The 72,089-nt window shown below is 38.0% G+C and overlaps 4 protein-coding genes and 1 long non-coding RNA gene across 5 annotated transcripts in view; 2 read left to right on the top strand and 3 right to left on the bottom strand.

The window, feature by feature from the left end:
* Positions 1-918, bottom strand: part of LOC139132820 (uncharacterized) — a 4,053-nt gene extending 3,135 nt beyond the window's left edge. Inside the window, exon 1 of the long non-coding RNA XR_011552448.1 lies at positions 319-918. This is a non-coding gene — a long non-coding RNA (uncharacterized lncRNA). The remainder of the gene's footprint in view (positions 1-318) is intronic.
* Positions 919-1,275: 357 nt separating this feature from the next.
* Positions 1,276-3,208, bottom strand: LOC139132597 (proprotein convertase subtilisin/kexin type 9-like). The gene is made up of 5 exons (XM_070698880.1): positions 3,148-3,208; positions 2,713-2,928; positions 2,125-2,262; positions 1,873-1,995; positions 1,276-1,484 (listed from the first exon to the last, which is right to left on the bottom strand). Exons 1-5 carry the CDS (start codon positions 3,206-3,208, stop codon positions 1,276-1,278), a joined length of 747 nt encoding a protein of 248 aa, XP_070554981.1.
* Positions 3,209-19,943: 16,735 nt separating this feature from the next.
* LOC139132819 (DBH-like monooxygenase protein 1) lies at positions 19,944-39,073 on the bottom strand. The gene is made up of 12 exons (XM_070699079.1): positions 38,130-39,073; positions 36,148-36,294; positions 35,336-35,539; positions 35,105-35,191; positions 34,460-34,639; positions 33,793-33,898; positions 32,861-33,027; positions 32,149-32,331; positions 26,739-26,798; positions 24,911-25,050; positions 23,403-23,565; positions 19,944-21,871 (listed from the first exon to the last, which is right to left on the bottom strand). Exons 1-12 carry the CDS (start codon positions 38,496-38,498, stop codon positions 21,722-21,724), a joined length of 1,956 nt encoding a protein of 651 aa, XP_070555180.1. The 5' UTR covers positions 38,499-39,073; the 3' UTR covers positions 19,944-21,721.
* Positions 39,074-46,502: 7,429 nt separating this feature from the next.
* LOC139132446 (sodium/calcium exchanger regulatory protein 1-like) lies at positions 46,503-48,690 on the top strand. The gene is made up of 2 exons (XM_070698792.1): positions 46,503-46,946; positions 48,270-48,690. The coding sequence occupies exons 1-2, from the start codon at positions 46,743-46,745 to the stop codon at positions 48,477-48,479; spliced, it is 414 nt and encodes a 137-aa protein (XP_070554893.1). The 5' UTR covers positions 46,503-46,742; the 3' UTR covers positions 48,480-48,690.
* A 7,195-nt stretch (positions 48,691-55,885) lies between these two features.
* On the top strand, positions 55,886-69,468 carry LOC139132818 (DBH-like monooxygenase protein 1 homolog). The gene is made up of 12 exons (XM_070699078.1): positions 55,886-56,200; positions 60,062-60,208; positions 61,638-61,820; positions 62,153-62,239; positions 62,504-62,683; positions 62,994-63,102; positions 64,035-64,204; positions 65,210-65,392; positions 65,929-65,988; positions 66,267-66,406; positions 67,981-68,149; positions 69,181-69,468. The coding sequence occupies exons 1-12, from the start codon at positions 55,925-55,927 to the stop codon at positions 69,331-69,333; spliced, it is 1,857 nt and encodes a 618-aa protein (XP_070555179.1). The 5' UTR covers positions 55,886-55,924; the 3' UTR covers positions 69,334-69,468.
* Positions 69,469-72,089: the final 2,621 nt, after the last annotated feature.

Here is a 72,089-nt window from a genome sequence, read left to right as displayed (position 1 = left end):
GCTGTCGGGAGTGTGAAGAATTTGCGATGAAATCCAACGAAAAGGCACAAATTAAACAGTTTTTTTTAAAAGAAGAAAATAACAGAATTTTCAAAAATGGAGATACGTTGATGACATCATATAGCGTTTTGGCAAGGACGAAAAAAATCAAAGTATCACTTTAAAAGTACTCTATCAGCTTTATCAGCTTATCCAAACTAAATTCAAACAAGTTCAATACAGACTATTGTCCGACAGTTCAATGTTCGTGTTTGCTTCTTTAGTTGAATATTTCATCTCATGGTTAAAGTTGGTTTCGCAGTGGAACTAGAATATTACCTTGTTGTCGGGGCGCTAGATGTACGGCATCTCTGGAGACGTTGGTCTATGGAAAGTTCTTGCTACGGATTCCGTTCTGGGTTTGGTACAGCTGACTGGAGTGGACTTGGTCCTGCTTTGAGCGTCGAAGTGCGCTTGGTAAGGCATCTTCTTCAATTCGTCTGTATCGCTGCAGCCGTCCCGTTGAATCCTCTGATTTCTAGGATTTGACAGCGACTTGTGGCGAATTAATTCGTACAGTCAACTCACTGTTCTTTTCGTGTGGTGCCCTGCGGGAACGGCCTATCTCGGCCGACCCTAGGCCTCCGTGAGAGATGGGGCTCTGTGTAAAACAGAATCTCCAGTGAATACCCCTTAATCACGAAAGCAACCTCAATTTATACATTTACAGTTCTTTGTCGGCTCAATCGTCTTAGAAAGTACAATAAATATAACTTTGAGTTCTACCGACTTTTGAAAAGAAACAATGTACAAGTTATCAGTTTGCCCACATAACAATATTGTTTAAGATCCAAGCCGTGAAAGTATGAAAAGCACCCTACCAGCGTCTTTCTTTTGTCCAACTTTGTACACAAGGGAATCTATGAATAATCATAAGAAATTAATTCATATATACGGGTTCCTGAACGGCGGCGCCATTTAATCAGAACAAAGAATTGTGAAAATGCATCTTCGCGCCAATTTTTGAAAGATATGTGGGACATAATCTCACGCCCGTGCGATTTTTAAGAAGGTAAAATTGCAGCAAATGAGAAAATTATAGAAATATGACACATATATAAAGACATACGTAGAGACATAATATATACATACATGCATGCATGCATGCATTCATACATACATACATACATACATACATACATACATACATACATACATACATACATACATACATACATACATACATACATACACACATACATGCAGACAGACAGACAGACAGACAGACAGAAGGGGTTACACGTTGGTAGACATACTAAACTTACTCAGAACGTAGGAACCGTCGTTTTCTTTATAGGGAGTGTATGCATTACAGCCAGTGAGAGTCCATTCTTCCTCACAGGTAACCGTAGCAACAGCACCCACTCCGCCTTGACTTTTTTCACTCCACTTTGTCTTACAAGTAAGATTGGGAGCAGAACAGTACACGCCATGAGCGTACACTCCTATGTCAAAGGAGCAAACAGTACAATCAGCTAAAGAACATCGATTGCTAGAACCCAAAACATTTTAAATAATTACCACATACGTCATTCATCTAAAGGAACCGATGTGGAGCAATTTTTAGTATGCTGTGTTCTACGTCATGAAATGGATGAAATTAAGTAATATTCACGATCAATGAATCCTAAAGTACCGACAACAAGACTGAAACGGGCGTAAGTAGTAAAGACTATGGAGGCATGCCAATATATGTTAGGATTCCTGACTGGCATTGCAAGGAATACAAGTACAGAAGGGTGGAATCGATTGATAAACCAACTGTAGTCTACTCAAATGATTTGGGGAATTAGTGGACGGGGAGATCTCAAACATATTAACAAAGGCACTTACCAAGTCCACCCCGGCCGTTCAGAGCTACGCATTGGCCGTTCCTTGTGTCTACTTCAATCGATGCATTGATTGGGTTAGGCGAGGCTCCGTTTAAATTTCTCCAGAAAGTAGAGGCGGAACAACCTGCAGGCAAACCGATTAATTAATCTCATGATTGTTTTCAGCATTCCTTCTGTAAGCTTAACAAGACGTATTGTGATAGACATCGCATCTGAAAACCAACACAAATTACATTAAGTGAACCCCACACACCTGTCATAAAAGTTGAATCGTCTGACGTGGAAAACGAAACTGTACTTGAATCATTGTATTGTCTTCCAGATCTCGCACCGTCAGCATAACCACACGTCAATCCATCTGCCGTACAACACCTTGCGTATGCTCGAACGCCTGTAAAATTGGCGGGAAAAGAATAAGTATCCAGATGTTCCTGTCAGATTTCTATCAGATGGGCGTACGTATGAATGATGCTTTGCTCTCAGTTCCAAAACAATAGTGTTTAGTTAAATTTTATTTGAAACACTTTGCTACGAATATGACAAAACCGTGTCGTTGCTTCGAGAATAAATAGCACTAGGTCTGCAAGCCTGCGCCAGGGCATGTAGTGAGAGTTAAACATATTGTACTATAAGTAAACAATGCGAATGTGGATTAAAATTGCGTATGAACTGTTCCATTTTAGACTGCCCGTCATCTATTATGTAGATAACTGCTTTTGTGTGATACAAACGCTCGCAACAGAAAGAACTGGCCGATTGGGAAAATATCACGTCACTGAAGATGTGCCACACTTTGAGTGACTGTTTCAGAATACTTATTAGTTGTTGTGACAATATATACCTGTCCCTTCTTTGCCATTCCGCGCAGCGCAGGATACTCTCCCAGTACTCGACACGTGGATAAATTCCCCATCACGAGTTCCATGCCCCCCTGGTCCGGGTTGATAGCTACTACAACCTGTCATCTTTTCATTGCCTTGGCAAGTTACCCGGGCCTGTGCATCGTCCCTGGTATGAGACAACTTAGACCATCGAGTGACACAGTTTAAACCAGCACCTATAATAGAACATGTGATATCATGATCGAAGCTAACATGAAGTTGTTTGAACACTTCAGCGATTATGTTTCTAAAAATTGATCACATTAAATTTATGTCCTGCAATTCGAATGGAAACTGTTATTAGAAGTAGTGAAGAGCAGACATGACTGTTTCAATAGTATTTAACGGTTGTTAATCAATTTATCCTCCAAATAAATTATTTTTGTTATACTCACTTGTTTCGTGGCCTAACGATACCAAAAGTAAAGAGACTGCCAAAGCTACGATTTTTACCATTGCGACCATTTGTCTAGGTGGAAAATATAGCAAAACTTAAGTCAATAACATAAACATGAGTGTGATTCATACGTGCATGTTGACAATCTATTGTTTACAGATACAAAACTCTCTCTCTCTCTCTCTCTCTCTCTCTCTCTCTCTCTCTCTCTCTCTCTCTCTCTCTCTCTCTCTCTCTCTCTCTCAGCAATACATGACCAATGTAGCACGAGACGTTGGAATAAACATGTCAATGTTATTGAAATAACAGGCTTTAGAATACCAACGTCATATTTATGATAGCCCAAAGAAAAGTGACGTCTACCGGTTTTGCGATTACAAAGGAACAATGCTGTAATGTTTGGCTGCATATGAAGACATGAAACAGATGAAAAAACAACATTCTTCATGTTCAATGTCAGTTGTGTGGCAAATTTGTGATTGAAAAAAAAGCAGTTTACCTGCTGATAATATTCCGTTGATTTGTTTAGCTCAGTGCCAAAGTTGCTAGCAATACGATGCCTAGAGTGTACGAGTTTGTCGAAGCCATCCAGACATATATACCTTTGCTCTTGCTGATATCCATGGCAGCCCCATGCAGTGCTGTAGAAAACCCTTTTTACGATGTAATTAATTTACAACACTAAGTTATTTTATTCTTCGAGAGAAGCAAAGTATAAGCGCCAACCCAAATTGGGAATAAATGCTGGGTACAACATGGCAGGCCGCTAGGGTTCCTTATTGAAATTTAAACAATATTCAATTAAGTAGACTGTAAAGGAATAAAAATGTCACTTTTATGGATAGATTTAAATAATAAATGGTGTATTTGGAAGGCACTGTACAGTTAATTGTTTCGAAAAAATGGGTCAAATTTGCAGCTACTCAATATATAGTATGGACATGTTGTGCACCAAGAATTAACTTCAGACCACTACCAGCCATGGTGTCGGGCTCATGATGCTATGCTTGTAGATAATATCACTCAGGATTCCGACAATCCATCGCTGAATCAACTTCCATGAACACCAAATTAAATTTGTTCAGTTCGAGTACACTTCTTTTGAAGTGCACAAAATGATAACTATTTCCTTGCCAATAAAAGTCATTCTTTCGGAAGAACAGCTCGAGTATACTCATTTTAAAGTGTACAAAATGATAATCATTTCCTTGCGAATAAATGCCATTCTACCGTTCACACTACACTGTTCTTCCAAAAGAATGGCCTTAATTCGCAAGCAAATAATTATCATTTTGTACGCTTAAAAAGAGGTATACCCGAGCTGTTCAAATCAATTCAGTGCCTACAAACGATCTTAAAAATAAAGCTATATACAAAAAGTTCATGTTTCGAGATAAGATAAAAAATAGTTACGATACTCTTACCTATCGGTGTGTCATAATACGTTATGACGTCACTAAACCCTTCATTGGGTATGCACAGTTGTGTTCTATAACGATACTGATCGACTGCTTGGTTCAAATTCGAAATGGCAGCAAGTCAGAAAGTTTCTTTTAGATTTTGGTCGTGTTGTGTTGTGTTGTGTTGTGTTGTGTTGTGTTGTGTTGTGTTGTGTTGTGTTGTGTTGTGTTGTGTTGTGTTGTGTTGTGTTGTGTTTGTTGTGTTGTGTTGTTTCTGTTAACTTACTGACCACAGCGACAAGAAACTAAACACTATTCTTGTGTTATTTCAAACAGCATAAAACAGTATATCGCACAGTAGGAATTACAGCACTTGGGAGAGTTTGTACCATTGGCATAGAATTGTCAATCGATTTAGAGGCAGCTGTTTTCGCCGAGTATCATGGAGGCACAGCAGACTTTTTCGAAAGGTTTACCGAGCAAAACATTATCGTGCTTTAAATGTAAAAAATACGCTTCAGCACATTACAATGACCATTAAGACTTCAGGTAAAGACTAACTAAATATTTAAAATCACTGTTCATAGCTCTGTTGTCCTCTCTTTCCTTTTGTCTTTAAACGGGCTGGTTTGTTTATCAGCTTTATCTATGAACAAGCTGATTCACTGGACATGAATTTCAACAAGCTTCAAGGACAGTTAATGTCAACAATCACGAATGTGTGAACAAGGGATTGAGGACTGCCGCTTTGACCTTGACTGACGTACATGCATCAACTTGAAGGCATCGATTTTTCTGAACCGTAAGGACATTCGGACATCTGTACAATAACATCTGTTAATGAGTTTGTGATTAGAACCAGTGTCAGCATCTGTTAGATGATACAAGATAGTATTTCGTGTCTTAAAGGATACCTGAATTACGCACAACATCATCCTGGGCACTTTCAGGTTTTCTCTCTCAACTTTTGCCTTAATTTAGTTGTGCTAAGCTCACTGTTTGTCCAGTCACAAATATTTCATTCTGGACACACGTAAAACTACAAGCGATAGAAGAACACGGAAATAAAAATCTGATCAAGCGAATAATCGCATGCAATTCCATAAATTTTAATCGTTGTAAAATTGTACTGATCATTGCAACAGTCTCATAAATCACGAAGATATACTCATGTTTTTCCAAAGTTTGTGTTTTATAAATCATCCAGTTCAAAAGGTTTATTATGAGTAGCTGCAGACTTAAAAATTATCGAACGAGAAAGAAAGAGAATTTATGAAGTCTAGTTTGGATAGAAAGTTGTGCTGCTAACATAATTACGATGCCGAATGAGTGTGAGAATGTCAATTGTTTAACCTCAAATAGCGCTTAGCACGCCCGCCAGATGAACGCAGCGACTTTCGTGTTCTATGCACCCGTTTGCATTCTCCAAAGACACTTATAGCCATATGCTGTGTTTCGTTTACAGGTTTAACAATGGTCATTTTGGTATTGATTTGTTAGTAGGCTGAGGACCTATACTGGATCATCCATCAGCCTTTAATGGAGTAATGAACTCGGGTAATTACTCTGTCGTTGTTTGATTACTGGCATTGTCAGAAATTAATGCAAATAAAGCTTAGCGGTTAGGCTAACTATACAGTAAAGTTTGCAACGATCCTTGCAATAGTCGACAGACATCTAAAAGCAATGGGAGAAATCCCTATGAAATGTCCATACTTGATACTTGCAATGAAACTGCACGTAGCCACGTCCGGCTTTTGGCTTGGATATTCCGCCAACACTGATAAACGCACATCATCAAGGGACTTTAGAACCATTTTATCCAGTCATTTTAATAGTACTGATAGTACTGCTTCTTGCTTTGTGTGGTTTTTTTTCACGTGACGTATTATTTATGTGGTTGTCTTGTATATTCGTCTTGTGATTTTCATTTTTTGTTTGTCAGATCTGTTAGTGGGTTTGCCGTTGATCTGTGTATTAAATAAAATTAAAATAAAACAGAATTGCTGAAGGCAATGAGTACTTGGGCCGTGATAGAGTAATTTTGAGGACAATATATACTACTATTCAAATATGGTCTTGAATTTCCTCCTGTCAATTAGGCATTGATTAACTGGTTATAAACGAAGCAATGGCATGACAACGGCAAAATATGTCTAGCACTTTTGTGGAGTTTGAGGCAGGGGTTCTTTATTTATAGTGGAAATTGCTTAAACTCCTTAAATATTCAAATTACAGCAAATTTCTTTTGTTCTCGATAGTAGATGTCTAATATTTAGATGGGCGTATTTAGATTTCTACCCTATAGTTATCCCTATATACCGAAAATCGGACATCCAGCTCTATTGGCTTGCTCAGAATTGATATGCGCATAATTAATGAGGTACAATATGTGGTGTCATAAGGTGTCCCATCATACCAAATATGAAGGGTGTAGCAGTTGTGGTTACTGAGTTGTGGACAAATATATATATTTGAGGTCAAAGGTCATTGAGGTCATGTGACATTTTTGTCAAAATAATTGTATTGCTAAGTTATTCCTGTATACCAAAATCAGACCTCTAGCTCTATTGGCTCGCTCAAAATTAGATATGCGCATAATTAATGAGGTACAATATGTGGTGTCATAAGGTGTCCTATCATACCAAATATGAAGGGTGTAGCACTTGTGGTTACTGAGTTGTGGACAAATATGTATATTTGAGGTCAAAGGTCATTGAGGTCACGTCACATTTTGTCATAATAATTGTATTGCTAAGTTATTCCTATATACCAAAAATCAGACCTCTAGCTCTATTGGCTCGCTCAAAATTAGATATGTGTATAATTAATGGAGTACAATATGTGGCGTCATAAGGTGTCCCATCATACCAAATATGAAAGGTTTAGCACTTGTGGTTACTGAGTTATGGACAATAATGTATATTTGAGGTCAAAGGTCACCAAGGTCACATGATATTTTGTCAAAATGTCTGAGATATCTGCGTGAACGGATGGACTCACTGATGGACTCACGGACGGATATGACCCAATATGTAAGCCCCCTGGACTTTATCCGTGGGGACAAAAAACTGTGTCACTGCATCCTTTAGGCAATATGAATACGATGAGAAACTAAATTTTATTTTTCTTGGCCCTATACATGGGAGTCTATGGAGGTGTAAACTAAAAAGTCCTCTAACACGGCCAAATTCGATCGCATTGTGAAACAAATCGACGTGCATCTGTATGGGGTTGGGTACCATTCTTGTGCGAAGTTTGAAAGAAATTGACAGGGGCATGTCTGAGATAAGCTTATCTGCGTGAACGGACGGACTGACATGACCAACCTATAAGTATAACACCCCCAGGACTTCGTCCGTGGGCACTAAAAACAACGCAACAGTTATTACAGCTACACCGGCGGTAGGTTCATATCCAGAGCCCCGTACGGTCTGCCGCCGTCGCTTGAAAACAATCTCATAAACCTGGCCAAATCAACTGTGTATGGGCAGCTGGATACTTGACTTCCCGGAGAAGGCGAGCTGTCATGTTCAAGCTCAGGATTATTTCACGATCAAATTTCAGTAAATTTACCTTACCAGATGAAATTTTGTCTATAGGCTGAAATTTCGCCGAAGTTTGACAAAATTACATCGATTTTTCAGGTTCATATCCGACATTTTTGAGTTTTGAGTGCAGACAGAAATAAGATTTGAGGCAACATGGCTGCGACCCCATGTTGACCCCTAGCCCTGCGTACGATGCTATGTGCTACAGCTAACACACAGCATCGTATGCAGGGCTAGCGAGAGAGTTGCCGACATCGACGGTTATTTACGAGAAGTGAATAAAGGACTGTCATTTTTGGAAGCGATCGAGTAGCTGAGGTAGGCTGGGATCGACTTGGGCCCAAGAACGCTGAATTTCGGCAGTAATTTGGCTTTTTACGTCAAGTCCCAAAATGGATTTGAAGTCACCGACCCTACGTACGGGTCTTTTCAGGGCTGTGGTGAGCGGGGCGATTAGCTGTAGCGGAACACACAGCATCGTACGCAGGGCTAGTTGACCCCAAGTGAAAATGTGTTCGCGATCAAATCTTCCTATATTTTTTTCAGAATTTTCGACAAAATCATTGCTTCTTAAATCTTTTGTAAAATATAAAATACTAAAATAAAAATGCGATGTGCCATGTCTCCAGATTTCTAAAATATCGTTCGTTGACCGTTCGACGGAATACTCATTTCGCAAACTTGTGACGCAGTTGAAATTCAATACTGACCGACGAGATCATTCTAGACATCCTCCATTCGCGTTAGAGTTCAGCTCGCTTAGAGTATCATAACATTCTTCGGCCTTCGTTTAGATCGACCCTAATCTCTCCCATTTAGGAAATAAATACACAAGCTACCTTGACAAAACTTCGTGCACCATCGACCAGGACCAAACACACTACAAATCTGTCTTGACGTCATCATCTCCTTACATGGTAATCGGCATACCGTATTTTTTAGCAAAGGAGACACAGAATACGTCGGAGTATTCAGTTTCAAAACGTATTACATTGTGTGATGTTGTCAAAAAAAGGTAATGTTACTGCAGTGGTATAAATTACAAAACACAAAAGTTCAAATCAGTTTATTTTGGACTGGCTATACCCAATATTTCATATTGTTTCTTATGCCAGATTTGACCACGTGCTTACTGGCGACCCCTTTACCTGCAATTTTGTGTCAAATGGTGTGTTCTCCTGGAAAAAAAACGTACGATTTCTATATGAAGGAGGCGAAATTTGCCCTCAAAACTCGAAACCACCCCTTTATGGGGTGTACCTAGCTATTTTGAACGAGCTTCTCGAATCTGCAGCTCTATTTCGAAATGATGGTCTGGTTTTCTCTCAGCTCAAGGATAAGTGTTCTCCATCGCTGTGGGCATTACTATTCTCAGCTGGGGGTACAGTTTCCAGTCGTAATGTTTTTCATTGTGTCCGGGATATAAAACATTTCCTTTTCACACTTTTACTTGGATTAACACTAGTCCACATCTTGTCAGCGATTAAACATGTTTCAAGTTTAAATGTTAAATTCTGGTCTCGAGCCCTCTTGTTCGACCAAACTGAAATTACCCCTCCCACTTTGGCTGGTCCAGTGGGTGTAGCAAGGGTCGTGCCATCGCCTAGGAAACGGAGGGTGCATTAATTGTTGCATTTCGATGCACATTTTGATTATATTCAGAAGATTTTGTGGCAAAAACTCAGATAGAGAAGCATTAATATTCACATCTCAATTATTCAAGACTGGCCGAGAGCAGCACTTCCATTCAGTTAACATCATTACGCCATTTATTATGCCAGAAAGATGAAGCCAAGACATTTTGCCCTCCCTGGTCTCAGCCAGAAATGGTTATACCTTACAGAGTTTTTTCCCACGGAATGAAAACAAATGTACTTGGCTGAGGCCCAAGTACAATAAAACAGACTTGCATTCGCTTCATCCACTAGAAGTGATAGTGACACTTGCAAATTTAAACTTAGCTTTTCGATACAAACAGACACCATTTGAAACGTTCAAGGGGACTGAGTCAGGAATAGCGGTTTGAAGTTAATTGTTTGCTCAATTACTAAAGTTTTCATTTAATGGCCATAATTTATAACTTTATTCCGTCTGAAAAGTGACTTCATGTTTTCTAAATTGAATGAATTTCTTCTCTCTAGATGAACGACTGCATTTATAATTTGAGAAAATACAAATACATAATATGTCCTTGAGCAGCAATTAATTTTAATGGTTTGTCATACAGGTATAATTCAAAAAGCATCCTTTAATCATACAGCTATTGATATGCTGCTGATTTGAAAATTGTGGTCGAAAGTAGCATTGAATTCTGCATTGTAACTCTATAAACGACCAAGTTTACATTCATGGAACATGTGTGTCCCGCATCATGTGTGCTAACTGACGTGCATGCTATGGACAAAGCATTAAATGAAACTTTGGTTGAATATCATAAATGGTTTGATCACTTAAACGTAGTGTGTGCCAACATGACGATTGATCGTTGAAACAGGCTATACCAAAGACGTCTCTACTATACTGTCTATGGTCATACACAAGTTTTGAAAATGTACCACTTGTCTGAATGTTGAGATATCAAATCAGGTCCAATAATCGTTATCATTCAAGGTAAACTATGAAATTTACCAGGTCCAAGGAACATATAGATGATGACAAAGGCAATGGGGCCATCTTGAACCACGAAATAGTGGTGGTACCAGGTGTCCGGAATGAGTAAGCGTACCCTGCCAGCTAGCCGCACCCGTGAAGATTGACCTAAGCGACAAATTCATTGTTATTTGGTGAATTCACCAAATTACTTTTGTGAGTCAAATTTGGTATGCTGTCACTCATCATTTGAGAAACAGACAGGTCATATTTTGATACAACATCTCCGTATCTAGAACTTCTTAAATGATTTCACTAATCTACTTTCTGAGAATCCTTGCCTCACTAACTTTTGAGCTAATAAGCTGTGTCTAACTCGAAAGTCTTCATATGAATGGCATGCTCTACTGTATCTGAGGAGTTGTGAAATATACACACCATAAGCTGGAGATGATGGTATATTGCTCGACAAAAAGGGAAAGTTTATGATTTCAAAATTGAAATCGTCTCTTTTGTCATACAGCTTAGTATATAGTGTATTATGTCTAATTTCAAACAATGAATGAATGTTGATGTGTCACATTGACTTAGTGTTCAACATCAATCATCAATGAAGTGACGAAATGATTTGACGGATTAATTACATCACAGCGTAACTAAGTCATTTCTTGGCGAATAGATTTTAATTATGAATAATGAAAAATAGCGTTTTATATTACAAAGTCGGATTTAAAAATGGAAAAGTAAACTCATGCGGAAGATGTCTTCCCGTATGTGCAACACATTGTTCCGATAAACAAACTTATTACAATACAGTAATTAACGACATTTTGAAATTCGATAATCAGAATAATATCTGGTCTTTTTCTGTGCTTGTTTCAACTTGTGTCACTGACACTGGTAACATAAGATCCTAAATTCCAGTTTTTAGTACCCAGCTCACACGTGAGTATGCCGAAGTCATATCATATCATATCATATCATATCATATCATATCATATCATATCATATCATATCATATCATATCATATCATATCATATCATATCATATCATATCATAGTCATCATCCCGAAATGTTATAACAGGAAAATACTGCATGTTGTTTCTTTCACCAATCTATCAATCGCCATGCTTGTTGCCATGGCAGTTCAAAGCTGCCTCCGATGCAATGAACCGTAGACGCGTAGCTAAACGCCAAAGTAAACTCGTTTGCAATGAATCATATTCACCCACGCACTGTGCAAATGTCATAAATTCAGTTTACTCGGTCAGGTCAGAAAAACAAGATAAACATCCATAATTCCCATGGTTACCATGCAAGTAGCCTGGCAATTTCCCTCTAAAACGAAAGCAAATCCATGATGTTTTCGAGCAAATCATCGAAAGGGATTGTGTGTTTGTCATGGACTTGCCTCACCTTTATAGATTCTTTATTGCGGGCTGCGTATTGTGTAAACTGACTCCATATCTTCACCAGGGAGATGCATGGTGAAGTCGAACAAAGTGGAAATTCAGTTACGATAGGTATTGGAATTGAAACAACTGTAATGTTGGTAATGATTAAAAGAGTTGTAACCATGCGTGAATGAATCTCTCTGAAAACCTTTTCATCTAGGGAGTGAAGTATTCGACTGTCTCGTCAGTTGTACAGGTTTTGATACAGCATGTTTTGTCACGAGTTGGTCTAGAGATAATAGATCAAACGAAAATTGATGTGATTTTAGATATTTTGATACAGTGAAAAACATAGAAAGACGAATAGAAATGATTACAAACCAATCCCAAGGGGAATAAAAGCACTTGCCACGAGGAGAAATAAAAAACAAACGCTTCGGTTTAAACCCTTTGTCAGTACTGAGACAGAAAGGGACACTGCACGAACACTTGAAAATGCAACAGGACCAAAAAACAAGAAAAAAAAACCAATTACAATAAATATATATGCCAGTTGGTGCAAGAATACCCAAAATAAAGTTGTGAATTGTTAAAATCTGTTACAATGAAATTACGTGTAGATATATGGCTGTAGCAGCAATGCCGCCACACACGTATGCTATTTTTTGTCATTGACGCTACGTTGCAGAGATATTCTACAAATCTGTCACTTAGATGACGTTTTGTTTCACCGACATAGAGTATATTGCCGCATTTAAAATAACACACTGAAAATATTGAATCTAATAAATGTGACGAGCGCTCAGAAACTGTGAAAACGGAATAGATTATTTGCAGTGTCAGGATGAGATGAAGTGAATAAAACGTATACGAATGAGAATGTACAGTTTTTTCATTACATGGAAATGGACAGAGAGAGGACATTGACTGTTATGTCGAGAAATTGTCGGAGATCGTGGAAATGAATTTTAGTGCGGGGTGAAATCAATGAAATTATCCAGTCCAGTGCCAGAACAGCTCAAAAGCAATCACTCAATAGAAATGCAGAACATATAAGTAGAAAATAGTATCAAGTTTTTGACTGATAATTTTTATCATAAATACCAAAATTGAGGTTTTTTACCCGAAATATACACCCACTTCATCCTTTTAGTAAACTACTGCTGCCATACTAAGCTTTAGATTCTCTGCTTTTTGAAAATATATAATATTAAGGGGTTTCTTTGCCATCTTTGATGAGAAATATTCCTTTGAAAAAAAAACTGTTGGTAACATGCACTGAGCGCCACCTTAATTTAGAAGTGTCGTCTTATTTGTATTATTTCTTGGGCGTAGGAATTTTTATCATATCTACTTCTGGTAATAGATTCATAATTTAATTTAAATGATCATGAAAGCTTTTTATCAGAAGTTGTTTATCTATCTATAATAAATGAAATAATAATTTTCAGAAATGTCTTCTTTGAATCAGTAAAGTGGTCGCCAAGTTATTTGTAGTGCAAGTACCGCTGTATCGGAGACGATGGGAAAACCAAGATAAAAAGTAATCAATCGCATCAAACATTAAAAGTGTGATTTGACCAGTTCATTATCACGTGACCAGTAAACTGAGTGAACAAACTTCATATTCTTGAATGAATTAAACTCTTGAGGGCGCGCTTTTATCCGTATTGTATATGTAAAGAAAATGAGATCGGAATTCATACCTCACATTTCCGTCTCGTAGTGCTGGAGCATGAACTTCTGATTGTGGTCAGGTTCAGTTCTTAAAAAACAGGATCATCATTTGTTAGTCAGTAATTGTGTACTTCTTCAACCTTTAAGTCGTCATATGGCATCGTTGAACAATACCACTGCTCAAAAACAGGTAATATATTTAAAGGAGCCTCGTAAACGAGAGGTCGTTATTGGCCGTTGTTTGTACATCAACAGTATAGTGGACACGCGTATATTTTCTTCGAGTCCGTGTATGAAATCAGACGGACAGGTTAAAAGTTATATCTTCCGTGTGTACACTTTGTCTGACACACATAGATAGGGATTTGTAAGGAATATTTACTCGTCTAGTGAGAGTGAGTAGGCCTGAGGGCAGTCAACAGGTGGGCGGACATACCTTTTGTCATAGCGAATTTTATTCTCTTGCTGGACTTCAGTTGGCGTTGACAAGTTTTTGAACTGTGACAGGCTGCTTTTTAGGGGAGAAGGCAGCGGCCAGGCTTTTGAGAGAGGGAAAGCGGTCATGAAGTTTCCCTTCTCGCAAAACAAACCTCTTTCTTCGAGAAATTCACAATATTCTGTCTAAAATGTGACTACTTGGCACAGAAAACTTAATGGATTGCCGATCAAGCCACCACACCCTATCATCGTAGGAAGGCAAGTTGTGCGTACTTCTTTGTTTCACCGACGATCCCTTGGCGTTGATCAAAGTGCATTGTCGTTTAGAAAGATTTTTTTAGGCGTTGTCAATGAGTTTTCAATAAATGTCTTGCGATTTAATATTATTTTATTATTTCTTGATTTCATATGGTTCTTATATAAAAGCCAGAGAGGCACATTTTAAATAAAGAAAGAAGGAAAAGGAAAAAAGCAGACAAGCCGATAACATTTATATTACTGACTCGTGCGCACAAAAATGGCCTTGCGCTCACGACATAAAAGTTATAGTTCCATGCATAAATATACACTGGCCTTCATAATTAGAAAAGTTTGAACAGATCAGAACAAATTTGTGTAGCTGCAGAAAAATTAAAGAGACAGAGCAATAGTGAGTTTAGGTGATGTCATTAAAGTGATTTGAGAAAGATCTACGAGTCCTGACCTCGATACTACAGCAGAGTAACACAAGAACATACTATTACGGGGGGCAGGGTTTGACGGTAATGTTTAGGGTGAATAGATAGCTAGATACATGTAGATAGGTTCACTCAATAGTGAGATCGTCCATCTGAGACCTATACAGATTGTGTTGTCGTTGCCATGGCGAGAAATTAAGCAACACAACAAAGTCCAGTGACAATCATTAGTCGGGGAATGCCCTCTGCTAGGCATTGTCAACAGTGTCATAAAAATTAAGTACCCTTCATCACGTAGTGACTGAACAGCTATTGTCCTCGTCAGTCTTCGTCGCCTTCCAATGTCTACAGTCTATTATAACAACCCTATTGAATGCCTTTCTGAAAACAAGTCGTTTAAAGTGCCTGTTTTATTCAATGTGAGTGGCTGACTGTGGGTGCTGGCTGCCGAGTAGAACGGTGGGCCGTTATGACAGTGCAGTCCTGAACGGAAACCTTGTTCTGTTCAGAGAGATAAAGCGTATCGGCCTATCTCGATGCTGTGATTGTTATTTTGACTACGCCTAGTAGAAGGGGTGACAATTTCAAGCCGCTGTTGCTATTGTGAGGCATTTTGGAGACTCTGAACTTACGAACCGCAGAGCAACAAGGTATCCACGGAGACCTGCTACACTGTCGTCTGGTAAACATGCTTTAGAAGGTTGCTGGACTGATGTTAATTCGGAGCAATTGTGTTAAATACATACATTATCACGCATCGGACAAGGTCCAGATAATAGCAACAGGATAAGCGTACCACAACGACGTGCATGGTGACTGAATTTCTCCATGTTTTTGTCAAGCGACGTTGATTTTGGACAGTGTACATAGAGACTTGGACAAAGCCATTGACTGCAGGTCCTCGGCGCTGGAACGCAGAGGGCAGCCATAACCCCTACTTGAGATAAGCCTGGGAACAAAACACAAGGAGCGGTCTCTTCAATTGAAATGCCGGTAGCCCCGGACTGTTTACCCGTAGTGTCTATGGTGCAGCAACTACATAACTCAAGACTTCAGCCCTGAAGGCATTGTTGGCTAACATACATTGTGTGTGACATTTGGGGCAGAAAGACAGCAGAAAACTTCAGTGATAGACAAATATCTCACCGGACAAGTCATTCGTTGGTGAGTGATACTGATTTGCTCTAACACGAACCCTGTACCAAATCGTGACCCTTTTTATTGTAATGTTTAGTTCGTTCGCTAGCGGTTCTTACATCAGTTGATATGGTTTGAGCCTACATACGTCAGCAGCACGTACCTAAGAAGACACGGACACGCAGTGTAGCATTCTTATCGATATGCAGTCGACTTTTGATCCGCTGAAGTGATGTGTACATCGGAACGGTGGATTGACCAGTTTGCGCAGTCGAATGAACATTAATTTATGACTACGAGCATCGCTGAGAATATGCAATTCAGTCGAGCTAATTCTCTGGAAGACGAGCAAAGATGAAAAACGTTGTCAACAGGATATGGTCAATAGGATATTCATGTTCTGCACATTGTCTCCAGCGCTAGTAGACAACGTTATTTACACCTGGAAATAGACCAAACCTTACTGCACACCTGTAGCTGTGCGTCGCAGCGCATGCGTAGTAAATTGCCAAGACTGACACATTGTGTGGGACAGATATTTGTTTCACCTGATGCATGATGTTTGAGTCACTTCAACGAGATCACACTTTGCAGTTGGAAAAGGTAAAACAGCTTAGCGGAAATGAAGATGGTGCAGACGTTGAAGCGGGTGACCTTGCTACGGGGCCCAGGCGATACAAACCAATCCTGTCGACAGGACCGAGGCAGCCAAGTCGAAAGTTGCCCGCGATCAACAGCAAAGTTACTTTCAGCTTTGATGATGATCAGCTGGATAGTTCTAGATACAGATCAAGACCCACTCTCCCGCCATTGACATCACCAACCAAAATGACGAAGACGAAACGACGAAAACCGAACGCCGAGAGCTATGCGATGAATATACAGCAATGCACCTTCCACGATAAGTCTAACAGGGAGTCTGTTGCCTCCGCCCGAGATATCATGAAAACTTGGGAGCAGACGGCCAAGCTAGCTGCAATACCTGTCCACGATGACGACAACAAGCTGAGCGAAAAACCGTCGTCACCAAAGACAGCAAACAGTTTGAACACCGCTTTGGATCAAGTACCGGCAAATTTTAAACGGTGGAAGAAACATTACACTAAACTGTGGGTTCACAAAGGAGCTGACAGTTCTTTTAAGTTTAACAACGAAGGGGGTCAGAATCGATGATGCATTTTTGAAACTCACACGTTTGTTTTGTTTTCAAAATTGACGCAATATTTTGTGTTTTTCCGTCCAAAAATCACTAAGAAAACCTTAAGAACATATTGGTGACATTGCAGACAGATTACAATGCAGTTCACGCCAACGTATTGCAACTAGCAACATTGCTGTTTTATTGTTACGCACTGACGCGGCCAAAAGGGCAATTTGCTCTCAAGTGGAACCTATCTCCAAATTTACACCGTCCGTTATAGCACATTAGTATTCGAAGCGATGCGGTGATTCAGAAGCCAAGGCGAATGCAAGGTTCATTTTCGTTCCTGACAACCATGGAGTAATCGTTGGCAAGATTATCGACCATAAATTACTATTTTAATTTGAAGTGACGGGAATAATTTTGCTGCGTACTTTTTATAATCAAGATAAAAGTAGAATGTTTAAGAATTCGACTTCAGCAAGAGGGTGATTGACCTTGGCAAGCACATTATTTGTGTTCATGTAATAAACATTGCCAGTTGTTTTATCAAGGCCCCGCAGTGAACAGTTGTGTGACGATTTTGTCAGGTTACCGTGATCTAACCGAGATAGTGATCGAAATCTAACTTGCAGAGGTTAATTTTCTGATGGTATGCGACATTACTGTTATGACAACGAAATCGCAAGCCAGACAAGTTATAAAACATGCTTAATTTCAAATCACTGGCATTTGTCACTTTAATTTTATGCGTCCATGGTTAAAGAAGCATTCCAGACTACTTACAAAGGCGAACAAGTGCAATATATCCACATAAGGACGAATTGTGATTCACATTGCTCGTAATCGTAGACTCAATAGTCGCTTTAAGGAGAATGAATAAAACCATGCAGACTGCATTGAATCCGGCACGTTTTCGGCTAGTCACTTTTCAACAGCTCTGCTGATGCAGTTTGGCAGATCTTCCTTGATTATATTTTTCTTAAAGTTTCGGACATTTGATACATATTGCACGAAGATAGATTGCAGTGGGTGCAGGCATTGCAGATTACTGTACCTTCATTCACACTGACCTTTCAACTTAGCCCTTTGAGCGTCAAAGTCAGACCGTTTCAGACCGTTGCCCAAATTTTAAGAAAAAAACTGTAGACAATGAAATGTGATGTCCATTTGGTCCAAGATTATCAAAAAAATACAGAAAGATTAACAAAAATTGGTAAAATGTTGCACTAAAATTTTGGCGTTGAAAAATTGCAGTACTCAAAGGGTTAAGTACATTCTTTTGATCTCCTACATTCTTTTGATCTCCAGTAAGTGTAACTCCTCTTTCAACTTTTGTTGTTTGTTGTACGTAATTTTTTCTCTTTTGATAAGATTTTGACCTGACTGACCAGTCTCCGGTTTTACTAATGAAACTACCTCTCCAAAGGCTATAAACCTAGCGGCGGTTTTTCTTCATGGTCGACGGTCAGAGTTTGCATAAGAATGATCATAAGAGTTTTCTCCCTCTTGAGGGACGACAGGAAATAATTACTTAAGAGCTGACACTATGTCAGTATCAACTATGTTGTGACTGCAGGGGAACTTGATAAATATCATGTGTCATTTATGAACTTGTGTATTGAATTTTCTTGAGACAAAAGAGCATCGTATGACTTCATCATTTGATAGTTTAATGTATTTCATATCTTTGTTGTGCTAATAACAAGATAAGCTCAGCGTCGGCATACTATTGCGTATTATTATACATCTACCATCGAGAACAATAGAATTTAGCGTGCGCTAAAAAAGCCGTACGGAACTCGCGCCCGTTCCGTAACAGGTACGGTTTCAAGGCGCCCCATTCCCTGCGGCTGTATCTGCGCGTTCACTGTAGAACGGTTTCAAGGGACCCCTTGGACGAGTGCCAGAACAAGTCTCGCGCGCTCTGTACGTACGTATGTGTGTGTATGTGTGTAGTGCACACACTCCAAAACTTGCAGAAGCGCGTCCGAGGTAGCGTTCCACACTGGCGCGATAAAATCGGAAGAAATATTGTTGACATTGCACGAAAACGGTCACTACTCCGACATTTTGATGCCCCGATCAGGAATGTAAGATGTATAATAATAAGGTTATTACGAAAATACCGCAAAGGATGCACGAGGACATTGGCGCAGCGTATCCCGACGCGAAGCGGAGGACGATGCGCGGCGCCAATGTCCGAGTATAGTATTCTTAACCTCACGCTGACTGGTCTGTCGTAAAAAACCCTATATTATCAGCTTCACGAGCATGAATGTCGTGAGAAAAATTGAAGTAACGAAAGTGAAATATTACACACATTTCGATTCTTATCGTCTCAGAAAATTCCTAATAATTTTTATCAGGAAAGTATTAAATGGGCGTAATTCAACGGATACCAAGGGATTAAGGTGTCGTTGCACTTAACCAGAGTTTTTTTTTTCAAATTAAAAGAAACATTTCTCATCAACGATGACAAGGAACGCCCTCATACTACACATTTTCAAAAAGCAGAGTCTGAAGTTTAGTATGGTATAGCAGTAGTTAACTTGATGGAAGAAGAGAGGTATATGCTCGGGGTGGAAAACCTCAATTTTGGTATTAATGATAAAAATTAATTTAAGTAAAAAAATTGATATCATTTTCCGAAATCTAATATTTCACTCGAAACTGAAGTATATGTAGAAAAAAACCGACTTTTTTATTTTGCATTATCTTAAAATTGCAGGGGTTGAAAGACTGACACTCAAAAAGTGATAAAATCATGATATGCAAGATTAAGATGCCTCTTATTCAAAATGTAAAAATTTATTGCCAAACAAAAGAGCAGTTTTGTTATATTACATTTAAAGAACACAATGTGAAATCTCATAGGCAAATTGTTTTGAAATCTTGAATAAGAGAAGCCAGGAAATCGGGTGATTAGCATAACTTTCCACTTCATTCTAACCAAACTTACGACTGCTTGACAAGCTAAAAGATGAACCTGACCAATATTTTAATCATAGGTTTACAAATTACTTAAAATTGAAAGGATCTTTGCAGAAAAGTAATTTTGAGAAAAGTACGCTATGTAAGTGCAGCACCACCTTACAAATACTGACAAAACGATATCTCATCATCATTTACAGAAACAAAAAACGTTCTGTATGAAATATTCTTTATTAAAATGCGCTATTCATTATGAAAATGTTTTCGGTATAAAACAACGGAGAAAACAGTTATACAACAGAACACTCTTGTAAAAACAAAATTTCTGCTATCGTTCAATCTCGATCCTTTTCTTTTCTTAAAGTTTGTACAATTCTTTCACCCAAGAGTGTAAATTACTACGGTTCACTGCATGCAGTGCGTACCTTTGCATAGTTATCGGTTTCATTTTTCTGGACAATCCTACAGCAACACAACATGAAAAAGGATGTTAAATCGACGCAGACGTTTGATTTATAATATCGTGAATTACTTTTGCTTGTTTCTTCGGATTCCATTTTCAAGGCAGCTGCATATTTTAATAATGTTCAACAAAACGATTTGTCGGAATAAATAGTTTCGTTAAACACCAAATGATTGCATAAAGGAATGCCATTTGACATATTCAGAATCTTTGAAGAGACAAACATCAATCAGCAACTTACCATGTCATCGTAAAGTTAAGTTTGAAACGAAACAATGTAGATATAAATGCACTATCTTCTCATGTAAAAGATGGTTGCGTTGTCAATTCATCTTGTTTGATTCGTTGAATTTGTCCGTATTCCGACATTCTAGGTTTCATTTACCATCTACAGAAATATTTAGGGGTGATCAATAGATCTTGAGAGAAATAAACACGATTTGAACTAATTTGGAATAATTACATTACTAACTTGTTTTTATTAGTAATTGCGAATTGCAACATTCAGCTATACGGCACCTAACACTTTTGAAAAAAATGCAAAATATGAAAATCCAATTATTCCAAATTAGTTCCAATCGTGTTAATAGTGAAAAAAGTTGCAGATAAAAGTTTTTTTTGCTAAAACTGTATGAATATTATTGTTACCCGAAATAAAAACGTTTAAAAAAAGAATGAATACCTACAAAAACTTTCAATGTCAATTTTCTGAAGAAAAGAAATTGCGTCTTGGCGTCCTAGCCTTCCAGTCAAACATCTAACAGCTCACCCTTTAAACCTATAGTTGCGCCTAAACTTTCGAGGCTTCATCTTCTGGCATCAAATGTCGAGTGTTTGTAATTAATAGAAATGCATTTCGTGTTTGGAAAATGAGCGTAAATGCGGGTAAGATATGAAGTGATACGTTTTTTGAAATTGGCAATCCTTAATCGCTTGTTCTCGTCCTAGAGCTTCTTGACATTGACTTTTACATGATCTTAGTCCGTTGCACTCATTTGAAAAAAAATCGTGTCATTTTAATCAATTTTTCCCGAGATAAAGCTGGTAAAAAACTAGCCTTAAACTATCAGAGATTATCTTATACGTTAAACTGAAGCATTTTTACTCTCAATAACATCAAAATATTTTGACGTCTTGAATGGGGTTTTCGTGATCAGTGCGTTAACAGTTCATAACCATTGTTTGATCACGTGCAGTGTGAACGTTGTCATTGTTAATATTTTCCAGAGACTTGCGGCGAAGATTGCTCCTGATCCACAGACGTCAACATTTTCCAAAGGATACCTGACTTCCGGTACGAATGAAAAGTCTCCATACGTCTGCAAAAGTATGCAGGAAGTGACAAACAAAATATTAAACGGCATATTTATTTCATCTTCGTAATGAATTTGATGAGATAATATCATCGTTTTTAGAAAAAGCACATGAATTTCAATGTATTTTCAAATGTAGCATAACCACAACTCGGAGAGTACAGTAAGCTATAAATAGAAACACATAACGGGTATCAAACACTGTACATGTATATAGTCTAGAACTTAGACGGAGGAGTGTATATCTCAGTAAAACTGAAATTTGGCGGCACGTATTTGCACATACTGTACAGTAAATATCCCTCGTGACCCCTTTATCCATCTATGCCTTTCCTTTACAATATAGACAAAGAATTACAGTCTGCCATAGGCTGTGTCTGCTTCATCCACAGACAAACAGAAAACACAGACTAGCAACGCGGCATGGCTTTTGTTCCATGGTCGTCTCGGAAGACTATGGCCTTTTCATAATTAAAATGAGCTTCACAGGGGTTAGATTGTTTTGGAGACCTTTGTTCGTGGTTGATAATTGCACGAGATTATGCAAAAAGTACGAAGAGATGGCATCGTGCTGCCAGTTGCGTAGCAACCATACTTCCTTTTTGAGCTTTCAGGGTAGAAACACTGCTTCACGCCAATCAAAACATAACACGCCCGCAGTTTCACAAACACATCCTTCAATGACAAACTTTTTATAAACGATATGACTGACCGTAAACCATTGAGTAAAATCAGGCAGTATCGATAACAGACTTTCAAATTTGGTTGAAACACACTCATTATATATTCATAAAAATTTTAGAGGAATTTTTAAAATGGTAAGACTCACTTTCCCGAAGCTCAAAACGTTCCCGTTTTCGCTAGCAGGCCGATTCCGCTCAGCAACACACGACAACAACAACACAAACTTTGCCAAACATACTTTCGCTTAAAAACTGGCGAAAATCCGGAGACCACCGAAGACTGCATGGTCGGTACTCTTCCGAAAAGCGAGGCGAGAGCTGCCTGAGGGACTGTGCTGAGGCGAGGCGAACACGGAAGACTTACGTAACCGCTTGACGCCTTGAACAATACCCATTGCAAGTCTGTGTTTCTATTTGTCTGTGCTTCATCTAAGATGGTTACACACAATGCGCATCGGGGACAGATATTCGGACTCTCAAACTTTTACAATTCTTTGTGATCTAACAATTGTGGGGGTTCATTTTGAAACTCTTGATGTAAGAAAACTTTTCACAGTCTTAGTTTTTCGAAAATTGAAAATTCGATTTTCCCCCATAAATTAACACAGGGATGGCGGCCATTTTGAATTTCAAATGTCGGTGACAATTTGATACTTTGTTTCTCTAGTATAAAAATTTGCACGGTGACCCCCGATTTTCATTCTTGATTTTGAAAGAGAATGTTTGAAATATTCCTTGAGGAAGGTTTAAGCAAAAGTTTGAGTCTTTCACTTTGATTCTCCATACGTCTGCAAAAGTGTGCAGTATGATTAGTATGATTAAATCATTTCTTCAAGGCAGTATTTATAACTTACTGCAGGAGGCCCTCCATATCGAACGCAGACATTTGTGTATGCCGTGTTGTAGGTCGCTTCTAGCTCGTCACGCAGTTCTTGAGTCCATCTCAATCCATTAAGTATTTGCAAGTGTGTTTTCCCAGCGTAGTACTCGGGCAGGAGCACAATATACGGCCATTCACTGCTCGGACAAAACGAAAATGCTATTACTGCTTTGTGTCAACATTGAGTTGAATAATGTCAGTGCTTGTTATCACTATGTTTACTCACACACAAAGCTTACTACGTCGGGTCGTTTCTTATTGCTATATGCTATAACTGTGTAGAGGCGAACCATTCGACATTTGGGTAAGATCGGAAAATTGGAAGATTAACTGAGTAAATTTGTTTCTCTCTATGGATAACTTTTTTAATCTTCGCCAATTCTGGAAACTATTTCTTTCCACATTGCCTGTCCGAAGAATAGTATTTGAGCGCTCTTGCATTGTTAGAAATGGCAAGAATCATGACAGACGAATGAATGCTGTCAAAGCTATCAATTTGAAAGTATTAGTCAATAAATTTGGAAGTCACACTACTTCAAAACAGGCCTCAACTTCTGTTTACGTTGTACTTGGCCCCAGAAACTGAGCAATACGCGACACACTGTCACGCGCGCTGTAAAAAATTTGCAAATTGTCTAAACATTGGTGTCGTTTAAGCTATACAGTCACCTGTAATCTAAATATGCCCATATATGGTCAAAGGGGTGTTCCTTGGTATGCAAATACCAATGTGAGGGCGCTGATTTTTAAAAGCGGCCGCCCGCTTAAAATCTGTCATCGGTTAGATTTTCTCTTTCCATGGTAACTGTGGCAAAATTGGAACAGGTGACAGTATACCTTTAATACATGCCTCATATATCAACGACGCGCGCCAAATAGCATTGGTAGCTTCTTGATGACGTAGCCGTCCTCATGATAATAATTTGACTGAAAGCAACCGAGAACTCTTTTCAACTTGACAACTTCCACGATTTAAAAATTTTCAAATTACATGTTTTAAATTCGAAATACAAGTTTTACAAAATTATGAATACCATTGATTGATTGTTATGCACCGTTCGAACACGTTTCCAACGTTTCTATAGATTTTCGTCTATTATTGAAATAAAGACTGTAATTTACAAATAAACCCAACATTTGGAATGAAAACAATGTAAAAGAGGCATGAAATAAAAACAAAGCCCTAATAAGGGACTGTGGCAGGAGACCATTTGCCCTCAGCTCCTTACGTCGGTCAAATGGTCATGCACCTTCCGTCTGGCACATAGTCCCTTGTTTGGGCTGTATATTATATGCCTATGAATTTTCTCATCGCAGTAAGGGTATATACTGAAGAGAAAGAGGTTGTACCTCTCAAAAATATCCGGAAAACATCCCAACCCGTTCTTTATATATCTTCGCTCAAGATACAATTATCACTATTATACTAACCAAATATATCCATATACGATGTTTTCGTTAGGCGAAATATACCATACTTACGAGCTATCAACTTTGGTGACCTTGGCAAGAGCATAGATAGCAAAACGCCACTCTGGTACACTTTTACAGGTCATAAGAGGCGTCCGAGGATAGTAAAATAAATAGTTTGTGCATTTCTCGGAGTGTGAGTCATATCCGCCCTGAAAAAGTAGTAGTAGTAGTAGTTATAAGAATAATAATTATAATTAAATTAAGCATTATATAATATATCTAATCTGAATAAAATATAGATTCGACTTTCACGAAAATGTCAGTACAGTTTGGATCAGAAATGATATGTCAAATTGATGGTCCATGTTTCCATGACTACAGTTTTCGGTTTAAAGTATCAATTCAAACGGCAACAATGTTAATTTGAGAGCTAAAAGTATCAGTTTTTCTCCAAAGCTATTCAAACTAGCTAGGATTGCTTTTGAAAGTTCGTAAAAAGGAGTGGTTGTTGATAAAAGTACGACATTGAGGTCACGTTTTCATGGTAACCATTTCGGGATTCAAAATATCAATTTACCCAAATAACATCGAAAGTTGCTTTGATTGCAGTCCTAAATTCCTCATATTGCCTTTACAGAATTTCTTAATACAGTACCTCACTTTACTGTATCTTTAATAGTCGCGCCAGCGGCTTACTGACTACGCATGCGCTTATTCATAATATACTATGCGAGTAACCGGAAGTGTACCCTTCTTTCTCATGATGGGCGCCGCCATGTTTTTTTTTTGAGTACTCGTAAATAAACAAATACGAAACAAATTACCATGATATAACATGCCTTTTATAAAATATACCTCTTTTATTAGCCAGTAAATGTTATTATACACCTTGTCGCTGATACAAAGTATCGTTGATATAGATAAACGGAGAAAACTGTCGTGCATATGAACGGGGGCATACGCAAAGAATGCTGGGATTGAATTATAGAAGAGCGCCCCCTGTGTCAATAATTAGATTCAAAAATTGCAAGTTTTTAGGTATAGTTTTCAGCTTGCAAGTGGAAGGTGGGTAGTGCGGTTACCATTGCAATGATAATTATTGCATAATACGTCCCTTGTTTAACGCAATAGGCTGTTATCATTGTAAAAATTGCCAATTTTTGTCCAAAATTTTTACACGCTACAGAAAATCTATACCTGCCCTGCTGCAGGGTTTGACGTCGTGTAAGTACGTGAACTGCTTTCATCAGAGGGAAACTGGGCATAGTTGTCATATAAACGTTTATGAAGTAACAATTACAGTTTATCATGAATCAATACAAATAACATTGCCAATCTTAACCCCTGGCGCGACACCAAGGGCTGAGCCCTATATAATATTATAAAAGTAAGTTACTTGTTACATACACTCCTATACACAATCAAGTGTGAAAATGTACAATATCTTATATCTTGATATTTTATGGTTTGTTTGCTTATTTTCCTGAGTTTCTCCTCAGTCATCGGAACTGCACCTGTGCGAGTTTCTCGTTTACAAACGATGTATTTTGTGCACGATACTTAGATGGACCTCATCATCATAGCTGCAACTTTTACATTATACTATGTAGATTATGACAGACTTAAGTTTATGTTTTAACTTTGATCAGTCACTATCGTACCTTGGATACAGTGTTTACATTGGTCGTATGGGGCCCATACGACTGTATCCCTTTAAGATCGATTCACATCTTAGATTCGTGATACATACACGTAAAATAATTTGCTGCAATTCTGAGTAGCAATTACACTGATTGGACCGACATATATGTACGCAAAGACGTACACATGCACACATACGAAAAAACTTACAGGCATAATTCTTATGATGCCATCATCCTTAAGACCCCTTACTTACGTATGTAATTCTTGACTTCTTGGCAGTATTGTATGTGCACTCTGTTACCAAGTCATCACCCTGTAGACATACAAGAAAATAATATCTTGCGTAATTCATATCATATCAGGGTTCGACATCAAGGCCCGTCCAATACTAGACTCTCTCACAGCTTGCTTCACCTCAGACCATAATACCGCCCTCAGAAGTTGAGCTGAGCAAAGCTCAGTTCAGCGAGCCGGCGAAGCCGGCGAGGCTACGCTACAGCACGGCTAGCTCAGTGAGCGTCGCTTGTTAGAAAGACCGTTGAGGGCGCATAACGGCGTAGCGAACGAAGGGGCTGTGAGAGAGTCTAGTCCAAGCTTTCACGGAGATGAGGCGAGGTTATCAACAAAAGCTATGAATTCATTGTGCCCTTAATAATTTATTAGTAAAATCTTTATTTCCGTATATCGCGATACAGCCATCTCGTTATAATGCTGTTCCTTCTCCTTAAATTAGCATGTACGATCGGTAAAATTATAAGTAATGTCATTTCTCTAAATTGTCGATTTTTGGATTCTCCTTTGTAAGTATTATCAAAATGTGTGATAAAATATAGGGGTCACCGTGCTCGTTTTTGAGATACATGACCATGAATTCTGCCATTTATGAGAGAAAATGCCGAGTCAGCATTTTTTCACCAATGCATTTCCTATGGACGAAATAATTCAATGCTGTTTATCTTAAAAGTTAGCGCGGTGACCATATCATGTTATTAAATCACTATTATTTATATCTCTAGACTGAGCTTTGTGCAAATTTTCATGAAAATGACAATAGTAGAAATTGATTTTCCAGCAAATTTCAATGTAATCCTATGGGAAGTGACAAATTCACGCGCGCGTACCGCTCGTACATCCTTAAATTAGCATGAATTACATCTAGTGTAATGAATTATCAATGTAAATCATCCATCACAATGCCGCTGGACATAACATAGTTGGACTTCAATTTCAACTTATTTTTTAATATAATTTTCATGATCATTTATGAGAAAACCACGAACAAACATCTCGTAGGTTTCCTTTGTCAACCTTTTTATGCGAACATTTTTTTTTGGTAGGATAACAGTTCTATCACAAAGAGCAGGGAATACAATAGGAAACGAGAAGACACTGTTTGCATATGGTCGAGGGTATTGATTATAGATTGATTATGGGAACCAATCTTTCTATAAAGGTCAGGTAGGTGGTGTTTATGGCAGTGACTGTCTGTTTCTCTCTATCTCTGTCGACGGTTCCCTTCATCTGCTAATTTGATTGACTTGAAGTAGGGTACACAAAATGTGCTTCTATATATGAACGATAATACCTGATTGCGGTGAGCGCAAAGTTACGGTTATCGAAATTTCCGACGACTATGGTAACACAATGATTGACTATACCTGGCATTTGTATACAGCAAGTGTCACTGACGCCTTTTGTATCTGCGTTATAAGTTTAAAATGTGGCTCAAATGTGGACGACAAAATATTGGAGATGCAAAAAAATCGAAGACACAACCATAAACAAACGACCTAGCCACTGTTATAGCTGCGTTCTTATTTTTGCTTGTGTACTCAAAAATACTGATACCTAAAATTCAAAATAGCCGCCATCCCTCAATAATCCATATGTAGTTCATCTGTTTTATTAAAAAAATATTTATTATCTTATTCAAACTGTCAATAATGTGACTTGTTTCGATGCGATCGCAGAGATGTCACGTCCAAAGTTGACATGAGTGATCAAGTCTGAAAGCGAGATATGAGGATTCGGCGTGCTCGAAGGTGTGTCAGCTATTGGACCTCAAGCTGCCGAGAGCATGAGTGACGTTAACATCAGACAACGCTGAGTGCTGATGACCGCTGTGGACACACCATTTTGCAAGCACGGTAACTCGCCAAGTAACTTAAGTGATTATGGATATACAGAACCAAAGGACAGACTGTTGTTGAGCTCTGTTGACATGTTGAAAAAACTCTGAGAGAGATGTACGGCGCGCTAATTGTTTCAAAGTAAGGATCAAGAAAAAAATCGTTGGGGTTAAAAAAAACGAGGGGGGGGGGGCATCAAAGGTAAAAAAAATCGCTATGGGTAAATAAAAACGGAGAGCGTACTGTGGTAGATAGAGAAAAAAATCGCCGGGGTTGATAAAAAGGAGGGTTACATCCAGAAAAAATATGGGGTATTGAAAAAAAGGAAGGATGGGGGAGTGGGGGTAACAGCCAGAACATTGTGATTCAAAAATACTGTGGTGGGAGGCCATATAACGCCAAGAACACACAGCATCGTACGCAGGGATATACTGACACACTCAATTCGGAGAACTTCAAATGGCCGTAACTTTATCAAATTGAGTCCGCTTTTCATGCGACTTGCATCGATCAAATCGTACTTACACCAGCTTTCAATATGTGAAACATCGGAACCTGTGCGAGCATCCCTATCACTATGGCATCGCATACAAGTGATGTAAGTGATTAATATGGCCGCCTGACTTAAAGTTCGCAGGGAAATAAGACACGAAACATCTGGATACAAACGATTAATAACCCTTCACTTTCTTAATACACGAACTAGTCTCATTGAATTATGAGGAATTTAGCTGTTGGACGTTGGATGTAAACAGTGACCCAGAATGCATTGAAAGGTAACATTTGCAGGCGAAGCTACGTCATTTGGTATGTCTACTGAATTGATAACAAATGAAGCGCTAATGCTGGAATGATACTTGAAACCTCAAGTATGATTCGAGCTGTTTGATCGTTCGATAGTAATGTGTGTCAATCGCATACTGTATGTGATCGGCATCAACAGTATTAAATTGTTGTACTGCAAGATACTGGATTTTTCAGGACAATTACTGCAGTTATTGTAATTGAACATAGGTAAACCACAGTTGTTGATTCCATTCTGAATCACGTGATACACGGTTACTGTTTGATAACGTATTGTTTCATTGTATTGACAATATTTCTTTGTGCACTGAGTTGCAGTCATTGAATGATTACTATTGTCAATATGGTTTGTTAATTTTGACAACAATTGTAACTGTTTTGATTAAAGTTTGGTAAATATTATGCGGACATTGTAAATTTCAAACTTCACAATTTGATTGAGTGGTATCGGGTTAAGATTCAGACTGTACCGAATTAAGGCGTTGGGTTACATACGACTGTACAATCATGTACAACGATCATGTACACAAGTGTAACACCAACAGTATTGAAGATGAAACACACTTTTTGTTAGTCTGTCAGAAATACAAAGTCCAAAGAAATAACTTTTTTTTTCAGTAAAATCAATTTCCCAAACCATACAACTGAAAATCCGCTTATTTATCTACTGACCAAACAAGAGTTATCTTTAAATGAGCAACTTGCAGATTATATTTTTACTTTATAGAAACAAATAAATACCTATATATAGTTATATTTATTATTAGCTACTATTATTATACTGCATTACCCTTATCAATTCATCTATATCTACCGCCAACCAAGATTTCATTGAAATAGCCTGCATGAGATCCAAACTTTATATGACCGAATATGTCTAGCCATGCATCGTGAAAGTTGTGCGCGAAACTTGTTGTTATGATATCGACCGTAACATGTTTTGAATGTCTAATCTTGTCTGGCTGCAAGCAGAGTTGAGGTCGCGAACAGCTGAACAGCATTTCAGTATATTTACGTAGTCAAATAACACAAACTTCTTTTCATAGCAAACAAAAATCATGAAAAAAAACTAAAAAAACTTAGAGCGACTTTGTCCTTTGAAGAATGATAACAGAAGGTTATCAGCAGGAATTTACAAAGAAGAGAGTTACGTAACAAATATTTGATTTTTACATAATGAGGGAATAATAATTACTAAACCATTTGAACAAACTAATATTAAATCATCTTTATGGGTCTAACTAGAGAATTTCTAAGCCGTCAGTCTGCGACTTCAGAGTAAAGAATTAATTATTCCAGAGAAAATGAGGATACTGAAATTTAAACAAATACACATCAACATTTTACACGATTTCTATAAGCCTGAATTAGACCCTAAAAAGAGACCTATGTATGATACATCTATACCGATATTTTCCAATTTACATATTGTAAATATCATTTGCATATTTTTGGCACTAGCGCGGAAACAACTTATATTTCCGTCCGCTAACTCAAATGTTGGCGTGCCTTAGTTTTCAAAATATTCCAGCGGAATGACATACGTACGTTCATACGGTAAAAGAAAGCAGAACCTATTAACAATTTCAGAAGAATTTCATAATTCTTTTCACATTGACGGGTCCAGTATGTATACATCAGCTCCTTTGACAACGTTAAACAAATGTGAAATCGATGCAAGTTGTCCATATTGTCAAACTATCTAGATGTAACTTGATCTAAACTTTATCGAGGAATTGTAGACAGAAGTTTCGTCTCGTAAAAAAGCACAGTGGTTTTACAGGGTCAGCAGGATTAAAGGATTTGTTTGTGATTCAATGGCATTTGGTTTCACATAGTTTAACCCTTTTAGCGCCAAAGTCATTTTTGTTGCCCTTATAAAATTAAACCCCAGTCAATTTTTTCAGATTTTTGCCAAAATTTTGATAAAAAACTGTGGCTTATGAAATATTGTGTTCATTTGGTCCAAAATTATCAGATAAATTACAGAAAAACTCATAAAAATTGGTAAAATGTTGCACTAAAATTTTGGTGGGGAAAAATACAGAACTCAAAGTGTCAAGTAAAATACCGAAGAAATCAAATCACAAACTTTTACTGACATGTCTCCGAGGCTCAGGAAACCTTGAAATTAAACTATTTCATCACATAAAATATAACAAAAAATGTTAGAGGAAAATACCTTGAAGATAATTAAAATCCAATGTAATAGTCATTCCCTAATTGATTTTAATTGCGACAAAAATGAATTTCTGGGTTTAACAACAACCAAAACAAAGCTAGAAAACCTAAAATAAATGAAAACAAAATCGACAAAAAAACTTTGTTTTCTCAGTAAATCTAAAATTTAGTACGTGCAAGTTGGAGACCAGAAAACAAAATCGGGATTCAGACATTAGAGGTATCTGTTATCAAGGCGCATTCTCTCCATTGGTGAATTGTCATTTGTGCTCAGATTATAGATAAATTGCAAAGATGTCTGAGGTAAGCAATGGGAGGATATGATTGGCTGTACACCGATCCGTTCATCACGACCTCAGTAGCATTGTATGGCATCTAGATTTGGATCTACCGTCTTCCTGGCAAAGCTCTCACTCTAGAACTTGGTATACATACTTTATATCTGCCATTCATCTCTCAACTCAGAAAGTCTTCACATCAAACTCTGTCCAATTTGACGATAACTTTGTGTGTTTTAATGTTTCTAAGGCGATCCAATCACTTACTTACCGGCTCAACCCAAATAGTTGACTTCAGGTGTTTGATATCCTTCAAATAAATGTTATAATCCACGTTTTGAGAGATTATTTTAAGCTCTCTCCCATTTCGCAGGTGACGAGTGCGTATAGCTGTTGTAAGTGACTGACCATCGAGTAATGATGCAAAGATTCCAATGCTCTGGTTGTAGAGACCCTGCAAAACATTTCCGTGATAGGTTTGAGACAAGACAAAAATAAAATGTATAGGATGTATCGATCTGGCCAGTCCCCTCCCTCCCTCCCCTCTCCCTCTCTCTCTCTCTCTCTCTCTCTCTCTCTCTCTCTCTCTCTCTCTCTCTCTCTCTCTCTCTCTCTCTCTCTCTCTCTCTCACATACATACATACATACATACATACATACATACATACATACATACATACATACATACATACATACATACATACATACATACATACATACATACATACATACATACATACATACATACATACATACATACATACATACATACAATCATACATACAATCATACATACTGCATGCTGCTCTGATGAGCGTATTTAAGCAGAGTAGGACTGGTGTGGAACATTTGGCCATGTCAATTCTGGCAGACACCATGACACTCGTGCAATTAGTATATGTTCATTTGCTATCGGAAAACTGAGAAACGAAATAACGTAGACGATATATCCTAGTTAAGTGCATGTCTGAAGAAATACTCACGTAATTAGTGCATTCTTTTGAGCAGTAACCTTTAATGACGAATTGGTTTGCGCGGGGTGGTATCACCAGTGACTGGTCAGTTCCTGCCCCAATACTCATAATGCCCGCGTCGTACTGCCGTAAATTTGACGTGTAGTAGATTCGTATGCCAGATGAATCAATCAATGCTGGCATGAAAGAACAAACAAATAAAATCGAATGGGCTGTCATACGTACAGCAGACATTAACCGATGGAACAGTATGCTGCAAAACCAAAGCAAATTATTCAAATAGGATTCAACATTCAGATCGCTAAGTTATCAGTTTTAATCATTGAAGACAAGAATACAAAGTGCAATGTCATAGTTAGTAAATTATGCAAATCGCGCTATTTGGTATTGTTACAATATTTTCGCGAATTTCCCTAAAATCCAGGATTGCCATTTTCAAGATTTCAACAACTATACAAATTATGTAAATATGTTCAAATCAGCGGTAGTTGGGCAAGTTTCATCATCCGCATTGACCAAATTCTATTTTACAAAGAGTACTTGTCACAGATATTTGAGATGTGTTTTATTCACATACATACATTGTAGATACCAAGAAAGGGAAACACACGACGGACCCTCTGTTGGATAAATACACAATAGTTCGACATGAGCTCCCGTGTTTACACACAACAGCTAAAACCGTCGATTTTATGCATTTGAAAGAGGAATTCCATTTTAAAATGATTTGATTTAAATTTTATTTAACTTAGTTTAATCGTGACAAGAACATATTTACAAAAGTCAATACTTTGCATTTCTTTTAAGAATAGACGAAAATGATGACTTTTTCTCTGAAACAAATATAGCTAAATATTATCAAACGTTACCTTTACGTCATACACAGCATGGTTATCATTCATTCGCTCAACGCGTATTGGAAGCCCAAGTACGATACTTACATGAATTTAAGCCATGATGGAAGGCCGTCTCCATGACAACAAACTTTGGGTCTCCACTTACGATGTCATCCAAAGAAAACCCTACTTCAACTGGAAAACGGAATGCCTGTCAGAAAGAGGTTGTGAAAGCAACACGTACTCTTAACATTCTCTTCTTGAAGGTATACTGTCCACTGTTCCAATTTTGCCACAGTTGCCATGGAAAGAGAAAATCTAACCAATGAGAGATTTTAAGCGGTTGGCCGCTTTTTAAAAACAGCGCCCTCACATGGGCATTTTGAATACCAAGGAACGCCCCGCCCCTTTGACCATCTATGGACATATTTAGATTACAAGTGACTGTATACCTTTAAAAATACTTTGTTTTTTATTAACTGGAAAGTTCTCAAGGTCTGTTAAAAGAAGATAAAAGGGTTTGATGAATAATTCTTCAGAGGATATTGATATTGCTATTCAGTACGGGGAAATAACGCGTCCTGCCTCGAACGTTCAGAATTATGCAATGAAACCTTCACGCAAAATACAATATTCTTTCAGCAGACGGCTTGGTTTAACAGAGATTGAAACCAAGTGAATAAACAAAGAATAGTGTAAAAAACGGATAAAGCCGGTAACATTTCTTAGAATCCCTTCTTTGGGAATGTGAATAGCTCTTTTTATAACCTACACTTCCTCCTCGGGTCCATGATATGAACACTGAGTAGCATGACGACAGATTAGCCGGAACATCACCATAGCAGTCGTAACCATAGCCATTCCAGGCATCATCGATATCATAGGAGAGGCATTGCTTCACTTTGATGTACGTAAGTTCTGATTCGCTTTCGGCTCCAATGATCGGCTCATACTACAACGGTCAAGAGATATATTCACCAGTTTCAACATTTAAAGGGGAAATATAGTAAAACAGGTGTTGCATCGTTGAAAACAATGTCGTCTTCATCAAAGTTTCAAGGTAGCAAGGCAGAAGGTCAGGAGAAAGGTAGCGTAGAGTGCCATTCAGTACAGTGCACGGCAGTTGGGATGATTGTTTACTGAGTTGCCATTTCCTGCACTGTTTAAATCCTACGTTTAGAACGAAACGTTGTGTCAAAATTACCAACAGAATAAACAGAAAATATACTAGGTCAGTAGACGTGTGCAAATTTATTCATCTGATATATATATATATATATATATATATATATATATATATATATATATATATATATATATATATATATAGACATAAGCCTTTGTATGTCCTACTTATGTACGTGTACCAGTGTTATAATCGAAAAATGAAAACGTGAGTCTGTATATTTTTCCTTACCTTCACCATGTGATGTTTTCCACCGAGTGATGGCAGTTTGATTACTTCGCACCTATATGTATCTTCTGCATGCCAGTGCATGCTTATCTGCAACAAAATGGAGAAGCAGTTGTTACCTTACCATGAGTTCTTGATAATGACGTTACTTGAGAGGGATAGCCTGCACAGTCCTTCATGTCAAGGTGAGACAGAATTAAAAACTGTTAGTATTTCAAGGCAAGGTATACATACATTTGGATTTCGAAGCTCCATAATCTTTATGCCAGGGTCGTCGATAGACACGTCAGGAATCAAGCTGGCGTAATCCAACAAGTAAATATTTCGCTTTCCTCGCCGTTCTGTGCCATGATATGCTAACCCTGTCATTGTAACTAGATTGTCAGGGTCATCAGGGTCATCGGGATGATATGCCCAGATAATGGACATGACACTTTCCTGAAAGAAACTCAACATGAATTAATCAAAAGAGGTCAACGTTTGACAATCCGCGGTTGCCGCTGATATCAGACTACGTGAGTACAGTAAGGTATATTTTATTAATAAAACTTTGGTAACATTCATCTCTATCACCATTATCATCGTTATTATTTCATGACAATGATGATGATGATGATGATGATGATGATGATGATGATGATGATGACTTTATTACATTATGATGATCATCGTCATGTGATGTTATAAATTAATTATTCTTGACATATTTTCAAAGCTAACATTCTGCCATGTTAGAGCTTAATTCTGCACCGTACATGTACGCTATGAAATCTATGTAACAAATGAAATAAGATATCGAATATTGATTGACCCGAATTTATGTGATATACACCATTTCGATACGCGTAAAATGAAACACTCACGAAGGTTTGATGCCAAAAAAAATTGAAGAGACGCTAGAGAAACCAATTCAAACTGGGAAATATCAGTGTGCAAGAAAGACCATCATTCTGGTTTACGTGATGAAAGAGGATTTAGAATGCATTCCTGTTACAAATAAAGTGGACGGATAGGTCATGCAATCTACATGGAGGGATAACGCTTACTTGGATATCCAGGTCTCTATGATCGCAAGTTCGAAAATTCCTTGAAAATGTCAGTATTGTTTGTGACTGAGTTTCCTTGGCCGCAAGTAGCGTGTAGTCTTGGCTTTCGTCAATGCTTGGCTCGCCGTGAGAAGTTGCAAAACGATCCTTGTGGAAAAAAATTGAATAATATATATATATATATATATATATATATATATATATATATATATATATATATATATATATATATATATATATATATATATATATATATACATATATATGTGAGTGAATTATAACAAGCTCCAATTAATTACAAGGAAAAGCGAAGTTATGTCAGTATTGTCTCACATATCGGCTTGAAAATTATCGTTTCCTACTTTAATACATGTATGAGTTGGAGAGATTCTCTGTTTTCTGAAAAGATATAGCATTAGGAGGTATTCATGGTATCCGTGATAAGAAATATTGCTTTGACAAAAATTTGTGTTTGTGACATGCAACGCTACACAGTTAGGCTTGGGTTTAATTTTACCCTATTATTGATGTTTTTCTATAATATCCTTGATATATTTAATCATAAGATCTTTCAGTCTCAATTAACCGAAATACACAGCCCTACATTCCTTAACAGTTACAAACACTAAGTTTGCTTTTATTTGTAGGGAAGGTTCATATAAATCATGGGGATGAAAGTATTGATTCCTGTTGCAAAGGGAGCCAAGACGAAGTCGAAAAAATAAGTTTGATGTAGACTGACATCGGAATATGCCTGCATGCAATTTAATGTCAACATCTACGGTAGGACTGTCATCGACTTTGTTTAATAAAACGTCGATTCTCTTTCTGTCAACTTAAGTGACTCAAAATTTGTTGTAAAATTAATAAAATCCATGTAAATCACAGGCAGAAATTTCAGTTTTGAAAATGGTTAATATCAATTAATATCACGAGCGGAAATTTTCTTTTGGAAAACATACAAAAAGAAATTCGTTCGTTTCATATTGGATTGAAAGTTCCATTTCAGCAAGAGAATGCGTCACATATTCAAAAGCTCAAAGCTGATGAGATCGCGCAGAAAGTCACGTAGCTGTTCTTGTACATGCTTCCTTCACCAACGCGTAGCCATGTAGCTAGTGAATCGCACGAACCCTAGTATAAATGAATTACACTAAAAGATCTGAAAGATTTCGACTTTGAAGATTTATATATTTTGCTGGATGTATAATACGGTCCAGAAAACATTACGAAGAATTTCAAATTCCAGATGTGATAGCCGGAACATTTAGTCGAGGTTTGCTAATGTTTCATTAACAGCTTGATGCAGGTGAAAGTTTATTGACCCACTGATTACCGAGATAATTTCCATGTTCATGTTCAAGTGACAAAACTGATCACAGTACCTTTACTTGAAATTCATTTTGCCGTTAAAACGTATATTTGTTGAAAAACATGGCGGTAACATAATTCTAAAAATAAGACACCCAGTCTAAATTAGTTGTAGACAAGCGGGGGGATTGTAAAATTTCGAGAGTCCAAAAATAATTTCCCTTCTTTCACCTCGAAGAAGTCAATTTCAAGTAAGGTGTTCATGATCATTGTTTTTCATAATGACCAGTCAAATTATACGTTTGAAGTTACAGCCAAGGCATGGTACAGAGACGCATGCGTCATAAAAGGCAAACGTTCCATTTCCGTCTGGTATGCGCATGCACAATGGCGAAGCGTAACCACTATCGGGCAATTCTTTTTATTTTGGCTGTACAGTATTGTCGTCAATGTTTCGGACAAAGAATGAAAGTATCGCATGTGAAAACCTTCTGTGTTTGTAGAAGTCACCTTACTCGAACATACTGACCTTAAAATATATCAACATCGATGACCCGTTCAGTTATTGCGCACTTTCTATTTTTAGTAGTTTTATAACTGGTTCAGAAATAGTCATGGCATCGCCAATATGGTTTCCAGTTATTGATTACATTGACTATAATATTACTTACACTCAGGTAACCTACTCCATCCTTGACCCAGCCGATGACAATGTCCGCGTTGGTCATTCCTCCAGTGGTAGAAAATCCAAGCCCGACGTAGCCATGAGTTTTTGCTCGAATCTCAAATGTAATTTCTGTATCCGTAAACGCCCAGAATAACCGATAGTTCCCGTCTTCATCCATAGCCACAAAGTTTGTGTACACGGTGTACGGCGAGTCCGTCGTCGTGTGGATAGTGGTGGCGTTAAAGGTTTCATTTAACAATGAATCTGTCGTAGTCAGTGGTTCATCGGCCATCACGGAGACGACGACTATCACGATACTTATGAGAATCGTTCTGCCGACGAGGCGAAAACTCTGAAACGAGTCATGTGCCATGACAGTCGCATACAGTCTAACGCCCTACCTGTACACTGATGACGTTTGATGTGAGAATAGAAAATTTTCATCTGTGACGTTATCATATATAATAAGTCACACAATGCACAGCGTGTCGAGACTCGCATTCGTTGTAGCATTTGGACTAATGAGGGAAAGTAGTCGCGTATCAATACCCTAGTTATGTAATGTAGAATGATGAATATCGTTTCAAAATGGGACTAACAAAAACTCAGTCATGTGAATGGAATAAAGCTATGCGTGTCCTGTGAAAAAGTGTGTTCAGAAATAGCGGTCTATGATTATCTTTCTCACTTACGGTCTTCTGTCACACGGTGATATTGCGTAGTTTTCTCCTCTTAAAATTGATTGAAATATTTCCGTGACTCTCTCACTGAGTATCGTTTGTTTTGACATCCTATTTGTGTGCCATATGGGCTTTGTTTTCGCTTTCTTACCTCCAGAGTGTTTTGTGCCAGTCCCTTCATTTGTCTGCTACGGTCACAAACTTTCTGCGACTAATACGCTTCAGCTTAGGTTTTCTGTTGCCTCTGTATTTAACCGCGTGGCCACATGACAAGAACAGTCTGTATGTCTGTCTGTCTGTCTATCTGTCTGTCGTCTGTCTGTCTGTCTGTCCTGTCAACATAGGCAAATTGGCAATTATTGCAACCTAAAATCATTTAACTGTATAGCATATATATGCAAATAGATATGGGCGTGAAGTATTAATGCTCTTTGATACGAGGAATGATATGGAGGCTGACCTTTCAACGAGAATCAAGTCCAGTAGTGATATTGAACAAGGCGAATACGGTCGATCAAATATAGTCGAAATTCGCGAGTTCAAGGATTCATTTACGATGTAATGAAGGCGTGAAGCACTTGTTCTCTAAACAGACAAATACTTGCGAGCGCGTGCTATATGACGTAGATGAACAATAACAGAACGTACATGTAAGAGCTGTCAAACATATGTTAGACCTCAGACATGTCCCTCTGACCTCGAGCATGCCGCGGGGCTAAACATGCAGTACAGTAAGATAGGGGCCTAAAGTCAAGTGTGACAATGCCTACCCATTAATGGGATGCTTTAAAAAGTTATATAGACATTTTGAAGTCATACAAGTTATATTGCTGCTATCTAATTATTCAAGCTGGATACTGAAATACAAGATAAGGGTTAGGGAAACAATTAACAAAGGGGCAGGCTACATTTTTTTTGAAAAATATAAGTACCTTGGGAAGAAGTGCTATTGCAGACATGCGCATTTAGCGAAACAACACTAGTTGCTGCGAAGTTCTTTAAGTTGAGACCTAACCGAGAGACAAAAGTCAAGAGTAACTATACAGGGCGTTTAATCTGACCACGGCCGTAGCCTGACTGAATTGCTAAGGGGGGAGGACCTAGCTCGGCTAAGATTTAGGTTATATATTACATATACATTTACATTTTAAGAGTGTGGAAAATTCAGGGGGGGGGGGCAGCTGTCCCCTGCTCTCTCGGGCCCTCCGCAGGCTACGGCCCTGCTGACAATTAACAGGAATCAACGAAATACTAACGCAAAATCCCGTGATCGATGCGATTGACAGATCATCCAAAGTTGTACAAAGATAATTTTCTTCCAGTTACACACAAATGTACTGCAGACAGCCAAGCCCTATTACACGATCTATATTAAACAAATGATTTCAACAGCATACAGAGCAAACAATCTTCATCATAAAAGCTATGGACACACGATCCATGACTAGACACCAATTAATGGAGGAGACTTGTATACGCAATGCGAGGGTCGCACAGTGTGCGATTTGAAATCTAGGAGTGAAGCCCCTTCAGAACAGAACTAGCAAATTTGAAAGTTTCTTTAGCGATCCAGTGGAATGGTATGATTCACAGTATTAAATGCTGTATAAAATTCAGGTAACACCAAGAAAATATAGTATTAAGGGCTTCATCAAGGACAAATAAATTGGTCTTACACCTTGAAATGAGCGGTGTTTATACAGTGGCTAGGTATTTGAACAGACTGTAATGGCTCATGCAGGTGATATGGATGTTCAGCCATGAAGCAGCAATACCTTGTGAAATATTTGATAGAAATGGAAGGCTATGCATGCACCAAGCACTTGGTAAAAATTTTCAAGGATTTTATAAGTATTAAGGTAAAACGCGCCTCGGGGACAGAAATTTGGGATTTCAAATTTTAGCAATTCTCTTCTGATCTACCACTTGTCGGGGTTCATTTTAAAGCTCTTAGACTAGTTAAAGAAAAATTTTCACCGTCTTAGTTTTTCGAAAATCAAAAATTTTATTTTCCCCCATAAAGTTTAAACAGTGATGACGACGATTTTGAATTTCAAATATCAGGAATCTTAGGTAATTTGTCTCTCTAGTACCAAATTTGCACGGTTACCACTGATTTTTATTTTTGCTTTGCTAAGAGAATGGTCGAAAGTTTCATTGACGAAAGTTTGAGCAAACGTTTAACTCTTTCACATTCGAGGCGCATATTACCTTTATGGATACCTACAGTTGATGTGAAAAAGATGCCAAGTGATGCATTGTTCTCGACTCAATGTGCGATAATGCGACACAATACAATTAAGGGACGATTATACTTAAGGTAGAGGGCGACGAATTCGGACGCGCACACGCTTTAGAACGTTTCTGCGCAGATTTAACTCCAGCCTGCCGCAAATGGGTTATTTTGTAGCGCATGTATTTAACATCACCTGTCATTTTTGAAATTGCGCTTATACCTAATTTTTTGACCCAGTCTCTTAGAAATACATGTGACCTTTAACCTTGTCATATTTTGACCCCCTAGGAAGCTGTTTTTATTCAATATGAGCGCAAAATTAATATTTCTCTCCCATTTACATGGCGCATATTACCCATTCACCTGGAGATATTGTAAAAAGTAGCGTGGTGACACCCTTTTATTAAAATTGTAAACTAAATGGTATTGTGTCAGGATTTTATTCTCCACGTTTGGTCAAAATGACACCATTCAAAGCGACAGGAAGAAAGATCGAAAATTATGTGGTGATATAATTTCGATATCGTCATTTTGTAATCGATACTTATGTTAAAATTTCTTTACAAACATCATGAAGCTATACATTCGATAGATATGGATCTAAATTCTTGGTATTTATTAAATTAACTCATTTGCTAAGCGTTTTATAATTTCTTTCTTTAGTTTAAGTGAATTATATCATATTTCTAACGACGCCATTTTAACGTCCGTTTCAATGGAAACGAGCGTGGCGACCCCCATTTTTATTTCATTTTTGCACTTGCATAATTTCCAAGAATATTTGTGCAAAGTTTCAAGAAAATGACACCACAACCTAAAGATCTTTCACCGCCAAGTCAGGGTTTGCCCGACATAATTGCGCATTTTCAACAGCCCCTTTAATTATAAATTCTGTGTAACACTTTCGTAATTTTGATTTATTTCTCAGTGAACCATTCCTAAATTTCTCCTAGACCAATAGCCCTTCCACAATAGCTTCGTATCTCCTTACATGTTTGATTTTTGCATTTAATGCATATTATTAACAACACGTAACGGGCGGCAAATTCTTTCTGTGCTAAAGACGATGACCCTCCGAAATCTGAAGTTTGCCACTTATTTCCTATTCGAAATCTGAAGTGTAACTTATTCCTTATTCGAAAGTATTTTACTTTGTTTTGATTTCATAATTTTGTAACTAGCTGTAATGCAATTATATGCAATTTCGTTTTGGTCTGTTTGTCTAGCCCATGGCAGCAAGTTCATGTAGGCCTATTTATGATAATATCAATGAAGTGGCTGTGTGATTAAACACGGTGATATTCCTGGCCTTCAATTGATTATAAGTTCTTTTGTGGTATATTTAGAGTAGGCCTAGACATAACCTAAAGTCACTTCTATATAAATAGAACCCAAGATATCAGTGCTGACATTGGCATGCACTACAGGATAGACATGGAAAAGGATGGGAAGCGGGAAAGTTTCATATCGATTTTGATAGTTAAGTATATTTGACATAATGTGATGTCTCAATAGCAAGAAATATCCTTACCAAATATTCAGCAAATTGGCCCAATACTTCATGAGTATCATTGATTTTTTTTAACCAAAAGCCATGTCTTTTGCCCAAATCTTGTACCTCTGATTCGATCATTTTCATTGGAATAATGTACCAACTAGATAATAAAAGTAACGCCGCCACTCAATATGTAATCCGTCCAGTCAAATTTGTGACACACACATATAAACACACACACACACACACACACACACACACACACACACACACACACTGACTGACTCAGACTGACGGACAATAAGGAATAAGCAATTGACTTCAGATCTTGAAGAAGGAATAAGTCAAACTTCAGGTTGGGAATAAGGAATAAGTCACACACTTCAGATTTCGAATAAGGAATAAGTCACAAACTTCAGATTTCGAATAGGGAATAAGTAAAAAACTTCAGATTTCGAATAGGGAATAAGTAAAAAACTTCAGATTTCGAATAAGGAATAAGTCACAAACTTCAGATTTCGAATAAGGAATAAGTCACAAACTTCAGATTTCGAATAGGGAATAAGTAAAAAACTTCAGATTTCGAATAAGGAAGAATTCACAAACTTCAGATTTCGAATAGGGAATAAGTAATAAGGAATAAGTAACAAACTTCACATTTTGAATAAGGAATAAGGGATAAGTTACAAACTTCAGATTTCGAATAGGGAATAAGTAAAAAACTTCAGATTTCGAATAAGGAATAAGTCACACACTTCAGATTTCGAATAGGGAATAAGTAATAAGGAATAAGTAACAAACTTCACATTTTGAATGAGGAACAAGGAATAAGAAACAAACTTCCAAGACCTCGCAGAAACTCTATGATAACGAATCCGCACTGAACAGCCATCCCGAAATCTTATAATCTTTTGCGGCCGCAAAATCTCTGCTAGCTCATTATCCAAAACGTGGACGCTGTTAATATGAAACCGGTGCGGAAACTTCATATACTCGCGTTGCGGTGCGACAAAACTTACAACTTACAGACGTTGCGTTAAAAACTACAACTTGAAGTTAAGACAAACTCTACCGTAGTCTGATTGCACACAGTCTGTTGCAAAAACGGAGAATGCGGAAAAGTACCAAATGCAATGAGCATGTTTGGTGATGAATGGCGATATGCAATTACGGAGTACCTGCGGTGCGACAAACTAGCTCGTTCTGGTGCGACAAAGAATAAGATTGCCAGCGATCGTTGAGCGGAAAAAAGTAATATGCAAATGAGGAGTCAGTTCTGGTGTGGGAAAAAAACAATATGCAAACGAGGGAGTCAGTTCTGGTGCGGGAAAAAAACGATATGCAAATGAGCAGTATGTGCAGTGCGGAAAAAAACTAGGTCGTTTTGGCGCGACAAACCAGAACTTTGTTCGGAAAAAAATAAGATGCAAATGAGGTGTAGTTTCTGGTGCGGAAAAAAGGATATGGATATGGGGAGTACGTTCGGTGCGACGACAAACTAAGTTAGTACGTTCTTCTTTTATTTATTCAAAGCCTAAGCACATAGCGAAAATATTCCGCCAGGTGTGAACTCATAAATATTCATGATACAACAAAGTATAAAGTAGTCCCCAGGGAACACAAGGTGTCATTCCTCACACAGCCAGGGCGCCGACGACAACGAGCTCAGGATGGTTTCAGCTTCCACCCTTCATACCAACAGTGCAACCTCGGCGACTGCCATGCCCAGGCATTTCAGCGCATGGAGAAACCCAGACTCTATGACTAGTTCTGGCAGTTGCTACGTTCATGGCCACCTGTGCCGGGCACTCTTACTTTATTCAAAGCCTAAGCACATAGCGAAAATATTCCGCCAGGTGTGAACTCATAAATATTCATGAATACAACAAAGTATAAAGTAGTCCCCAGGGAACACAAGGTGTCATTCCTCACACAGCCAGGGCAGAGAACGCAGGGAGCTAGGAGGTACACTGTTAAGGAACCATTTGTAAGTCATGACGGTAGCGGAAAGGAAAGTTTGGTTTGTTTGTTTTATTTTTGTTTTAATTTTGTTTTTGTTTTTGTTTTTGTTTTTTTGTTTTTTTATCCCACCCTCCCTCCCCTGTACATTGTGTTAAAAGGCTACTTTGCTCATGATATGCCGCAACGATGCTCGCATCCTTTCCAATCCTTCATACAATAGGCAATATCATTGAGCGAAGTGATTAGGCTTTAAATATTACTTGATAGTGTGTAAGACCGAACCGGACCTTTCCTATGTCACAGCGTAGACCCTCCTTTTATGGTCTATGGTCCCAGTCGCTTGGAGTTGCTGTAAAGTTTGTGTAGGAGAAGATGACTGCCCCGTCGGTGGGCTTTTCTAGGCAGCAGTTACCTTTTCCCCTTGAATTTTCTATTGTTGTTGATATTTCCCTGACCAGAGATTGGAGCAAGCCCCGGTCAAAAGGGTATCAATGTTACTTTGCAGGTACTCCTCGCGCTTGTGTCCCGTTATGTGTATACTATGCTAAGTGTGACCGAGGAGAGTCCCGATTTGATGTATGTGGTCAAGTTTGTTAAACAGAAATAATTTTATGAAGCCTCTGCAGTTTATAAGCATCAAACAGCCAGGGCAGGGTGACATGACAGATATTTTCAGCAGCACATCGACGTCCACTGACATTTGTGGATGATTGGAATCTGTAAACACTGTCTCACAATTATGTAATATAGGATCACTTGAAAGCATATCCACTATTACAAATATATGTGTGAACAACACGGATTATAACTGAGTGATTACACGAACTGTTTTGGGTTATATGAAACTTAAGACTTTGTGAATGATACCCAAGTTAAAACAATTTCCAGAGCACGGCATACCCAATTATTTGGGCTATTCTCAGTGATTTAAAGTTGACTCCGTGAACTTTGAGTGTGTGTCATGCGAATTAGAGAAGGGACCACGATATCGATCGCGGGCCTTGCTGTTCAAAGGTCAAACTTTGGAGGGGCGACCTTTCTGAATGGATTACGCAATATATTGATCTTAAGGTAGTATGCACTTCGAAAGTGATAGACTGAAACTTTCGCTCAAACTTCCTCAATGAATCTTTCAACCATATTCTCTCAAATTAGGAATTAAAATGGGGGTTCCCGTGCTATTTTGGTAGCAGAGACACAAATCATCCAAAAGTTACCTCAGACTAGATTCGAAATTCAAAATGGCCGCCATCCCTGTGTTAACTATATGGAGTAAAAAATATATTTTCGATCTTCGAAAAACTAAGCGTGTGAAAAGTTTTTCCTACACCAACAGCTTTAAAATAAACCCCCACAAGTGGTATATCAGAACAGAATTGTGAGTCCCACTCGCTGTCCTCGAGGCGCATTTTACCTTAATAGTTTTGAAATTGCCGCGCCTTGGTTCATCCACATTGAACTTAACTCACTGTCTATAAAACCACCTTTAACAAGTAATTTACCTCTCGTTAATAACTGTTATGGAATAAGTAAGATGACACAGTTTCATAATTTCGTTGAATTATATTAATTTTGTAGAAATATTTTTTAGTTTCACCTCTAAAGTTGACCTTTGAACGGCAAGTGCGATTATGGTATCAAAGTCCCTTCTCCAATTCGCGTGACGCACACTTGTTTACGGGGTCAACTAACCACTGAGAATAGTCCAAATGATTGAATTCGGGCTTTTCTTCAAATTTGGGCCATGCTCTGAAAATCTTTTATACCCTGGGTATCGTTCGCAGTATTTAAATTTCACATTACCCAAAACCATTTATGTAATCACTCGGAATCCGTGACTTTTTTCACATGCATATTTGTATTAATAGTATACAAGTTAAGTGTGAGCAATAAAACAAAAAGCGAGGCACATTTAAAAGTAGATAAAAATTGTGAGCATAAATATGCAATGAAATGCCTTTCTGCGCATGCTCAGAGGTTGAATGATTATGCGACTTGTAAAGTGGTATACTCACAGCCACACAATGGTTATTTCATCGTTATGATTTGAAATGGAATCCCTGCTCATAATGTAAGTGCCAGAGAAAGTATTTATGAATAGCTACAAAACTATCATGTGGCAGCTGACCAATCAGAACGCTCAATTCGGAAGTCCATGAGGCCCTTCGACTGACGAACAATGCGAATACAGATAATAATTGTATCAGCTAACATTTATATCAGTCCGTTATCCATAGCACCGTCATGGCAGTCCTTCAGAAGCTTGCTGGGGTCTGGGAATTGGAATCAAATGACAACTACGAGGCTATTCTCGCAGAGTTGAATGTCGACCACGCTGAAAGACCGAGGTGTATCAGAAAAAGACCGACAGCGCAGATCGAGGTCAACGGCAGCAGTGTCAACTTGAAGCACACAGGGCCGGACTTCACGGTCGAACAACAAATTACAGTGAGTCTCCAACATCATTTTACGTTGTACAGAATCTACTCTGTCGAACAATGCTGTGTCGATTTCTCTTTACATGTAGAACCGTACTTCTTTAAATTTGTGTCGCACTGGTAATATGTACGCTAAAAACTCTTAGAAAACCTGAAGATGATATCGAAAGAGATACTGAATTATTTTAAGGAGTCTGTTTCCTGAAAAAAGTAGTGCGCAATGTACAGTAAGAAACCGCAGCAGAGTATTCGGCTTATAAGTCACTCAACAGAAGTGGAGTCTTCAACATTTGTCTTCCATGATGGTGCTATCACAGGGTAATGAAACAACAGTCCTCTAGAACTTGTGATATGTGAATATCAAGTAATAAACATTTTGAGTATGTAAGACTCACCTGTGTCGTGTGCGTGCCTGTACCTTACCCTCGCGATCGCAGTATTTCAAGGACAACAGTCCATTTTGTTTACTAGACTCCCGAATACCATTCATAATTTTTTTCTGTCAATCGCCGTGGTACATCTACAAACCTCATGGAAGTTTAAATGTAACTTGTTTGACATTTACCGTAAGACAACGTCGAACAATCCAGTAGCTTATTCGGTTGATAACACTAAAAACAATTACGACCCAGACTTTAGATGCTTTCGTTGCAACCACACGCGGAGTGGAGTCGAGCACTGGACATAGACATGTGTCACATTTTGTCATGAGTCTGTATGATATCATTCATATCAGGCCTAAGCTTAATCTTTTTGAGGACTAGACCAGACTAGATTTACTTGATCAAAGTCGGCAAAACATGCTATATACATTGATGATTATCCCAGGTTATAACAATATTGAAAGTCATTTCGCATTTTTATGTCAGCTAATTTATAATTTGCATATCTAATGAGCTTTAACAGTTTTGCCTTTTAGCTTGAAGTACTTGACCAAAGGCAGTTACACGTGCTATATTAAGTGGTGATACAATGACAGTACTCAAGGAAATTAATTATTTTTATTTCAGCTAATTACATATTTAAAATGACATTAACAATTGATCTGTGGTGAATATTGTTCATTATATTGATCATAACACTTTCAATGAAGTTGCAAACATGTGTTCAAATTTGCACATAAATGCAATATATAATGAAACACGTGAGCATTTTCAGTTCATATCTGGTTTCTCGAGGGTCTGTGGTTGCAGACACTTTGAAAGTAATTTCACGTATTGTTTTTAGCTTGCGCATGCGTTATTTCCATCGGTCACTCTTAAAGGGCGTAATTATCTCTAAATCAACATCTTTCCTTTCCTGTATCTCATTTGCCCCTTCATTTTTTATTTAGATTGGTCAGGACTTCGAATTGACGGATCCACACTCGATGAAGATAATTCCAATGACAGCAAGCGTTGAAGACGATAAACTGGTCTACAGACCTAAGGAGAAAGAAGCCGCTGTATTGGATTATGTGAGTTATGAGATCATCGAGGAGAAGATGGTGTGTACGTTGATCGTGAAGGGGGCGAACTGCAAGCGTATCTTCAGACGATTGTAACGAAGGTCCGAGTCGATGGAACGGTAAATGAAAAACGACGTGAAAAACAGGAACTCTTTCCCAGCTATTGCTGTGCACATATAGTATTCTTCATTTAAGGTAGTATGTGTCTCGAAAGTGAAAGACTTAAACTTTTGCTCAAACTTTCCTCAAGGAATCTTTCAATCATTCTTTCAAAATCAATGATAAAAATCAGGGGTCACCTTGCAAATTTTGGTATTAAGAAATAAATAACCCAAGATTTACCGATATTTAAAATGGCCGCCATCCCTTTGTTAACTCTATGGAGAAAAAAAAATGATTTTCGAAAAAATAAGACGGTGAAAAGTTTTCTTACATCAGCAAGAGCAAAATGACCCCCCGGCAAGTGATATATCAGAATAGAATTGTAAAAGTTTGAGAGTACGAACATCTGTCCCCGAGGTGCGTTCTATCTTAAGGTGGTGTTGCACATAAAACAGCGTATTTTGTTTAAATCACTTTTTCGCAAAGATTCATTCAATTTACATGACTTTGTTTAGCCACGATTAATATATTGGTTGGTTTCACCTTTTTAATAGCATGACAAGGAGTTGCGTGTTTGGTGAGAAAGAGGTGTAAAGGTATGCAAATTTATGCAAATAGTCCAATTTGCAAGGCTATTTTCTTCCGTTATCAAGATTTTAAAAAACCATAATGGCTGAGACGAATTTTGTGAAATTTTCATATCATGTTACTTTAATGCTATAAACAACACGACAATTTTCGATAGTAATAAAGTTCTTACATTTTGAATAAGAGTTATTTCAATGTTGCTTATCATAATTTTAATCACTTTTTAAATGTCAGTCTTCAACCACTGCTATAATGCAAAGAAAATTCTCGTTTTTTTCTCCATGTACTCTTGTTTAAAAACGTGATAACCACTGTAATTATGTAAGATTTAGAGACGTATTTAACTTTGTAGAGAATTTACACTGGAGATAATAATTAGAGATCAGACCATAGACGGTAAAAGACACGGTCGTCATCTTGTAATAAAGTATATGGTTGTGTTACAATTTGACTCTCTCACAGCCCCTTCGTTGGCTACGCAGTTATGCGCCCTCAACGGTCTTTCTAACAAGCAACGCTCACTGAGCCGGCTTGCCGAGCTGAGTTTGCTCAGCTCAACTGCTGAGGGCGGTATTATGGTCTGAGGTGACGCCAGCGAGGGGCTGTGAGAGAGTCTATGTTATAACTACATCTTGGTGTGTCAGCTTCAGTTACCGAAAGCATTACGATCCAGACTGGTACCTCAACTCGTAATTCCCCTAACTACGAGCGAGACAAGAGGACGTTTTCTTTTAACAATAAAACCACTGCTAATAATGACAAAAACTGCGTTTAACTATCACTTTACTCATGAAAAAACATCTTTTACTTGAAAACTTGTGACCTGAAAGAAAACAGTTGCATCAATTAAAACGAGAAATCTCTTGTAATTTTTCTCTTTCTAAAATATGTCACTGTATCAAATGTATCGTGAAATAGTAGTGCACGTTGCTTTCTAGACTCTCCACAGTCGCTGTGCCTTGTTTTGTGCGCGCCCACGATGCGATGGGCCTGCATTCGAAGGCTACGCTGTGCTAGCTGTGAGCACGCGCTGCCAGACACAGCGACTGTCGGTTTTTGCAAGTATATGAATATTCATAAGGGTAGTGTCGTCAAAAGAAACACCTATCTAACTGGGCGGAGAAAATTTTTACTAGTAGCTGGTAGACTTATATACGCAGTATGTTTTTATTTTTCATTTTTAATTTTATTTGGCTATGGTACTTGTCATTTTTTTTGATTAACGGATGTGTGCAGTTCTATAAAGTACCCGGATCAGGCAGAAATCCGACCGGTCGCTTGCAAGAACGTCCAGACCCTGGGATTCGCGTCGCGTCTCTGAAGGGCGCGCGCGTGTTCCAACAGGGAAGAACGCGAATCGCAGGGTCTCTGCCAGACTAGTTGCTTTCCTACACTGAATTCACAAAGAGAAAACAGATCAGGGTCAGGTATTTGCCATGAACTGCAGATTTCATAATGATTTGCATACTTTGTAAACTACTTTCAATTTGCAAATACATATATAATTCTGATATATTAAAGCTATGAGACCGATGGGCAAACCAAAAAACGCAACAGAATGATGAAATTCATGTCTTGTATGATGCATTTTGGCAAGTATGAGCCCGTGGTGTAATTCAAAAACACATTGACCCCCTCAGTTGAGAATTTCAAAAACATCGTGACACCCCCATCATCAAAGTCGGAAACAGGGGGAACCCCAAGGCTAAAGAAACTGACCAGTCTCTAATGAAAAGCGTCCTTTATTTGAATGAGATAAGAGTGTCCCTTAATTTGTTGATGCCATACATAGGATTTTTGCGATGATCCCTGTTCCTGGATGGTTTCTGCTGGTTTTTATGCGAGTTTGGAATTAAGTTTGGCCCCTGTGTACCTAACGTGCTCGGTTCATATCTTGAAATGGGTGGTTATTGCTGATTTATGCTGGTCTACTCTATTTTAGGTGGTTTCCAGGTGATTGCCTGGTTTCGACAAACGCCCGATAAAATAAAAAACGCGTTTAATATATTCTGCAGTACGTTATTCGAATGAGATACACCATCGAACACGTTTTGTTGATCAATGTCACGCATCTACACTGTCCTAGGACGAGAAGGAAACGTTTTACATAACCCATCCTACCTTCTTTTCATCCATCTGAGACCTTAATTTATTTTCCTTTTAAGAGATGTCCTGATAAGTCAAGGTCGAGCTGTCCTGAGTGACATGTCACTTTTCGTACCAGTGATTTCAAAGAAGTGTAAAGGTGACGGAGAACGACGGATACCGACGGACGACTATCAACCTTTCCCAGAAACTCCATGTCTCTGACAGCGATGCAAAATGGCGGAGTCATAAGAAAGGAAACACAGTAAATTTACATTATATTCCTTGATGGTTTGTTGTATTGGTCCATAGCGATGGAGGTGATACGAGATTGTTAAAACAAGTTAACTGTTGAGTAATGGAAAAAAAACATTAGTCATCATGAGTTGCATATTGTAATCAAGGCATTTGTATATCCATATCTGATTAAAAACAGACTTTGGAGTTGACAGCTTGCGCAACAGGCCGCCGAAGGCGGCGGCAAGCGGCTCTCTGGTAAACCTACTGCAGCACCACGATAAGGATTTTCCACGACCGCACATAGTTGTCGCAATTCTTGTGTGTGCGTCGTCAAACTTCACTGCCAATCGTTCAATATTTTTTATTATTTGATCAATGATCGCAAGCGATGAAATAAGGAAGGTAATTACATAATTTTTAAATTCAGAAATAAATAAAAAAGGCATCGATATGTTTTATTGGAAGTGAAAAATATAACATGGTTTTAGAGCAACCGTCATGACTTTTGTGAAGGGTCACAGTCTTGCACATGGAACGCTATACAGCCACTGAGACTCGGCGAAGTGCCGTCTGCATACGTTCTACAGGTGTTCAGAGTGTCCAGTGTTGTATGTGCTGATGCTTACATCAGTGTACACTGAAGACTCTACGCACCTGTGCGGATAGCCAGCGAGATCATAGACACCTGTGACGAAAATAAAGTATATTAAAACCAAATAAAAAATATTTACCATGAAAATGAACTGTCGCTTACAATTGAAACTGTATTTGCTATCTTACTCGGCGCGAGCTGTTTGGGCTTAGCCATGTTGTGATAGGCTCTTTGCCATCTCCTACCATGACATGAAAAGATCGCTATCCGTCTAATTCCGCACCGGTAAATTTGTAAGAAAGTTTGTAACTTAATCATAGTATACCGTTTAGTAGTTAAAATATCAAACCGATCATACGATTACATGTGCAGAAGATGGCTAATTCTGGCAGCCCTCATAAACACTGCTGGCTGAAGTGTTAATTAGGGTATTGAAAAATCTTATCCCAGGCTGGAGACTCCAAGGGACATAAAAAGTACTTGCCGTCTAACTGCAGACGGGGGATTTACAAAATATAATGAAGTCAAAAGTATTTTGTATTTTTTTTGGAAAGAGGAAAATTTATTTAAGAGATATTGCAATGAACGCCTGTTAATGTTACAATGCAAGTCGTCCGAAGGAAAAATAGAAATAAATGTAAACTAGACATAGGAAATTACTGAATGTCTTCTTTAGGTGATCTTCATTTCAACAACTGGAGAATGTTCTATAGAGAGTTTGGTTACCCGACTTGGCAAGAAAGTGTAGCAAAAATACCATACGCAATTGCTCTTTTTGATCATGAACGTCCACTCTGTAGAGGCGTTCGAGTAGAGAGAATGTTGTTCTCAAGTCTGAAATTCAAAATGGCTACCAATCTCTGAAATAACGTCAACGGAAAAATCAAAGTACCAAGCATTGTGAAAAGAGCATGGTTAATATCGAACTTCCCTTCTTTGCGTTCGAAAAAAATCACACTTGAATATTTTACAGAATGGAAAAAAATTGACAGATGTTTGTTCTGGTTTTTTCCCTCCGACATTACAACTTCCCCGATGCTAACTTGACACCCGGAGGTGTGTACGCCCTCGATAGGCAGGAAAAGAAGAATGTGTTGTTGATATACAGAACAAAAAGCCTAGGACAGAAAAATCATCGAAGTATGCATAACTTTATCATTGGCGTAAGATTGAAACTGCACCGTTCTTCCCAGCCAATAAATTGCCTAGCAATAAGGTTAGTGAATCAGAATGTAATTAGCTGACCTTGCACAGGTACTAGGTGTCTTATACATTTTTCAATTTTAACAATAACTTTGACAAGAAAAGGTTGGTTAACCCTTACCAGGGCTTGCAAAGTGCGTACCTCGCGAAGCAGATCACATAGTATTACAACGATACGTTCAAACCATTTCGATGTGGGGAGGTCGGAGGCAATGCAATGAGGGAACTTCAAAGACATCAAAAGTCTAGGAAGGGATGTATTAGAGTTATTTTGGAAGACCCAAAGAAAAATCCTTTTTCAAATCCCAATCTAGACCCGTTGTTTTTGAACCCTGTTAAATTTGCAAATTTCGAAACGAGCCGAAACAGACTGAAAACTCGCGGAAGCGTTGAGAGAGTTTTAAACAGCCCTCTCACTGTAGTAAACGAGCACTTAAACCATTTTCTGCCGTAAATATTTTGCTTGTGCCTTTCCATATATTATTTAACGAGTGAAAATCATCTTTTCAGCTAGCGACTTCAATTTACTCTTCACCAGCCCAAATGTTTAAGCGATTTCTCAGGATATAAAAAGGCGGCAAACTCGAGAGAAAACATACGTAAAGCCACCTGACAATTCAGATCATGAAATACATAAAAAAACCCAAAAACGATTGGAACTAATTTGGGAGAATAGGATCTTTTAATTTTACAAATTTATCAAAAGTGTTAGGTGTCCTATGGCTGAAAGATGAGGTACATATCAAAACAAGTGAATTGCAAAACAAGAAAAGCGCTTGAGCTTATATTTGCTGATTAAACCAACATTCCTACAATATCCTATTCTCCTATATCAGTTCCAATCGTGTTATAAGTAAGTTAAGGAGTCTATTTGTACCCCGCCTGCGGATGCCCGATATCGTACTTTAAACAAATCAAATACGTAAATACGTAAGTAATTCGTCAAAGAATTGATAGGGGATTGGAAGGCCCCTCTCAACTCATCGATTTTAAGTTTATATGTTTAATGATACAATATCGAGAATCTTTGATCCGCTAGGTTGAGTTTCTGCTGCTTAGTTTTGTATGATACATGTATGGTGATACTTGCTATAGTTAAACAAGTATGGTAAGGACCGAGAAGGAAGTTGAAGTAACTATTAGTCCTATATTGTTACTTTATTATTTATTAATTCAGCACAAAAAAAACCAAAATCAATAGCCGATAATTAATGTTTAAGAAATGTGAAACAAATAATGCATTTTTATCATGAATAGTAAACATTATTTTTAGGCCTTAATCGAAAATCAACCGTATAGAAACGAAAAATATGTTTGCACAGCTGTGATAGATATTTACTTTTTTCTGTATAAAAACCCAGGAGTTTCCGCTATTTGCATATCAATATTGTCGTTCTATACAGGCATATGAATGTTAATTACACTGCCTTTATAATATGAACAGCGAAAATTTCATAATTGATTTGTCAAGGTCAGATAATATACTAGTAGGAGATAGCGTACGATCTGATAATTTTTCAATCTAATATGAGAGTAATCGTGAGCGGGAAATGTCGTGCCATGGTGTGATCTAAATTAACGGAAAGGAACAATAAAACGACTGAGGGAAAATATCCTGGTTTGACCAAACGTTTCCATTGTTGAAGCAAGAAAATATTATGGTTACAGTAGTTACGTCTATGTTCGTTCAGCAAACTACATCGATCAGTACAGAAAGGAGAAAGAATAAAGACGCAATACTTTAGCCTAAAAAGTACCATATTGTAGAGAAGATTTATGGGGTACAAACAACCGAAAATCTGTTGTGTTTATTTTCCGTAATTTTGAAGTCATTTCAGTGCCGATCTCAGCGTCTCTACTCGATCCTTGACCATGAGGTGTGACCGTAACAGATTATACAAACAGTGTACGTATCTAAGTTAAACATTGATGTTGGGTGTCATCCAATTAAATATAGCGTTCTTTTTAGGCAGACCCAGTATGGATAACTAAACTTTGAAGAGACAAGAAAGTAGGCGGTTATACCAGGTGCGGCCAACGACTCGGTTTGTGCATAAGGTAACGGTTCCGACGTGCGCAGGTTTTAACGGGGAGGCAAATTAAAAAAAAAATCTGCTGGAAGAGAGAAAAAGTCAATTTTACTCTTGGTAGGGAAAATTCCATAAAATTCCATTTTTTACAGTGGGCGGAGAGAAAATTCCTGGCAGTGGGTATCGAACAATAGGTAGAGGGAAGGAGTGCTGTGGTTGATTGAACTTAAGCGACGATTACGTGGTGTCGGTAGTGGAGAGGGCTGCTGTAGGTAGCTAGAACAGTTGTGTGGAGCGGCCAGAACATAGATACAGAAGGGCAGTGGGCATAATAATTCAGAGGAAGGGAATTTTTTCCGAATATGGTGGCGGGAAGGTAGGTACCAATAGCTTTCCTTTCCCAACAAAATTATAAGGTCAAGATCAAGGATTTGTAAAATAAGCAAATCAGCTTGCGAAACATGTTTTCTGATTATTTAAAGATTTGACTGAATTTACCAGTTAGCTGCACCTGTAAAAAAAGAATAATATAAGATTGCAGAGATAGAGACCAAGGTTGGTCACTCTTACGTAATCGAATATGACGTCAGTGTTAATTATCCAATCAACGTTCTTGATATTTTGTGTGAGGTTACACCCAAGTGATAAGCTCAACGGTTTTTATATTGCAAACCGGAGGAGACAAAAATACATAGCCTACCATGCCTCTCCGTATGAATCTGTATGTGGCCTTGGCGTTGGCACTGTTCTCTTACTGTCAGGCAGAAGTGACACCGACCGATACTTACACGCACGACGCCGCCTTGGATGACTTCGGTAAAGTTCATCTGTTCTGGAAATATGACGATACAACAATAACCTTCGAGGTGCACGCTGAGACTCTTGGCTATGTAGGATTTGGTATCTCTCCCAATGGAGGTATGACCGACTCTGATATCGTCATCGGATGGGTCAAAGATGGAAACACATACTTCAAGGTTTGTATAATGTGCAATAGAATGGTAGTGCATTTCAAGTTCAAATACGACGTCCTAGTTTCAAAACACACTGGAAAACACATTTGAATAGCCAGAAAGACTCGGTTTGAGTAGTACATTTTCTAAGTGTTACCCTTGGTGTCAATCAATCAATTAATCAATCCTTTATTTCATAACAATAGATAGGGCCACCGGCCCATACAGAAAAAAGTAATAAGAGACTTTGACTAACGGAGCGAGAATGATGAAGTCACATTACTTGTGCTCAGCAGTGAAATAAATCAACGTACCTATCTACCGAGTTTATGATTGATACAAAACAAATTTGGTAACATTTCATTGCGAAAATATCCATAGAGTGGACAGATGGACAGAAAATGGAACACGCCCTTAGTACAACAATTGTTATTTTTCATATAAAATTTACAAAACCTTTGATCAGCTGGAATGTTTTGGTGGTGTGCATTCTATCCAATTGAATTTCCGTGGCATGTGACGAACAACGAAATCTTGATAGTGGAGTTCTTAATTTAAAATGCGTACACTGCCTAACGATCAAGCATTGATTTTAAGGTAAAATAAGAACGTCACCTAGATGTTTCCATATCCTCATGCAAACTCACCCAAGTGCATAGCGCAGTCTCTTAATTTCTGAGAAAACTGAAATAAAAACGGCAGCCTATAGTAGAAGCTACAACCCGATATAGCCATACATGGCCAAATCAAAAACGACAAAGTTTGCTTTTGACGTTCAAATCCCAGTTCAATGTCACTTTATGTAACGTTCTTCCGCTAATCTTTTCAACAGGAGGTAACATACACACCAGACTCAATCTGTAAAAGTTTTAACCAATACTTCACTGATAATGAACTTGCTCAGCCTGAGGGGCATAATCGTAGCCCAAGATTTTTTTACACCAAGTCTGTGAATAAAATTAATTTAGTGAATGCGATGTCGTGGAGTAATCGCGACTGTTTTCCTCACAGCGATGCAGTGGCGTTATCGAGATTCGGGTAGAAACTTACTGCCCGTCGCGTTCACGCCACGCATGCACAAATCCTCCACCCGTAAATATCACCTCTGACAATCATGAAAATGGCGAGGGCTCTTACTGCGGAATCTCGATTCAAACATTACATATAAACAAGTAACATTACCGAGTGAAAACTTGATGAAATGGCTTTATTCACAGTCACCGATTTGAAACAAGTCTACCCTAGATTTCACAATTATACAATAGAATTTTGGTGACGTAAGTATCGAAAATATTAATAGAATCTGAAAACGACATTCCTCCCGACTTTCTCAATACACCTTTCAGTTGAAACACGGCTTTTCTACCTTATGACGCTTGGGTTTTCTTGGTCAGGCTGCAATTAAGTGTAGACGAGAAAATTAGGTACTTGTAATGTAGCACAACCTTGCTTTTTATTTGAAAACCATTTTCACAAGTTTAATGCCACCTCCCACATATATGAAAGCAATACAATTAATTTTCTTCATCCATCGAAATTCTTATTAGGACGTGGGATGTCATCATTGGCGATCTAACAAAACAAGACTTCTTTTTCAGATACCCTACAACCTATTTACTCGATCGATTAACATTGCCTGGCGGGAAAGGTTGCAGAGGCCAATAACTACAGTCCCTGTACTGTCCACGATTTGTATACTTCTAATGGCATTGTAATCCAATTATGGTGAAGCACAGAGTACACATTTCAGTGATACATTGACTGATAGTAGTACAACACTAATGACTAATCTGAAGCGGGTCTCTTAAAACTATACACCTGACACTGCAGTGCAACAAAAGATGCGTTTTCATTCCTCTAGTATCTTTCTATGTCTCTAACATTGATTTTAACAAAGCGGTGTTTTTTGAAATGAAAATTATGTGCACTTGTATTCCCATCATTTTACAATTGAAGAACATCTAAACTCTTCAAGTTGACCGCAGAGAATTTAAAATAAAATATGCCTATCATGTTTTTGTCAAGGTAATCTGTAAACTTTTACGTCAATTCACACTAGTTTGATAAGACGTGTTGATTTTTGAAGATATGAAGTGCATGTTTAAACATCGAGATTGAAAAGAATGTACACAAATGTTTGAAGGGTGCACATTTTACGTACAGTACGGGCAGCGAAAACAATCTGTGCAAAGGTATATATTCTAAAGCGATTCCTCGTCGGGCGTTGCGAATGTTTACTCTACTCACTGGCTGGCAGTTTCACCTCCTCAGCAGCGGACAGGACAAAGTTATACCGCTGCTAAACATAAAACGTGATAAAGATCCAGTAGGGAAAAGGGAGTGGGGAGAAGAAAACATTGGCGTGGGGGGAATGTTTAAATTGCAGCGAGATGGCAGTTATAAAAATGAGCAGTCCCCCTCCAATTCAATTTTGTTCAAAATACGTCAGAATAGCACATGTTGAAACTTAGAATAGAAAATGTTCTCAATTTGTGAATATTGGCTGGATTGCTGTCACTAACAGGATTGCTTCCGTCGGGAAATTGCTAGAAGTTGCAAGCGAGCTCTTTTAACTCCTTTTTATCGTCTTATGCGACACAGTAAATTTAAGGTTCGGATTTTATTTACTCTTTCACAATACTTAACACAGTACCTCCGACAGTATAACTCATCATTGTTCAAGTTTTCCATCTCATTTCCGTCATTATTCTATCGTTGTAATATTGAATTATGAAGCATATAAATTAAATAAAAGACAGAAATAGAATGAAAAAAACCTACAGAACTGATCAGTTTTAACACGTTGAATATTATTTCACGAAACAGGCGGTCAATTTTTGACAAGTTGCTGCGTATAGCTGTTTTTTCGATTCTACTTTTACCTCTTCGACTAATAATTCCATCTGTAACACGACTAAGGCCAAGAAAAAAGTTTGTTTTCTCATTATGTACGTCGCGTGTCAATTCAGACCCGCCGCGTCAACCTTTTTTCTGCTCATGGGAAAAAATAAACGCAAAAATACGCGATGCTAGTGCATAACACAGTGCTGTATAAAACAGAACTGTAAACAAAATATCTGACACTGTACACATATGTCACTCTAATATTGTGCTGTCAAAACTGTGCGTTGCTGCACTAAAAGTCAAACCGCAGAACTGTTGCTATACAAAAATACTAAAGCAACACTGCTGTGCATTTATCTCCGAGAGCATTCCTATGTTGTTTTCATGTTTTTGCTCGTTCTTGTTGGTTAAAGAAGAAACACATTGAGAAGAAAAAATAACCCACGTCACCGCATCATTTTTGCGATATGTCTAGGATGAGAAACAAACTTTTTATTTTTCTTGGCCTAATGTGTTTTTTATAATTCTAGTAACGTCTACTTACAATCCGATATAGAGGTGGCGCTGTCTTTAATCTTGTATGTTTATCACTGGTTCCACCTCTCGGTTGTAATCAGATAGTTGATAATATTAACGTTAACGTTTATCGATGACGACTATTTATAGTATTTGGAACTTTGACCGAGAGGTGACGTAATCTACTGCCTCCTTACCGTTATGTCAAGCGTTAATCACTGTGTTGATGCCCATGCAGGTATAGCGGTATAGCGTTCTCATGTGATAATATCTACCTCTCATTTGTTTGCCGATTTTATGCATTCTCCATACAATCATTCCAATTTATCAGAAAAACCCTTCCGTTGACCGGTATTTGAATCTCTAATCAATACAGTAGGGCATATAAACACAATTGCCTTACAACAGATTTTCGCCTTGTAGCAATAGATGTCAGATATTTGCTATAGAAAATCTGCCTAACCAAAGACGTATTCACAGCTTGTGTAAGTTTAATGCGGTTTCTTTTGTGCATTTTCTTTACAGGATCGCTTTGCCAGTCGCAATGGCGAGCCTGAGATTGATGACCAACAAGATTATGAGCTTATTGGAGGAATGGAGACCGAAACACACACCGTGCTTACGTTTTCGAGGAAAATTGATACATGCGACGAGATGGACAGAGTTGTAACAGTAAGTGAGAGCAACTGAGTGTGTTGGTTCAAATGGGAATTATTGCACTGAAGCTGTTAAATAAAGCCTCTGGAGTGAAACAAAATGCAAACAAACGGACGTTATACCACTAACTAAAATTTTCTTATGATTCTTCACAATTTATATCGTTTACTAGAGGTAATGCTGAATTTGTTTGTAATTTTGATTTTTGTAACACTGATTCCAGGTCTTTGCCGTCTGTGATTTTTTGTGCATCAATGACTATGAAACAACATTGATATCATTTTAATTATCACTTGGGATATGTCAACCGCATTGATCACGTGACGGAAGTTCACTTTTGCGAAGGTTCAGAGTCTTGGGGTTATCTTTGATTGTCGTCTTTCAATCATGAAGTCTATTAAGGTAGTATGCACCTCGAAAGTGAAAGACTTAAACTTTTGCTCTAACTTTCCTCAAGGAATCTTTCATTCTCTTTAAAAATCAAGAATAAAAATAGGGGTCACCGTGCAAACTTTGGTACTAGAGAAACAAATTACCCAAGATTTACCGATATTAGAAATTCAAAATGGCCGCCATCCCTGTGTTAACTCTATGGAGAAAAATAAAAATTTTCGAATTTCGAAAACTAAGCCGGTTGAAAGTTTTCTTACACCAGGAGCTTTAAATTGAACCCCAACATGTGGTATATCAGAAGAGAATTGTAAAAGTTTGAGAGTCCGAATGTCTGTCCCCGAGGCGCGTTCTACCTTAAACGTTGAACAGATCTTGTGTTCCATTTATACATTTACGTCGTATATCAAGCGCTAGAAAAGAGTTTTTCAGGGATTTTTCATGCCGTCATTACATCGCTAATATCTTTACGTAACTTTCGTATGTACAGGCTTCAGAAATATTTGATTAATGACATCAAATGCACGTGTATTCAGGTTACCGCCGCTAGACCTACTACGCTTTCCAAAGGTTACTCAAATTTCACGATGGCAATTTATTCTCAAAGGATCATATGTTACTTCTTACATTAAGTCCGATTTGAGTGACAAGTTGGTCCGGGGTAGGCCTGGCCGATACTTAGGGAAGAATCTAAGCCAAATCACAAGTAAGGAAAGCTAGATTATTGGGTATCGTGGAAAACATATAGAGAGACTAATAGTAAAATTAAAGTTGTCCGACAACTGTATATTCAAATAATAGGGTAAATATAATAGGCGGAAAAGCAAATAAAAAGAACATAACTCACCGTGAGATATGGTGTGATGTCGGGTTGTTAACAACAATTTGCAAGTTTCAGAACAATTTATGCTAACAATGCTATACATTCATGCCACATCTTGATGTAAAGCTACTTTACAAACACATTTTATTTTATTGCCAGTGACTGCTACAGTATTACACTGTACGGTTGTGTTTTTACATTATGAATTAAAACGTTTATTCATCTTTCCAGTCTGGTACGCTGCGTCTGATTTACGCCTACCACGATGATGACCCAGAGACGGAGACAGGTTTGCCGTACCACGGTGTAGCACAGCGTGGTTCTCGAAGCATTCACGTGTTGGGTGTTGCCCCAGCTGAACCTGAGATGCCAACTGGGGACGATTTGCTCGTCTACGAGTTTTTGAATCCAAATGTAAGTTCTACAAAACATTAAAGACATTGTGTTTATGATCGACAATTTATAAAACAAAAAATCTGATCTATGGGTCACTGTATAAAAGTCTTGCTTTCAATTTAATTATTAGATTCAAGACATTTTGGTGGTGAGTTTATTAAATCGCGTGTCACTTGGTTATACATGACAGTAACGGATGGTTAAGCTAAGTCTTTTGATCGATATAACCATGCAATAAGAAAAAAATTATCTTCTTTTTAATCTCAATTACCGTCTTCACCGATTAGGTAATTTAATAGCTGAATTTAACACCGGGACATGGATGTGATAAAACGTTTTTTATTCCACAGGTGTCAGTTCCGCATCACCAAGACACAACGTACTGGTGTCAAGCGTTCAAAATACCTCCTTTGGATAGGAAACATCATATGATTAAGGTGAGTACTTTGTGTCTGGCAGACAAATAACGTGCGTTGAAGGGCGAATCCTGTAGCAAAGTTAGCAACTCCGTTCATATGTAGTTAATCCCAGAAACCTCAAATTTTGAAATTATGAGAAACTCATTTTTTGTTTGTATGACTTTCTGTTGATTATGGTTTTAAATTTGTCTGGTGTTACAAGAAGTGATATCGTTCGGGCCGATTTAAAGGAATGTAGCTTTACTATTCGGTATCCAATTAACGTTCTCTTTTCATACTCAGTACGAACCAATCGTTCAAGAAGGCCACGAAGCCCTTGTCCACCACATCTTGATCTATCAGTGTCGCTCCGGCGTCCATGAAGATTACCATGGTTTCGGACACGAGTGTTATTCTCCAAACATGCCACAAAATCTGACTGAATGTACAACGGTCATTATTTCCTGGGCCATAGGAGGAGGGGTATGTCATCATTAGAATAACTACAGAGCGTTCAAGTTTAAATGTATGATTCTAACCTGTGATAATGCATGCAATGTTACTACAGATATGTTTGTTCATTTTGCTTCCATAAGGAGAAAGACTGTTAACTTTTAACTTATACGAGTTACTTAGAAGATGTGCCGTCTCTTTTGGGCCAGATGGAGACAACAGTAAACAATATATTCCCAACTGACCCTCAAACTTACTTTGAAACATATTGTGAAAAACTTATTTTGTAATTTTGTAATACGAATTAAGGTGTTTAACAACTGATTAATGTCTTTCTCAGGGATTCTCTTTACCAGAAGAAGCCGGATTCTCCTTAGGTGACATAGAGGGCGGTGACCCTGACTTTGTATTGATGGAAACACACTATGATAATCCCGAATTTAAGGACAGTAAGTTCTTTCCTTTTATGTTTTGAGGAAACTCTACAAACTTAATACTGACTAATATGAATCTTAAATTTGACAGGATCGAAACTAAGTTAATTTGCGTGAGTCGCATGTTTAACAATACTCTTCTCATCTATTGCGTCTTTGGACTTTAACCGTGTTCATAACACGTTTGCAGGCTGTGTTGATATTTAAAGCTGAATACTGAGTATTTCCACATGATTAGGTGTAAAACAAGACATTGGAGTTCATACAAAGAGCAATAATACTGAAACCAGGATATGAACTTCATTGTTTAGTAATATTGTTCGTTTAACAAATGTTCGACCATATAATAGTTTAGGGGGACTTGAAAATTTTTTATCATACAAAGGGGGTATTTGACATTTTTGGGGATATTGAGGGGGATCTGAAAAAATATTAAATTTCAATCACGATTCCTCCAACCCCCCCCCCTTCACCATTATTTTGAACGCGGCCTAATATAGAACGAAGCTGGTAGTAAAAATTAAAAATTTAATTTCCAAACTTATAGTTGACACGGATGTCAACTATTATGAATTTCATTTGTCAGTTAGTGTAGGTACTTATTTTCTTTAATTATACCAAAATTTGGAAGGCAAATTTTTAAGGGTTCCTTGAGGAAAATTTTAGCAAAAGTTTAAGCTTTTCTGCTTCGAGGCACATACTACTTCGAACTAACATTTGATGTTTGTCCTGATGTTAAATTTAGTGTAGAAGACAGACATTCCTGGACGTTGCCAATAAAGGCCTAATATCTTTGCATACTAAACGACATCTTTCTGGCATTGATTTTCAGGGTTTATGGTACCATATCATTACAAAATATCTGTTGTTATTGAAGACATGATTAATTGATCGTCTTCGTCAGATTGGGATATTTATTTTGTTATAAATACTTGTTATTTGTGCAGCCTTCGTGGATTCATCTGGTATGAGGGTTTACTACACGCCGATACTCCGAAAGTACGATGCCGCCGTTTTGGAGATTGGCAATGGAGTGTCGGCCTATGGACAATATATACCACCAAAGGCAACAAGCTTTACGACATACGGCTATTGCTCCCAGGAATGTTTTATTGATGTAAGCAGTCTCTGGTACCGGCATTGGCAATGGTCATTTCAAGTATTTCAAAAGTAGTATAATTCATAACTGAGATTACGTTCAGCGGCCTTCCCTGTGACTTTTTCGGGAAAATTTAATATGTCGTTCTAATGCAAAGGTCAATATTTGACCTTAAAATTATCATGCAAATAAAAAGTAAGGTGAGAATGGACAGTTATGATGGCTTCTTGGCACTACAGTCAGAACTAAACCCATTGTGACTGCTACAGATTTAGCAAAGTTACTCCGTGCCGTTGTTTTTGTGCAATTCTATGCCAAGCAAAATGAGACACGCCTCACAAACTCACCACCTGGCTTAACCGTACGCTATGGAAGCAGAGTTTGTGAGAGTGTCATTGACAAACGTTTAGTGTTCTGAAATAAAACCCACATGCAGAGGACTTCCCCGAGAAAGCCGTCTGTATAGCAATGGACTTATTCAAGCCGTGATCAAATGCCCGGTCAAATATTTACCACTGAATTATGGACGAGAATCATCATTACCATCATGAAAGCCGTCTCTGCCGCCACAACCAATGTCATCAAGTTGACATCGTCATCGTCATAATGGTCACCTTCTCCATTCTCATCGCTTTCGTTGCTATCATACTCACCATCGCTACCATCACCATCGTCGTCGTCGTCATCATCATCATCATCATCATCATCATCACCACCACCACCACCACCACCACCACCACCACCACCACCATCATCATCATCATCATCATCATCATAATCATCATCATCATCATCATCATCATCATCATCATCATCATCATCATCATCACCATCACCACCACCACCACCACCACCACCATCACCACCACCACCACCACTACCACCATCATCATCATCATCATCATCATCATCATCATCATCATCATTAAAGTTTGATATGTAAAGTCATATGAGGGGCCGTCCTTACATTATTACAATTTTCCTAATAACAATATTAGCTTCCCCCTTCCCGACCTTTTGCAGGGTAGCGATGGTACCAGTATTACCATATTTGCTAACATGCTGCACGCACATCTCGCTGGAATAAAACTGCGTACACGTCACATCCGGGACGGGGTTGAGCAACCAATGATTGACGAGGATAATAGCTACGATTTCAACCTGCAAGAAATGCGGTATCTGAAAGAGCCTGTCGAGTTCAAGCCGGTAAGCATTCCACTGTTTAACAGTAATAAATAACGACCCGGATGACGTAATGACTCAAAGGTCAATGCCATCTTCCATAGGCATATCATCACTCTCGCCTCAAGAGGGAGCTCTGATTTATAAAACAACTGTCCTTTGTCGAAATATCTTATGCGGGGCTTTACGACTAATATTATCCTCCCAAGAGTAGCAAAAAAATGCTCACAGAGCGTAGACCTTCATCGAATGATACCATATTCTCAGGAAAGTCACATGCTGTGAGTAGAATTGCTCCTCGGCTGACACTATTTAATAGTATTGGCCTAGGCAGAAAGTAGAATATACACTCGAACTTTCTCTCCTTTCATGCTGTGCAATCATTCAGTTGAACAATTTGACACTGATTAGGTGTGTAAAGAAGTTAGCAAGTCTCCATCTTTGTAATTTAACACTAAAAGCCAATCATTTGTGCTTTAGTTTCTTGAAGTCGATGTCTGTTTTTGTTCAAAGTCGTCATATTTCAATGAACTTATGAAATGTTTTGTTCCTCATTGTAGGGAGATCGTTTAATATCAGAGTGTACTTATAACACAGAGGATAGAACTGCCGTGACATTTGTAAGTAACAGATGCATCGTTTAGAAATTGACTTAATCAGTTTCTCACTTTCTCGCTGTCATCATGTTTCGAGTCTGATTGGGGCTGGGAAAACTGACTTACTTTTCGACGGTTGTACAAAGTTCATTTCTTCTTGTTCTTGTTCGTCTTCTTCCTCTTCTTCTTTTTCTTCTTCTTCTTCTTCTTCTTCTTATTATTATTATTAGTTGTTGTTGTTGTTGTTGTTGTTGTTGTTGAAATTTGTTATTGTCTTCTGATTCTATGTGCTATTGTTTCAGGGTGGCCTTTCAACACAAGAAGAAATGTGTTTGAACTTCGTATACTACTATCCTCGCATACAACTGCCTATTTGCCAAAGTAATCCTATAATGGATTTTGGAATGTACGCCTGTTGCAACGTCACTGAACTAGACTACAGGTACTGCCGACTGACATATTCATTGCTACATGAATGAAATACTTGTTTTTCGTTCCTCAATTTCGCTCTGTGACATGCCAAAATCATATCACACGGCATTATTGTTAATGTAAAATAGCAGCAATGCGACCTAAGTACGTAGTACAAGAAGTAAGCAAACGAGTTTAGTAGTGAAATATAACATGCCTACGATTGCTATTTTATGTCCTCGGCTTCTCGTAGTCGTGAAAGATGCAGCGCATCAACAATAGCTGTAAAGAGTGCAGACATTACATATCAACTGACCCATCCATTAGGAAATTAAGGTTCCTGTATCATTTTCTAAAGTTTACGTTATGGTACTTGCTTATTAAGTCAAGAATCCTATTGTTTGGAAATGTCTGGTCAATAACATTGATGAGGCCAGGGCTTAACTGTTTAATAGACAGGTGTTTTAATAAGGCAAAGGCTTAATAGACAGGCGTTTTCAATTTTAAGCGATACCGAAGGATTCAAGTATCTAGGCAACGGTTGCTAAGGGAAAATTTGTCAAATCAACGAAAATAAGAGTTTTTGTGCATTTATTGACCCGAAGATGCAAAACAATGGCACAAAACCGAGCAGACGCATGGTTGCTGGTCATGCAACACTTGGCATCATGGATATGCAGATTAGCAGAGCATGTTTTTGAAAAGATGAAGCAACTCCAAATTTGCTCAAAATCCCTTGATATTTTACATAGTGATACTTGACAACTTTACATACTCCTTCACAGTCCCGGCATGGGTTTGGTAAGCCGTGAAACAAACACTATGTTTTGAAATGGCAAAATCTACTTTTTAATTTCGTACAATATTTAATCATGTTCCTGCTATATCTAAAAAATATCAAGAATTTTTTAAAACGCATGCTTATCCTTATTTATCTTGGCTGTGTCTACAATTCTGCCGAAATATATTTCAGCAAATGGAAAATTGGCTGACTTTTGAAAGCTTGTAAATTTTTGCACAAAAGAGCAGAAGGCGATATTGCCTAGAAATCTGTGTAAATGGTAACGATTTTTACGCGCAATAGCGCGCATTTTGAACACGGTAAACTTTAGCAATCGCGCTCGCGTTGAATCCTGGTATCGCCTGGAGGACCAAGTAATGTATATTGATACTATGTTGCTTTGTCTTTGTTTATTTAAGCAACTATTCATATTTTATGAAGCGTTATAAATTGTAAATTGTCACATCTGATTTCCCTCCTTGTTGTAGATAGAGCAATAAATATATTTCGGTGGCATAATTTATGATACATACCAGAAATATACCATCAGCATATTTAGATGTTAATACGTGTATACACAAAGCGTGAGTAGATCTCTAATGATTGATAAACACGTCAATTTAATTAGCAAAGTTTGTCCTGTCTGGTACTGTAAATAAAGCTCCTTCCTTGCCACGAACATACGACCTACGTTGCTTTGATTCTGCAGAAGCTCTTATTCATAGAGGACAAAGCTCTATGAGCAAAATGTCTGTTTGTTTGTTGATTGTTTTTCTGAATTTCGTAAACGGCAAACGTTGAAATAATCATCGTTTTCTTATCAGCACGGTACCGCCAACTGTCGTTGCACCAAGTGAGTATGCCGGACAGTCAGTAGTGGACGTGTTGAACGCTCAAGAGTGGACCCAGGAACAATTGGAGAATTTTGAAATAGGAGCCTACCGACTGGCTTACCAGAACCTCTGTGACAAGGCCAGCGGCGAACATCACCCTGTAAGTAGGGCTAGCTTCTTCAATTAGGTCAATCGAATAGCTTTTAACAAAGTTTTCCATGTATTTTAGTGTCCGTTTGTTTGTTTTTTGTAAACACCAATGCCTTCCCATCTTCAAACACTACTTCTTTCATCACTGAATGAATAGCAAATCACCATGACGATTAACTCTCTGAGACTGAAGTGACTGCCATTCACTCTATGATAGAAGTTGTATAACTGGCGATCATACTAGCGAATTGTTATGCTAAGGTATTTCGAACAAAATTTAAATTTGGAGCTGCAAGTGACAGCTTTGTGTCAGTGTTCCTCCACTATGATTTCAGAAATCATTTTCCGTCCACTGTTTCCCTGCACTCTTAGTAGGGAAACTTAACACAGGCACTCTCATCGCTAAAGGTGCTCTTTAAAGGTATACAATCACCTGTAATCTAAATATGTCCATATATGGTCAAAGGGGCGTGCCTTGGTATTCAAAATACCCGTATGAGGGCGCTGTTTTTAAAAAGCGGCCACCCACTTAAAATCTGTGAATGGTTAGATTTTCTTTTCCATGGTAACTGTGGCAAAATTGGAACAGGTGACAGTATACCTTTAATTACCAGCCTCTCCTCAGCTGCAAGATCAGTCCTTCCGAAAACGACTACTCCCTCTCCCTCTCTAATCCTACTTCTGCTGACTAGTCTTTTATTATTATTTTTTTCAAAATTGGCCGATAAATATCAAAGTATCCAGTTTACGTGATTCATAACGATAAAAATGACGTCGATGACACTCTACTCCAAATTTGATCAGAACTAAAGTAGATTTAACATACCACATTTGAAGGCTGCTAAACAAAAAAATTCAGGAAAGAATATATTTGGCCCTAATTAAAAAACATTGACCAAATTGTTATCATTGCAAATTTCACGACAATTGAATCCACTCTAAATGAATTCATCGCTTGGGACTAATTTCATTGTATGTACACGTCATAATTTTATTGTATATAATCTATTCCTTTATCTTGTTTCGTTTGTTCATGTGAAGACCCACCTTACTCTTGGGGCCGTACCGGAAATCAAAGAGCCATTGAAACCGGAAGTGAGTGTATGTGACTCTGGCGCAGATTTCAACAAGTATCACTGGTCAGTCGTTTCCATGACAACATTTTCAGCATTTATTGTCAAGTTATTACTTTGAAACATCCTCGTGTACGGATGACTTGTGAAAGAAATCATCAGAACATGACATGCATTTTCTCACTTTCATGATTGTTTATATTGTATCACTTGATGGTTTCATGTGAAATAAAGTCAATTCTATTCAATTTAAAAAGGTGCCACTGTAACATTATTACTGGGATATGCTATCACGTGACGAGGTTTTACCGATATCAAAGCCCTAATTAATAACATAAAAAAATACTTTGTCTACATATGAAATTGATATATGACGTACAGGACTTCTACTTATCAGCGGTGGGAGAAATGTAAATTTATTTACCTTATACATGCAGATACATAAACATCAGACTTTTGTAATACGAAGGCTGCCCCCTCTCCACTGCTACAAATTGTACCTCCCCGATTATTTCAAAATCGCCATTACTTCCACGTATGGACATAGAGAGTAGAAAATTAAAAGATCGCCACATCACAAAGGTTGACATATACATTGTACAGCTTCATGTTATATGAAGGTTATTCATTAGGTAATGAACAGACATAAACACAGGCTTACACAAGTCATCTCTCCGATAACCAAGAATAAGGTTACAGATGTCAATGAGATCTAGATGTGTGTGTTTTTACTACAACTTAGACTTTGGAGTTTGATGAGATGACAACTTTTGTTAAATGACAGTAGTATTTCAGAAGTGTTTTCCGTGCACGATCTATATCTTACAATTTGAAGTTAAAAAAAAGGAAATCGGACTAAGCAGCTACAACCTGATGTGGTCGGAAAATATCACTCCAGGTCAATCAGAATGGACTATTGATGTTATGATTAAGTGACTTTGTTTATTGCGTTTTTGAATCAATATCAAGATGTATGCTTTCATACCTAAAAAAATTGATAAAACGTTCATACCCATGCACTTTTTTCTCAAGAAAAACTGAGTGCTTGCATCTCATTGCATTATGTAACCCTTCTCACGATTCGGGCCGTGGCCCTCTACGATTCCGTGACACCCATATGGGCGATCTCCGTATTTTTGGTTACCAAAGACAACCCTGAGTGTTAAGCTCTAGGCGACTGATCATCGCTAGACACACGTTCACCTCAAAGCCAACCTTAAATTCACGTAAAGCATACTTTCAGGTCGCTGGAATTCATCATTTTTTATTCCATACCCGTGCTTCCACATGAAAAGTAATGTTATACCGCTGTCTGTGTGTCTGTCCTTCTGTCTATCTGTCGGTTTGTCTTCCTGAATTTCCATCCTCCCGGAGCCCGACGAAACCACTGAAAATTACAAACCACATTCGCCTTAACGTTATTATGTTCGTCCAGAATTTGATGGAATTCAGTTTGCAGCTTAGTTGTTGATAATCTCTCTCAGTTTGTAAAAATTAAGAATAAAATTGTTTTTGGTTTTTTTATATTTTCAAGTTGATTTGTAGATTCCTCGGTATGACATAACTCTCTGCTTTGAAAAAAATGTGACGAAATAAGCTTGATAGATGTAGATTTTTGGCAAATTTCTTCAATTTTTGAGTAGTATTTTTTTTCCGTAACCACTGATCGGATAACTATTAAATTTTGTACGTTCGTTTTAAGGTCGTGACTCAACTGGTGTGTTCAACCACTAATAAAATTTGCATATTTATGGTCAACGTTCTAACTTTTGGCAAAGACTTCTGAACGTGTTTATTCCGAGATGCGGGACTATACTCATTTCACATCTGATGGTTTAAATCTTGTGGCTACTTTAACCACAAACAATGGCTATTTTACCATTTTCTCAATGGAGATCGATCGTGCCATGCTTCAAAGAAATAACGTCCCCGGTATGAATACAACTCACTTAATAACGTTCAGTATTTCACAGCATGCTAAACTTGGGCCTGGGTTCAATGGACATAGATCAGCGAGTGATAATCATCTATTCATTCATGTTTTCAGAATACGGATGTCGTATAATACGTAGGAGTGTCCATTGTTTGAGCATTTTCATTTCACCAAAATTATTTTATCGGTTATGATATAAACTTTAGGCCGATAATTGTAGGCTATAAGATCAAACAGAAAACTTGTTTCAGCTCAATGATGTACGTGGCTTGGCATTCCCATGTACCACTGACCTCAAGAGTATATCAGACAATAAATACAGTGTTGTCCTTATATTTAAAAGTATCCAGGTAATTTAAGAAAGTAGACGAGTGGATTGCGAGGGAGCAAAGAGACCGAGCAGCGAGTGAGTGTAGCAAACGAGGGGGGAGAGCGCGAGAGGGGGTGTCCCCCCTCTCGCAAGGCGAAAAATGAAATTTCGGAGTGGAAATGGTGTTCTCTGGTGGCATCTGAGGTGACATTTGATTAATTCATTGAATATTTAGCTGAGACTGAAACAGTACTTTTGTTGTGTGTCTCAGTCATGGCTCATATTCAATTCAATCAGAAAAGAGTTAATTAACTTAGGAACCACGTCAAAACATGGATGTCGGATAAAAAACTTAATTCTTTAAGTTTTGTCCCACTCCTTGAAACTTAAATGATGAATATTTATCAGATGTTCCCGTTATTTATCTTTACTGTGATAATTCCAATCATACTTAAAACACAATCATATTCTAATGAAAAACACATTTACTTTTGTTAAAAAAACTTATCGGTAAGATAATTCACTGTAATGTAAACACATGCACTAATACAAAAATGTCTATTTCAGAAGTTTCCAGTTTCAATTACGGCAATGTAAGGAGCAAAAATACGTAATTACATCGTCATTTTTAAGA

Source organism: Ptychodera flava, chromosome 5 (assembly GCF_041260155.1).
Source record: "Ptychodera flava strain L36383 chromosome 5, AS_Pfla_20210202, whole genome shotgun sequence".
NCBI classification, from domain to species: domain Eukaryota; kingdom Metazoa; phylum Hemichordata; class Enteropneusta; family Ptychoderidae; genus Ptychodera; species Ptychodera flava.
The sequence above is the reverse complement of the archived record's forward strand: the minus strand, read 5'-3'. Positions and strand labels throughout refer to the sequence as shown.

Excerpts from the sequence above, each read along its gene's own strand:
- LOC139132597 (XM_070698880.1), bottom strand. The coding sequence starts at position 3,208 with ATGGTAAAAATCGTAGCTTTGGCAGTCTCTTTACTTTTGGTATCGTTA. Across the intron at positions 2,929-3,147 it reads ATCGTTAGGCCACGAAACAA|GTGCTGGTTTAAACTGTGTC; the intron begins GTGAGTATAACA and ends GTTCTATTATAG. Across the intron at positions 1,485-1,872 it reads GAACGGCCGGGGTGGACTTG|GAGTGTACGCTCATGGCGTG; the intron begins GTAAGTGCCTTT and ends CCTTTGACATAG.
- LOC139132819 (XM_070699079.1), bottom strand. The coding sequence starts at position 38,498 with ATGGCACATGACTCGTTTCAGAGTTTTCGCCTCGTCGGCAGAACGATT. Across the intron at positions 36,295-38,129 it reads ATGGAGTAGGTTACCTGAGT|GATCGTTTTGCAACTTCTCA; the intron begins GTAAGTAATATT and ends TTTTTCCACAAG. Across the intron at positions 34,640-35,104 it reads GAAAACATCACATGGTGAAG|TATGAGCCGATCATTGGAGC; the intron begins GTAAGGAAAAAT and ends TGACCGTTGTAG.
- LOC139132446 (XM_070698792.1), top strand. The coding sequence starts at position 46,743 with ATGGCAGTCCTTCAGAAGCTTGCTGGGGTCTGGGAATTGGAATCAAAT. Across the intron at positions 46,947-48,269 it reads CGGTCGAACAACAAATTACA|ATTGGTCAGGACTTCGAATT; the intron begins GTGAGTCTCCAA and ends TTTTTTATTTAG.
- LOC139132818 (XM_070699078.1), top strand. The coding sequence starts at position 55,925 with ATGCCTCTCCGTATGAATCTGTATGTGGCCTTGGCGTTGGCACTGTTC. Across the intron at positions 62,240-62,503 it reads GGAAACATCATATGATTAAG|TACGAACCAATCGTTCAAGA; the intron begins GTGAGTACTTTG and ends TTTCATACTCAG. Across the intron at positions 62,684-62,993 it reads CCTGGGCCATAGGAGGAGGG|GGATTCTCTTTACCAGAAGA; the intron begins GTATGTCATCAT and ends TGTCTTTCTCAG.